This window comes from Mus caroli, unplaced genomic scaffold (genome assembly GCF_978045245.1).
Source record: "Mus caroli unplaced genomic scaffold, Mus_caroli_1 scaffold_8, whole genome shotgun sequence".
NCBI lineage: Eukaryota > Metazoa > Chordata > Mammalia > Rodentia > Muridae > Mus > Mus caroli.
In genome coordinates, this window is record NW_028227263.1 from 61,631,842 (window position 1) to 61,703,930 (window position 72,089).

Below are 72,089 nucleotides of genomic sequence, written 5' to 3' on the forward strand. Positions count from 1 at the left end.
AGAAGGACCTTTTCTCATTCTTACACATACAGATCACCAATTAGTCCAGCACCATTTATTGGAGATGTTTTCTTTTAACCACTCTGTGTTTTTGACCTCTTTGTCAATGTTCAAGTGTCCAAAGATGAGTAGGTTTATTTCTGGATCATCTATTCTATTCAATTGATTGAACTATCTGTCACTGTACCAATGCCATGTGATCTTTATTAGTTTTGCATTTTTAGTACAGCTAAAGGTTCATGATGGTGAGTCCAAAAATAGATCTTTTATAGTTTTGAATTTTTTGTCTATCATGGATATTTTGTTTATCCAGATGAAGTTGAGAATTGTTCTTTCCATGTTTTTGAAGAATTGTGTTGAAATTTTGACAGGGACTCCATTGAATCTGTAGATTCCTTTGGCAAGATGGCCACTTTCACTATGTAATCATACCAATCAATTAGCATGGTAGATCTTTCCATTTTCTAAAGTCTTCTTCAATTACTTTCTTCAAGGATTTGAAGATCTTATCATACTGATCCTTCACTTTCTGAGTAAGAATTTCAGCATCATATTTGTAGTTATTGTAAAAGGAATTGTTTCAATAACATCTTTCTTAGCCTGATTACCATTTGAATAAAGGAAGGCTGGTGATTTTTTTGAGTTGATATTATAATCTGGCACTTTGCTGAGGTTGTGTATCAGCTAAAGAAGTTTCTTTGATGGAATTTTGGCATTTGCTTGTGTGTACCATCATATCATCTGCAAATATTGATACTTTGATTTCTTTTTTTTTCAATTGGTAACCCATTAATATCTTTTTGTTGTCTAATAGCTTTAGCTAGAGCTTTGAATTCTATCATGAATAGATACAAGGTGAGTGCTCAATTTAGTCTTCTCCCTGACTTTAGTAAGATTGATATTAGCTTCACATTTAATTTGATGTTGGAAGTTGGTTTTGTATATATTGCTTTTATTATGCCTCCAATTGCTGATCACTCCAAATTTAACATGAAGAGATGTTGGATGCAGTCAAAGGCTCTTTCAGAATCTGATCAGATGATCATGTGATATTTTTCCTTTAGTTTGTTTTTATAGTGTATTAGGTTGATACATTTTCTTATATTGAGTAATCACTGCATCTCTGGAACAAAGCCTACATGATAAATGCTCTTGGATTTGGTTGTGAGTCTATTATTGAGTATTTTTGCTTAGATATTTATAAATGAAACCAGTCTGAAGTTCTCTTTCTTTGCTGGGTCTTTGTGTGGTTTAGGTATCAGAGTAACTGTGGCCCCATAGGATGAATTAGTGTATTTTCTGTTTCTTTTTCATGAAATAGTTTCAGGGGTACTGGTATTAGGTCTTCTTTGAAGGTGTGATAGAATTCTTCACTAAAATTATCTAGCCTTGAGCAGTATTTCCTTAGGCAATATTTAATTACTACTAAAAATAACTTAGGGGTGGTAATATCTCAATATATTGCCTGACCCTGATATAAGTATGGTTGTACATTATATCTGTCTAGAAAATCATCAATTGCATCTACATTTTCCAGTTATGTGGAGTATAGTCATTTGTAATGATATCTAATGATTTTTTTAATTCCCTTGGTTTCTGTTACTATGTCTTTCATTTCATTTCATATTATGTTTAACTGAAACTGTCTATATGCCCTTTATTTAATGTGTCTAAGGATTTATTTTCTCAAATAAACAGTGCATAATTTTGTTGAATCTTTGTATTGTCTTCTTTGGTTCGAATGGGCTGACTTTAGCCAAAAAATTAATTTCCTGACATCTACTCTTCTTGAGTATGCTTTCATATTTTGGTTCTAGAGCTTTCAGAAGAGCTGTGAAGAGACTAGCTTAGGATCTCTCAAATTTCTTTATAAAGGCACATACATATGTGAAGTTTTTTCTTAGCTCAGCTTTCATTGTGTCCCATAAGTTTGGGGATGCTGTGCCTTCATTTTCATTTCAGAAAGATTTTAATTTCTTCTTCTATTTCTTCCCTGATGAAGTGGTTCCATGAGGTGCTAATAAGAAGGTATAATCTTCAGTAGTTTATGAAGTACATTTAGAAGGTAGAGATGACTGAGAGAAAAATGAATCAGGAATTTTGTGTTTGAAGGACAGTTCACTGTTCAATGTGAAACTATGTGTGCAATGGACAAATGAATAAAGCAGCAGGAGCCCTGAGACCAGTATGGAATTATAATGGCTTTTCTAAGCCCTTTCATGCATCAAGTTCTCTATAATGTAGGAAAGACATTGGTTAATCTAAGTGATCATAAAAAGTAGGGGATTATGTCTATCTCGGATCCTGGAATTCTAATGAGAAAAGATTTGGGTCAACCTGGAGTTTCTAAGCAGAAAAATGAATTTAGAAAAAGTCTAATTGTGTGCTATAAAGCTTCTCAGGAACATTTCATATCCTGTGGAATAATAATTTGATATCTATAAGGGAACAACTCATGTAAATGTAATAAAGCCTGTTCAGGAGTGGAGTAATTACCTCCCTACCCAGTGTCAAAAGATTACATTTCCTTCCAACAAAAGGTTATAATATCAGTGGACATACTTTGTTCAGCCACCCTGTAGTAAAAAGAATTGCAATAGATACAGGAACAATGCTATCCCAGTGCCCCTCTGATCAAGGTAATAAGCAAGTACTACAGGATAGATCACGGCCATATTGATCATTGTTGCTCACTAGGTCTGAGCTGATTAAATGAGGGTTCCTGAATTAGTTTGGGTGGTGATGTGTAGAAAGGCTCTATGTATGGAATCAAAGATTATATTAAATTTAATTTCTCAGGGAGAAAGCCTGAAGAATAGTGAAAACTAGCAAAGTTAGAACTGCCTATCAATGCTTTGTAACAAAACTTGATCTTTGCAATAAAGCAATTGATAGTGGTTGTTCAAATTCATTTTCTTGTTAGATATATATTTCTGGGATCATGTGACCTTGGCTAAAAAATTGAGTAAAATAGATGTTCACAATGATAAATGAAGTTTGTTTTTGTTACCCTAGTATTTGTTATAAAGTGGTGGTTTGGGATGTTGCTTTGTTCTTCCCATATGCTGGAATATTGCTTCATTATATAGATGACAAAATGTTAACCACTTCATGATAAAAGTCTGGAAAAGTCATTGGAAGACAACAAAGTATAATCATACTTACAAATAAATTGTAAGTACATTGGTGCTTGTTTCAAAACTAAAACCAACGGCAGAAAATATGATACATGGTGGGAAAGGGATATTAATGAAGATTATAAGGTTATCAACTAAAAAATATCTGTGCTTTGAGTAGATTAGCTTCCTATGAATTCTTTGCCAGGGATTTACCAGAAACAACACAAATTTAAAAAGCTGGTCATGCTTTTTTGCTAGGACTAGATAGTAAAACCCAATGGATAAAAGTAATGCACTTGCAGACTTTGACTGAGACATGAAGAAATTAAACTGCATCTAGACTGAAAACTTCTATAATGCTGGGTTACATTTACATTGTCAAGGAAGGGACATGAAGGGCCCTCGAGAAAAGTCACCAACATTACTGCTTGACTTTTGACAGTGCATGCTAAACAAAAGTACCTCCATAACAGGCAAGTCTTTCCTCCTTGTGCAATAGTGGCTCAGTTATCAAGGATAGTACCAACTCTCTTCCAATCAGATTAACTGTGCACTCAAGGAGAGAGAGCTTAAGTCAGATGCTGTAACCTAGAACGAAAACCTGAAGCTGAGCCACTTCTGTGGCTTTTCTCAGTTGATATGATATGTCTGTAAAACGCTTCTCTAAATATGTGTGCATACACATATACTTAATTGTTATTTTCAGCCTCAAGTCAATGGTGAAGACCATAAAAATAAATTATTGCTACTATGACATCGTGGCCTATTTTTTGTTTTTTGGACATGTATAATCATTGCCTGAAAGGTATAGGGATGACTGCTGAAAAGGAAGCAGAACAACTGTAAAATGAGAGGAAGAGCTGGAGTAATTTGTGACAGTTTCTTTTGATATTAAAAAGTTCCAGTGTGCAGGAGGTTTCTTAGGCAGGAAGGTAAAGAAAAGGAAAGATGTTCAGGAAGTACCTGGAACTCAGGAGACTCACTAAGACCTACATGTTAAAGGAAGCAATAAAAGCTGAGAGTCCTTCTCAGAGAAAAGAATCCTTAACACACACACACTCTCTCTCTCTCTCTCTCTCTCTCTCTCTCTCTCTCTCTCTCTCTCTCTCTCTCTCTCTCTCTCTCTCTCTCTCCTTTTTAAGTTAGGTATTTTAATTTACATTTCAAATATTATCCCCTTTCCTGGTTTCCCCTCCAAAAATCCCCTATCCACTCCCCCTACTTACCAACATACACACTCCTGCTTCTCTGTCCTAGAAATCCCCTAAAATGGGGCATTGAGCCTACACAGGACCATAGCCTCTCCTGCCATTTATGTCTGGCAAGCCCATGCTCTGCTACATATGCAACTGGAGCCATTGATCCATCCATGTGTGCTCTTTGGTTGGTGCTTTTGTCCTTGGGAGTTCTGGGAATACTGGATGGTTCATATTGTTCATTCAATGGAGCTACCAAATCCTTCAACTCCTTTGATCCTTTCCCAACTCCTCCACTGGGGACCCAATGTTCAGTCCAGTGTTTGTATGTTAGAATAAAACTTTGTATTTATCAGGCACTAGCAGAGACTCTAAGGAGATAACTATATCAGGCTCCTATTTATAAGCAAGCACTTGTTGGTATCCACAATAGTGTCTGGGTTTTGTAACTGTATATGGGATGTTTCCCCAGGTAGGGCAGTCTCTGGATGGTTTTTCCATCAATGTCTGCTCCACACTTTTTCTATATATCTCATCTCATGATTATTTGGTTCCCCCTTCTAAGAAAGAACGAAGTATCCACACTGTAGTCTTCCTTTTTCTTGAGCTTCATGTGGTCTGTGAATTATATCTTGGGTAATCTGAGCTTCTTGGATAATATCCACTTATCATTGAGTGCATACGATGTGTGCTCTTTTCTGATTGAATTATCTCACTCAGTATGATATTTTCTAGTTCAATCCATTTGCCTAAAAATTTCATGAATGCATTGTTTTTAATAGGTGAGTTGTACACCATTGTGTAAATGTACCACATTATCTGTATCCATTCCTCTGTTGAAGGACATCTGGGTGATATCTAGCTTCTGGCTATTATAAATAAGGTGGCTATGAAAGTAGTGGAGCATGTGTCCTTATTACATGTAGGCACATCTTCTGGGTATATGACCAGGAATGACAAAGCTGGGTCCTTAGGTTTTACTATGTCCAATTTTCTGAGGAACCACCAAATTCATTTCCATAATGGTTGGAGCAGTATGCAAACCCACTGACAATGGAGGAGGTTCCTCTTTCTCCACATCCTCACCAGCATATGCTATCACCTGAATTTTTGATGTTAGGCTTTATGACTGATTTGAGGTAGAATCTTAGGATTGTTTTGATTTGCATTTCTCTGATGACTAAGGATGTAGTAAATTTCTTTAGGTGCTTCTTGGCCATTCTGTATTCCTCAGTTGTGAATACTTTCTTTGGCTCTGTACCCCATTTTTAATAAGGTTATTTGGTATTCTGGATTATTACTTATTGAGTTCTTTGTATATATTAGATATTAGCCCTCTATCAGATGTAGGGTTAGTAAAAATCTTTTCCCAATCAGTTGGTTGCTGTTTTGTGCAATACTCAAAGAATAAACAAGCTGAGAAAGAAATTAGGGAAAAAATACCCTTCACAATAGTCACAAATAATATAAAATATGTTGGTGTGAATCTAACAAAGCAAGTGAAAGATCTGTATGATAAGAACTTCAAATCTCTGAAGAAAGAAATTCAAGAAGATCTCTGAAGACCCGAAATATCTCCCATGCTCATAGATTGGCAGTATTAATCAAAATTTCAAGTCAGTTCTTCATAGAGTTAGAAAGAGATATTTTCAAATTAATCTGGAGTAACAAAAATCTCAGGATAGCAAAAATTATTCTGAACAATAAAAGAATTTCTGTAGAATCACTATCCCTGAACTCAACCTGTACTACAGAGCAATGGTGAGAAAAACCGCACCTTCTGGTTGGTGCCAGCACCTGGTCACCTTGTGTGCAGACATTCCCATGGTCCCTAGAGGACTCTCCACTCCCCAGGTGCTCCAGCACTCCCAGGATCTTAGGATCACTAGTGAGTAGAACACAAATCTGTTCTAATACCACTGGGAGTGACTGGGGCCAGCAAGAGCAGGGACACAGGAAGCCTGCCCAACCAGTGGCTCAGGTTCCTTCCAGTAGGCGCTGGTCTACACTGACTTAGAACTCAGTGGACAGCTCCATGGCCTCCAGAGGAGGTACTATGTCTAGGCACTCTAACATGCCCAGGATCTTAGGATCCCAGGAGCTTAGTCACACCAGGATCTCAGGGTCTCAGAGGAAGCTTGACTGCCAAGAACTCTGACACACCCAGAATCTCAGGATCTCAGGATCGTGAAATCACAAGACCACAGAGAAAACTGGACTCAGAGGAGTTCTGACTCAACTGGGATTACAGGAAGGACAGGCTCCAATGAGATATATCAAGGGTAGGGAGCACTTGAGATAATCACATACTGAGAGGCAAGTGTAAGTACAGAAGCAACAGAAACCAGGGTTAATTAGTATCATCAGAACACAAGTCTCCCACCATAGCAAGTCCTGGATACACCATCACACCAAAAATCAAGATATGGATCTAAAGTCATTTATCATGATGATGATGGAATACTATAAGAAGGACACAAATAACTCCCTTAAAGAAATACAGGATAACACAGGTAAAGAGGTTGAAGCCCTTAAAAAGGAAACACAAAAATATCCCTTAATTAATTAAGGAAATACCCATCCAAACAGGTGAAAGAATTGAACAAAACCATCAATGCTCTAAAAATAGAAGTAAAAACAATAAATAAAACAAAAATGGAGAAAATTCTGAAGAAATCCTAGGAAAGAATTCAGGAACCATAGATGTAAGCATCAACAACAGAATATAAGAGATAAAAGATACAATTTCAGGTTCAGAAGATACCATAGAAAATATGGACACAACAATCAAAGAAAATGTGAAATGCAAAATTGCATCCAGCAAATGCAGGACACAGTGAGAAGACCAAATCTAAGGTTAATAGGGATAAATGAGAAGGAAGATTTCCAACATAAATATCTTCAACAAAATTAGAGAAGAATTCCCCAATGTAAACAAAGATATGCCCACGAGCATACAAAAAGGATACAGAACTGCAAATAGTTTGGACCAGAAAAGGAATACCTCCCTTCACATAATAATCAAAACAACAAATACACAAAACAAAGAAAGCATATTAAAAGCCGTTAAGGGGAAAACATCAAATAACATACAAAGGTGGACCTATCAGAACTATACCTGACTTCTCCCCAGAGACTACAAAAGCCAGAAGTTACTGGGCAGATGTCATACAGACCCTAAGGTAAAACAAATGCCAGCCCAGGCTACTATACCCAGCAAAACTCTCAATTAATATAGATGGAGAAACCAAGGTATACCATGACAAAACCAAATTTAGAAAATATCTTTCCTTGAATACAGCCCTTCTAAGGATAAAAAAGGGAAAACACCAACACAAGTAGGGAAATTACTACCTAGAGAAAGCATGAAAGTAATCTTTCAACAAACCTTTAGGTTTAAGATGATAGCCACATGAACAGAATTCCAACTATAACAACAAAATTAACAGGAAGCAACAAATTTTCCTTAATATCTCTTTATACCAATGGACTCAATTCCCCAATAAAAAGAAATAGAGTAGCAGACTGGTTATGTAAACAGGACCCAACATTTTGCTGCATACAGGAAACCCTCCTTAGGGACAATCACAGACACACAGACACTACCTCAGAGCAAAAGGCTGGAAAACAATTTTCCAAGCAAATAGTCCCAAGAAAAAGGCTGGAGTAACCATATTTTTTTTTCAACATGATACATAAAACAACAGTCAATTCATACAACAAAACAAAGACAGACATGAATTGACATGTGAACATATATTGGTGTTCACAAACACAAACAACACAGAAAAGGTAGAAAACTTGATGTAACCAAATCTAAGAGTGTCTCACATCCAATGCAGCTTCCACGTTTATATTATTTATGTTGTTATTGAAAAATAGCCTTAGTCCTTGGCAATCTGATAGGATGCCTATGATTATTTCAATCTTTTTATATCTGTTAAGGTCTTCTCTATGACCTATTGTATGATCAGTTTTGGAGAAGGTACGATGAGGTGCTGATAAAAACATGCATCCGGCACAGTGAGCAACAATTTGTATTCATGCTAGGCTTTAAACTTCATCTTTCGAAATTGTTGTGGTTGGTGCAAAGGGATACAGGCTAGACTGAGTGAGTGTTGGCCCAGCGCTATTATCAGCTAGGGGGTGACAGTAGAAAATGGGAGTGAAAAAGAAAACAGACATTTGTCCACAGTCAAGAACTGCATCAGGAGAGAGGAGTAGGACTTAAAATAATAAAATAAAATAAAAATAGTAAAATTCAAAAAAAATAGGGAGAGAGAGAGATCAATAAAGAAGGAAAATGGATTTCAGAACTCTCCCAGGGACACAGGAAAATCCGGAGATATCCAGCCTTCTCTCCCTTCCCTATAGGAGACACTTTTAGATTTGGTTACATCAAATTTTCTACCTTCTCTATGTTGTTTGTGTTTGGTGCACCAATATATGTTCACATGTCAATTCATGTCTGTCTTTGTTTGGTTGTATGAGTGACTGATGTTTTATGTGTCATGTTGAAAAAATATATATGGTTAAAACTGTATCTCCTGACTATCCATCTCTTGATTTAGTCAGTCTACCCAGCGGAGGCTGATTTAATTTGCCCTGCACTGTAGCCAGGAATGACACAAAGCAAGGAGGCTCCTGCTGAAAAACTGTTTTGGTTTTTTTTTTGGTTTTTTGTTTTTGTTTTTGTTTTTGTTGTTGTTGTTGTTGTTGTTGTTTTTTAAAAAGGGAATCTGTAGCTTCTTAGTTCTAAGGCAAAAAAAAGATGATATTTGGTATTTCCCTAGAAAATTCTCTACAATTAGTTTCAGCAATTGAAAAAGTGCTTTTTATCTTAAAAATTATAGCTACAAAAAGTAAAATTATTTGATTGGTCTAAATTTAAAAGATTCGTGTAGCCACGTAATTTAATTTTTACTGGTCTTAAAGGTGTAAATATGCTCTGCATGGCTTGGTCATAGAATATTGGCTTATAATTATTGGGTATGATCAAAACGGTGTAACATTGGTTACAAAAAAGTTAGCTTTAAATTACTAACTCAGGATTGGAGTCATTTTAAATAACAACACATGGCAAAAACCAGCCCAGAAAACTAGGGCTCTAAGATAGTTCTGAATTGAGATAATATTTAATTAATTCTTATCCTAGAAAGTAAGCTTATAGAGATAAGATTTAAAACAATGTCTCTTTATTGATGCATTAAAATTTTCACTGTCATGCATTCATATGTATAAATTGGAAGCCAAACTTCATAACATGATATTGATGTTTCTAGTATTGATTTTAAATATAATAAATTGTTTAAAATTGGGTTTTTCTCACCAAAAGTTTATATATATATAAACTTTTTAATATATATATATATATATATATATATTAACGTTGCATTAAAATACTTAAATTATAGTTAAAATTGCCAATGTTCCATTGACTGCAGCTTGCAGTTTGATTGCAAATTTAAGATCTTTAATTCACCTATATGTTATAATTAGGATAATTATAAGAGTAATCATCTTATGAGAGAGCTAATACAGCTCTCTGTGGCCATACAGACATACAAAGCTCAGACCAGCCTCATCAGGGCTTGTGTGGCTTTCTTTTGTTTTGCAAACAGTGTCTAGGGAAGTTCTTGCCTGCCTTCAGGGGAATTTCTTTTTGGCTAAAAGAACATTGTTGCAGATGTATCCAGATGTTGTTTTAAATAAATTTTAAATTCAGAATTTATAAAAGGTCATTCAGGCTATAGAATTATAAAGGCATCACAATCCGGCTTGCCTACTTCATATAAAGTTACTATAGATTTAAAAGTTTGGTTTTTTCCTTTGCATCCTGATAATTGTGAAGGGTTTGCTTCTAGTGAACTGGTGATCACTGGAAAATTTTACCTCTAGGTACGGCTAATATAGCTTTACATTATGTAAGAAAAAAATTTATTGTCTCTGCTTCTATACAAGAAGCTAAGAGTTTGAATCTTTCACTGTGGAAAGTGTATTATTAGCCAATGCCTCTAAAAGGAAGTTTACCTCAAATCTTTGCTCTCATACAATGAGCTTTAAAGGTCTGGGGAGTAGTTGATGCTTCATAAGATTCAGAGTCAATATCTTTTTAATATTTAGGGGTTTAGTTATACTAGAAAATTGTGGTAGGGAAAATCTAAGAAAGAAAAATTGATTTGCTTCAAAATTTTATTTTCAAAAGCTTCCAGGAAATGTTAATTGGCTAAGACCTCACCTTAAGTTCTTAAAGTAATTTACATCTTTGTTGGATGTTATGAAGAGAGATACAAATTAATTGGTAAAGAATAAAAGGCTTTGCAGAAAATAAAGGAGGCTCTTATAAGTGTTATCAATTATAATCAATGGTAATTAAATATTAGCTGCTTATTTTATTTATGGTTATTAAATGTGCCCACAGCAATGCTTTGGCAAGAGAAAACATTAAAGTAAAATCATCTTTCTTCACCTCAACTAAAGTTTTAACATCTTATTATAAGGCTGCTGTGGTGCTAATAAAAAAATTATAAGATAAAATCGCATATTTTAGAAAAACTATAACAAAAAATTGTGTATTAAAAACCTGACAAAGTGTCTGTTCCTTGCTCCAAACAGCAATTAAATTGTTTATTGCAGAATATTGATATTTGGCCTATTGCATATCATCATTTTAAATAAAATTGATAATCACTATCCTAAAGATAAGTTAAAAATTGCTTTTATGCATGCTTTTGTATCTTCTATAAATCCATGCATGCATGCATCCCATTTCCTGTGTTTAAAAACAACCTTTCTATGGGAGAAAAGTATATGTGAATTGGATCACATGTTTATTCTTTTGAGTTTCCTCCTGCTTCAGCACAGATAATGAAATTGTGTGCTATAGACAGTTTTAAAATGTTGAATAATCAAGCTTTAATTTGCATATTAATAGTCAATATATATCTCAGAGCTTACAATTTCTTAAAATTGTTCATCCCACAGATACTATAAATTCTTAACTTAGCGATTGTTTATGCATGTACAACTCATAAGAAAAAATGCTGTTCTTTTAAGAAGACTGTTTTGGGACATTTAAAAATTTGTCCTAGATTGCGTGGACAAGACCTCTCAAGGCAATGCCATGCTAGATTTATATCTCAGGCAGATTATAGGCCTTACACAAAAAAATAATTGGCCATATAATCTCGTTCTTTACATCATCAAAATAATAATGGCTTAAGATATTTTGGTATTTTTAAAGAATGTACATATCAAATTGTAAAATATTTTGTTCTTAGTGTCCTCAGTTTCTATCTGTTTCCACATAATGGTATTAGTTCTTGAGGATTTATACTTAATCAATTGCTGCAAATGGATACTCTTAGTTCTGATTAATAAATACATAAATTATGCACATGTGACTATTAATACTTTTTCAAGCTTTCTAGTTATAACCGCTCTACAAGAGAAACAACTAAAAGTGTAGTTAGCCATTGCCTATGTTAAATTTTTTATATATATACTTGGTGTTCCAAATTACAACATATATTGGAACTGGCTATAACAGTCAGGTATTTGAGATGTTTTGTCAACAATTTAATGTTACCCATGTTTCTGAGACTTTTTATAATTCTCAAGGACAAGGAATTGTTGAATGTACTCATCGCACTCTGAAAAAATGGCTTTTAAAAACAAAACAGGGGCAATTATACCCCCCAAGGTCACCAAAAGCACATCTTACTTTTGTCTTATTAATTTTCATTTTTTTTCAAACTGTCATTAAAGGCCAGTCTGCAACATCTAGCCATTGGCATCCAGTTACTTCCAGTTCTTATGCCATGGTTAAATGACAGGACCCATTTACTAATACATGGAATGGTCCAGACCCTTGGACCAATTTGGGGAAGAAGTTTTGTCTGTATTTTTTCACAAAAAGAAGATGGAGCTCGAGGGCTGCCTGAAAGATTGGTTCGTCAAGTGGACACAGATCTTGAGTCTTCTAGTAAGTACAATTCCAATCTTGACGATGGATAAAAATCTTTTTTTTTTTTTTTTTTTTTTTTTTTAGCCAGAAGAGTTAATTTGGAGCACAACCTCCATTTTCAGAGAATTTACAGCCTTTCTGTTGATTCTCAAGTCACCTCTCCTACACTGGGAGGTCAGAGTCTAAGCTTGATCGTTACTAATTTGAAACTAAATAGAGTACCTGGACATCCCCAAAGAAGTTTATATCCTGTTGTTTTTTCAACTGTCACGCCCTTGTTTTTCAAGCAGGTCAGTCAACGCCTTACAGCCTGTTTTCAGAAAGCATATAGCTCACCTGTAGCAAAAGCAGGTGGCAGAAATTCACCCATATGAAGAAGCATTTTAAGTATATATTGTAACTTTGGTCTGATTTGGGAACAAGGTGTGCTATGTGGCCCGATCAGTCAATGACGGGCAACCAGATTTCAGAACTATATCAATCTGAGACAGAGGTATATGCCAAGATGCCATGGTTTATTAATAATACACCACAGAGCCATGTTTGTGCAAAATAAACACAAACAAGCTGCATATATTCTCCTTGACGAATAAGAATGGTTCAGGAAAATCTGAGTCCCCAAGCCAGACCCGGCAGCCAGCCACCATAACTCCGAGGCAGGACTAGGAAGCATAAATAAATTTATGCCTCAGTCCAGCTAATTTTTGTTATATATTTAGGACGGAATTGTAGTCTCCATCAGCCTTGAAGCAAGCTGATGCAGATTTTGACCTTGCTGCCACTAAGAAAGAGATTACCTATGGTAGAGCCTTCTGACCTTGATGGCTCTATTTACTCTTCTCCAAGACTCTGATTCCTTGAGACATTCTAGAGACACACCCTGTAGATTGCCTACAGGCTGGCTCCAGCCACCAAGAATGGGCTGGTGGGGGATGGGTCTACCCTCTTTATAAGCATGGACTCTCAGTAAACTTCAGGGGCCTTGAACAGAAACATGTCTTAACCTCCATTATTTCTCTAGTTGTTCTCTCCCATACAGCTCCTGCATCCCACTCAGGAACCCAGTTAGTGTGGCCGCAGCACCTACAGACTTTAACAACGAGCTAATACTAATACTCTTACAACTATTCCATAAAATAGAAACAGAAAGAACACTACCTAATTCACTCTATGAATCCACAATTATTCTGAAACCTAACCACATAGGAACCCAACAATGAAATAGAAGTTTAGAATCTTGCTTTTAAGGTACATTGTGGTATTCAGGGCTTTCTGTGGGGGAAGAAATGGGCTCTGATGATGCTTATATTCTTTCGCTTGCCTCTCATCATCTGGTTATATCTGATGTTAGCTTGTACTGCTGTCTTTAACTGGAACCTCTTGTGAGCCTATGAGCTTTTAATCTTAGGTGTGGCAGCACTCCTAGGAGACAATCTGTTTCTGCATTGAATTGTGGTGTGGACAGCTATAGCACAGAGTTAGCTCTGAGTTGCAGAAGAAATCAAAACCAAATTTCATATTGACAGACAAAACAATAATAATAACCTTGTTGGATGAAGCCTGTCCATGTGGGTATGGGATTTAAGATTTCTGTCCATTCTTTTCTGTTTGCCTTAAAACACTCAGCTCCCTTACACCAATTGGATGCTCTTATACTCCCACCTTGATGAGCCTCTTAACCTGTAAGCCAGCCCCAATTAAATGTTATCTTTTTTTTTTTTTAGTCATGGTATCTGCTCACCTAATTAAAAACCTAACTAGAAAACGTTTCCCCTAAGAAGAGGAGGTTTACCACCCTGGGTACCATCCCATCGTGATATTGCAAGCCACTGCAGAACTAGGCAGATGCTTTCCCATTGAGGCCAGAAAACTCAGACCACATAGGGGAGCAGGGAACAGAAGCAGATAACACAGGATAGATCCTGCTCTAGTTCTTGAGGGACCTCCATGAAGACCAAGCTGAACTACTGTTACATATGTGGACAGGAGTGTAGGACCCCAGATTTCTTAAGTTAATTAAATAATTCAAGAGAACTCTCAACACATATGTCTTAGTCAGGGTTTCTATTCCTGCACAAACATCATGACCAAGAAGCAAGTTGGGGAGGAAAGGGTTTGTTTATTCAGCTTACAATTCCATACTGCTGTTTATCTGCAAGGAAGTCAGGACTGGAACTCAAACAGGTCAAGAAGCAGGAGCTGATGCAGAGGCCATGGAGGAATGTTCTTTACTGGCTTGCTTCCCCTGGCTTGCTCAGCCTGCTTTCTTATAGAACCAAGATTACCAGCCCAGAGATGGTCCTACCCACAAGGGGACCTCTCCCTTGATCACTAACTGAGAAAATGCCTTACAGTTGGATCTCATGGAGGCATTTCCTCAACTGAAGCTCCTTTTTCTGTGATAACTCCAGCTGTGTCAAGTTGACACAAAACTAGCCAGTACAATATATCTCATAAGTTTCTATTTTTGTATATGATAATTAACAGAGAAAAATTATTGAACTAAAGAGGTGATAATTAAAAACCTCACAATATTCAAGTTTGAGAAGTCTGGTCTAGTTAATCCATATTCTTCAGGGCACGGGAATTCCTGCAGTAATCTGAACAGACTGAATATATGTTACAGAGGTGTTAGATGACTAGAAGAAAACATACTCTTAAACACACCAGGGAAGGTATAAAATCCCGAGGGACATTATAAGAATAACAGAGCCTTTCAAATCTAAGAAAGATCACATCCAAATGTGAAGATGAGAGCTGCCTACAAAATTCCATCATTGGTATTAATAATTGGAAATTGTAGTCCCTAGGAAAAGAAGACAGATTTTATATTGTTTAATACAGTCCACACCTGAATAACATGACTGTCATTCTTTAAACAATCACTTATCCTAAACAAATTGTCCAGCAAAAAGTAGATTTCATACACATAAAAAATTAAGGACACCAAATTCTGTGGATGTTAAATGTGAGAATAGAAATGAGTAGGAAAGAATACTATTATAATAAAAATTAGTGTAAAAATGAAGACTATTAAAGAATTATAAAGAAAAATTATTAAGTTTTTTTAAGATATAATACTCAGGCCAATGCCATATAATATAGCAACTAAGAAAAAACAAACAAAAAAGCAACCAAATGGGAAAACAAATATATTTTGAAATTGTATTCTAACAAATGATCCTAATAAAAAAATTGATCAATGGGTTATATGTCCAGCCACATACACTGAGTTTTTAAACTGTCTTTTATAGTGAGAATTTTCGCTCCTATCAGGGATAAATTTGCTTCCTATTGCTTATATATACCACTCACATAATCTTCCATAAAGGAAGCTAACACAGAAGAGGAATAAATAAAAATGTTTTTTAACTAACCTTAAATGGTAAATCAAACTGAAAATAATCTAGGGCTTATATGAATTGTAATTATGAATCATTATGCAAAAAGCCTTTACATTGGAATTCTTAATAGACTGGAATTCTTAATCAATGTAACAGTTATGATTAACAAAAATGGATGTTATTTAAGAATGATATGCTGTGGCTTCAACTTTTTGTTTAATCTTCCCTAGAGAAAAATTAAAATAAATTTTATTGGCCTTAAATTTCCTACAAAATCAGCTTTTACAAACTTAGATTATGAAAATTTTAAATACAAATTACTCATTCTTCCATAACACTGACCCAAAAGTAATTCAATTTATACTTATGAATTAAAGAAAGACAAAAACACCCTAAAAGAAACTTTATAAAATTAATATCTACAAATGATGGGAACACATACAAGCATTTCAAGATATTGTTAATTTGTTTATTTTTGTGTTCAGTTGAGTTCAGGTGGAGTCATTGGGATAATTTCTAGTAAAGTTCATTTGGAATGGCTGATGTAATCTGAGGTAACTGTTTCAAATGGTCATCAGAAAACTGGTTTGATAAACTTGGCTTGTTAGAAAATTTGCCCAAGAGGAATCATGCCTGGTGTTCATGTCTACTGTCATGGATGTAATCACAGGGATATGGAGGAAAAAATAATTATGAAGAAAGTTATTACCCCTTATTTTTTACCTGAACATATCAACTCAGATGTTGAGCCTAAGGCCATAGAGTATTCAAGAACCCACCAGAGGCATACAAGGAACTGAAAAGTAAATTGCTAAAAGAAGTACATTTGTCCTTTAGTAGTAAGTACAGTAATAAATAGCGGCACAATATTAACACATGAGATTCTGTCTATCTTACTGTATATGCTGCATTTTACTCAGGTAAATATTTTGCTGATGTGAAAAAGATGTTCTCTTTGATCTCTGTCTTCTGCTTTCTGGAAATCTCCTTTATTTTTTGTCATTTGAGTGACCCCAGATGCTTTTGGAGAATAAAAGACACCAAAAACCATCTTGGAGATAAAGAAAGTTATTGTTTCTTTTCTATTTACACAAAGCATGGTTATGTGAAGAATGATTACTTCAGTTGGAATCTAGACAAGAAGTAAGTGCATACTTCATTTACATATTTTACTTTGCCATGGGAGACAAAGCATTATAGAGATACTGGGATGTAGACCGTGATACCATGAGACTTCTGGATCTCCCATTCTAGGAAATAACAAATTTTATTTTATGTTTCAACGCTGGATATTTTCGAAATTCTGGTTCTTTTACATGTACCTTATTGTTCTACATTTTTGAGTCACAATTTCTAGGTAGATGCGGAATGAATGACCCATGTGAAATTATATAAAACTGAATAATAATTGTTAATTATATTAGAATTATTCTTTCTGTGTTCTTTCATTCTTCTGCTCAGTGAAATATCTTGGAAAGTTATTTAGATACCTTTTGGGTTTTTTTGTTTTACTTTTTTCTAATTTTTTTAATTAGGTATTTTCTTCATATACATTTCAAATGCTATCCCAAAAGTCCCCCAGACCCCCCCCACTTCCCTACCCACCCACTCCCACTTCTTGGCCCTGGCATTCCCCTGTACTGAGGCATATAAAGTTTGTGAGACCAAGGGGCCTCTCTTTCCAATGATGGCCAACTAGGCCATCTTCTAATACATATGCAGCTAGAGACAGGAGCTTCGGGATACTGTTTAGTTCATATTGTTGTTCCACCTATAGGGTTGCAGACCCATTCAGCTCTTTGGGTACTTTCTCTAGCTCCTTCATTAGGGGCCCTGTATTCCATCCAATAGCTGACTGTGAGTATCCACTTCTATATTTGCCAATGCACTGGCAGAGCCTCATAAGAGACAGCTATATCAGGGTCCTGTCAGCAAAATCTTTCTGGTATATGCAATAGTGTCTGGGTTTGGTGGTTGTATATGGGATGAATCATACACACACAGACACGCAGACATACACACACACACACACACACACATATATATATATATACATATATATATATGTATATATATTAGAGTAGAATTATTATATATAACTTCCTATAAAACCTTGCATATTGAATAGCAGATATGTTTCCGAAACAATATATGTTTTCAACCTATACTGTGCCTAAACAAACGAGATTCTTGTACAGTTTTTCAGTGTTAATTTGTCACTGATACTTGGATGTTTATATCATTACTATAAACATGACAGCACAGTTTAATAAGCCAGTTATTTTTAGAAGTAAAATATTGGAATTCTGATGCACCTACATGGTTAGTGTTCTACTTGCAAAGCAATATAATATTTGACCAATGTGAATAAATTAGGACTCTCAAAGACTTTGTCATGATGGTGGAGATACAACAAAACTAAATGCAAATTTATAATCTTAAATAGGATTCTTGTGTGGATATAGTATTGGTAATATGAAAAGATATTCAACTAATACCTACTAAAACGATTTTTAAAGTTGTGTTTTAGGTATTTGTGAGTAATATCATTAAGTTAGAGAAAAAGGAATTACAGGAAAAGTGTAATTTGATCATATTTTCTTAGATTACATCTAACTATATCCTATACCATCATTATCAATATGGAGAATAGGGCTTATTATACCCTTATGATTTGTGTCCGTAGGCTATATAAAACACCAGAAATAGATTATGTAAGAATTTAGAAAATTTAATGTAGACTTATTCTATATTCCATTTCCTATCAGTTAAAAGCAGTACAAACTATGGGATTTTTGTGTTGATTTCCTCTCTGAATGCTAGGATTTTTCTGGCTTGTGCTTGTACAGTTTTAGGAATTATATTCTCTACTGCTCTGTTTTCAGGGTGACATCCAAGACCATACATTTGATTTTCTCTGTTTATCTTGCCATAGAAGAAATAAATAAGAACGACCATATTTTACCCAACATTTCTCTATTAGTTAACATTGAATGTAACCAACGAATATATGATGAGAAAACTGGTTTGTGTTTGAAAAGTGAGGAAATTATTCCTAATTACTACTGCAGAGATCAAACAAGATATTTAATTGTACTTACATCACCTGAATGGGCAGTATCTATAAGCTTTGGACCATTCTTGTACATCGCGAGAATTCCTGAGGTAATTAAGATGAATTAAACTTAAGGAAATACTTTCTCACCTCAGAGAGATGTTCTGAGTATGAATACAGTTTAGAAGTCATAGAAAGGGCTTATGTTTATATGATTTATCAAGCATAAATACACAGATACATTTTATGGCAAACAAAACAACTTTATCATAAATGGGTATGGGAGACAACAGTATTGTGAAATGTTATACCAGAAGATTTAGTATACTTGTATTTGTTTAAAGAATCACAAGAAATTACATATAATAGTAATTATAAGATAAAGAGTAAACACTTTCTAACATGACTACACTTTGGTCCAGCACACTCCGATATTAATTGAATCCCTCTGCATTCCATCATGTTCATAGTGTTGCCTATATTCTGTATATTTTTCAGCTTTACTGTGGTCATTTTCATCTTCATTTGAGTGATAATGAGCAATTTCCTCATCTTTACCAGATGTCTCCGAAGGACACATCTCTCCCACTAGCCATGGTGTCCTTAGCGGTTCATTTCAGATGGAACTGGATAGGAGCGATTGTTACAAATGATGACCATGGAATTCAATTTCTTTCTGAATTAAGAGGAGAAATGCAAAAGAACACTGTCTGTTTATCATTTGTGATTATTATCCAAACTGAGAAGATCATGTCCCTTAAAGAGTTTCATATGCATTACAACCAAATCATAATGTCATCAGCAAAAGTTGTGATAGTTTATGGAGAAAAAGACTCTCCTATACATTTTGCCCTCATTGTGTGGAAATCTGAAGGCATTTGGAAAATCTGGGTTAGTGCATCACAATTTGATATGATCACAATTACAGGAGATTTCTTGCTATACTCCTCCACGGGGACTTTCATTTTTTCACACCAGCAACCTGAAATACCCGGTTTTAAGCAATTTATCCAAACAGTACACCCTTCAAACTACAGTAGTGAACTTTCCCTTGCCAAACTATGGTGGACGTATTTTAGATGTTCCTTGCCACCATCTAATTGTAAGAAGCTGAAGAATTGTCCAACTGAAACTGTATTTAAATGGTTATTCATGACACCACTTGGAATGGCCATGAGTAATACATGCTATAATTTATACAATGCTATGTATGCTGTGGCCCACTCACTCCATGAGATGCTTCTGCAACAAGCAGACACATGGTCAAAGAATGCTGGGAAGGAACTGGAATTTGACTCTTGGAAGGTAAGGAGTATTACACTAAATGGCATTTATATGATTTGCATTCTTAAATAGAACCACATGGGCTAAAGCCATGTCAAAAGTTATTTCACTCATAGATGTACATAGTTCTGTACTCTATTATTGCATAGGTGGCATCTCGTGTTAGTGTCATAAATTATAACACAGTCAACACTGGTATCTAAGTCATGATTTTTTTGTCCAGATATTGAAACCACATATGTGACTCAGGTATTAATTTTTCTCATGAAATTCTTAAATATCAGTAAAAATGATTTGTCTCTAATGTTATTCTAAAGTTGCTGATCAATTTACTGAAAAGATACCAAAGAATATCAGGTACTTTTCCATTAATTTCACTTATTAATAATTTCTATTCCGTTGCCTGTGATCAACTAACACTATTGGCAGAAAACAAAAAAAAGAGAACATTTCATTTCTCTCCAAACATAAAAATCAGAACTGTAGGATTTAGAGAAATAAATCCAGCAAGAAAATTGTATTTCTCTACAATGTGGAGCTAAATTTACATCTACATAAAATTTATTTTCATCTTTAGTACCGAATACTTCTGTTAAAGATAGATTTGTGGAAAGGATAATAAAAATTAGGATCTTTCTAAATGTAATACTTTCTATTCTAAAGTGTAAACCTAGTTGAAAATAAAATGGCGAATGTGTTTTAGATGTTCTCTTTTCTGAAGACCTTACAATTTGTAAATCCTGCTGGAGACCTAGTCAACATGAACCAGAATTTGAAACAGGATACAGAATTTGACATATTCTTTATAATGGATTTTAAAAAATATTCTGGACTTAAAATTAAAATAGGAAAATTTTCTGGTCATCTTCCAAGTGGTCAACAGTTACTTATGTCTAAGGAAATGATTAAGTGGGCTACAGATATAGACCAGGTAATTTAGTCATAATTATAATGCTTAAAATGTATTCTCTACTTTTGATTTGCCATGGAAAAAATACTTGGCATTTCCTTGTTTATTGGGGTTAGAGTGCCATAGATATAGTCTTTCATTTTCTTACACTCTTTTTGTATATATTTCTTAATATATAAATCATCATACATTCATACATTTTTTTCTGTAAAAAACAAAACAGTAAAATTTAATATGATATATGTATGTTAAATTAGGTCTTTCAGTGGATGTCTGTTGTGTGAATCACTGGTTGTTTGTCCATTAGGATATTGTCCTTATTTTTATAATGCATATTATTTTTTACAGATTCTACCATCAATATGTAGTATGCCTTGCAGACCAGGTCTCAGAAAATCCCCTCAGGAAGGAAAGGACATCTGCTGTTTTGTTTGTTACCCCTGCCCAGAAAATGAAATTTCCAACAAAACAAGTAAGGTTATCATTTATCAAAATAATCAGATTGATTTTTCCCATATTTAACATAGTTCTCAAAAGTCCTTTGTGGAAGGAAAAAGATATGTTAAGAAGAAAATGCTTCAGTAATACTGTTATTCAAAATAATAATATCTCTCTCTCTCTCGTCTCATTATTCTAAATCCCAGGAACACAATGTTTCCTGAATATTTCTTTGAATACTAAACCTTACTGCATTATGACATGCTTGTAATTTTAAACTTTATTAAAAATAGGAATACTATGCACTTAAAATACTTTACCTTTTATTCACTTTAAAGTCGAATCACAGCACCCATTCCTTGTCTTTTGCCAATCCCATTCTTGCAAATTCATGAACGTAATACACCCTCCCCTTTCCATCAGAGAAGGACAGCATCCCCTTGGATACTCCTCCACCATGTGTTATCTGTTCGAAGTAGGACTAGCGCTGACTCCCAATGTGGCTGTCCATGTAGGGAAAAGAAATCCAAAGGCAGGGCACGAATATGGAGATAGATGCTGCTCCACTTGTGATATGACCCAAATGAAAGCCAAGCTGTACATTTGCTATTTATGTGTAGGGAACCTAGTTCCAGCCTAGAAATGTTTCCCAGTTGGCAGTCTAGTCTCCATGAATTACTAGAGGCCCAGGTTATTTAACTCTGTAGGTGTTCTTGTAGTTTACTTGCAACTTCTATCTCACCTATGTCTATTTCAAACTTTCTAGAATATTTACTAAACTCATCCTGATATTTCCAGTGGCTTTCTCCATCTATTTTCATCTGCTGCTATATGAAGCCTCTTAGAAGACATTATGCCATATTCCTGTTTGCAAGCATAACAGTACTATTAATAGTGGCAGATTGTGGCTCCATCATAGAACTTGGGAAAATCATTAGTTAGCAATTCCCAGATTCTGCTCCATCTTCATCCCTGCAAATAAGCTTGGAAAATATGTGGTTCAAGGTTCCCTGTGTGGACTGATGTTCCTTTCCTTCCTCTAGAAGTTGTGCCTAACTACAGCAGGTAGCCAATTAAGTTTCGATATACCATTCTACTTAGAATCTCAGTTAGGGTCATCACTGTATATTCCCTGTATCCTCACCCTTCCCAGTTCACCAACTAGTCCCAGAGCAACCCCTCATCAATTTCTGTTCTCACTGCCATGCTTCTCTGATCCTTCTCCCCATAGTTTCTCACCATCCCTCTATCACCCCACTCCTTCTACAACACCTTTATCTCTCTCAATTGACTTCCTAAGACTATATAGTTGCATCTTCTGTATAATATTTGTATATCCTCATTTGGAAACTCCTTATTACCCAGTTTCTTTGGGTTAGGGGATTATAGCATGGGTTATGCTGATATTTATGGCTACTGTCTACCTGTAAATGAGGACATAAGATCAATGTCTTTTTGGATCTGGCCTATGTCACTCAGGATGGTATAAAAAAATTCTATTGGTTTGCTTGAATATTTCAAGATCTGTTTTTTTTTTTCCTAGCTGAAAAGTATTCTTTTGTGTTGGTGTGCCCTAATTTCTTTATCCTTTCTTAATTTGAGGGAAGTCTAGCTTGTTTCTAGTCTCTGGGTATTATGAGTAAATCTGAGATGAACATAGTTGAACAAGGCTCTCTGTGGTAGAGTGGGTCATCTTTTGGCTATATTACCAGGAGAAGTATAGCTGAGTTATAAAGTAAAAATATTCCTAGTTTTATGATAAAACATCAAATTGATTTCCAAAGTACAAGTTTTGCAGTGCCCTCAGCAATGGAGTAATGTTTTCTCTTTCTATATGTCCTTGTTATGTGCCACTACTTGAGGTTTTTTGTTTTTGCTTTTGTTTTTGTTTTAATTTTACCCATTTGGCAGATGTAAAATGGTATCTCAGGATTCTTTGATTTGCAGTTCACTACTGACAGTTTAATGGTAGCATGAGTCTAGGTTTGTCATAGCCTGAAGAATACATCCTCATGGCAAAGAGACTATAATACGGGTGAATGCTAGATTCTACTCCACACCAGCTACACCTCCTTCTGTTCAATTACTTGAGTAGAAACTGTACTCCACAATGGAGGTGCACTCTTAAATTTCAAATGATGACCTTCTCTGTTCTAGGATCAGTCTGTCTTATTTAGGGACTTTCATGGGAACTACTCAGCCAATAAACAGCCAAAGTTATCCATTCATACTACTTGCTTAGTTACCAAAGATGGCAAGTTCAGTCTCTGTATTCTTCGTGAAAAGAAGTCCTCAGTAGGATCATCCTTAAAAATCTAGGTGATTTCCACGGAACTGCATTTCCATGTTACCCATCAAATACCTTCCAAATCCAGCTCTTTCTCTCTATTATCTGTCTCTCCATAACATGCAACAGATCACTTCCATTCCTGTCTTTTTGGTCCCCAATAACAAAAATGATATATTTCTTCTTCCCAGAGATGCACCTTTCTCTGTTCAGACTTCTTCGTTACGTAGCTCTCTGGGCGTGTGCATTGTAGCTTCTTATCATTTATTTAACAGTGATCATACACTTTAAAACCAATACATACAATATTTTCTTTTTGTGTCTGGGTTATTTTATTCAGGCTAATTTCTTTATTGTCCCATCCATTTTACAGCAAATTTCATGATGCCATTTTATTTTAAACAGGGGAGTCATCTGCATTGTGTAGATGTAGTACATTTTCTTTATCCTTTCTTGAATGGAAGTACATCTGTTTGTTTGCATTTTTGTCTCTTTTAAATAAAAATAAAAAGATCTTAATTAAGCAATTGATTTTATTGTAAGATAGAATATATATTGGGTGCATATGTAAGAGTGTTAAACCTGGGTTTGCTGGTAAATATAATCTCAATTTTCTTAGAAAATTCCATAATGATTTCCATAGTTTCTATTTAAGTTCACTTTCACATCAGCAATAGAGGTATATTCCCCTTGGCCCAAATGTTATCCTCTTTCATGGTTTCTCCCCGGAAAAACCCTACTCCATCTCCCACCCCTGCTTCTTTGGGATGTTCCCCTTCCCACCCACCCACTCCTGACTTCCTGCCCTGACATGTCCCTACACTGGGGCAATGAACCTTCACAGGACCAAGGGCCTCTCCTCCTATTGATGCCCGACAAGGCCATTCTCTGGTACATATGTGGATGGAACCATGGGTTCCTCCATGTGTACTTGAGGTCTGTGTAGTCTCATTGGATGATAATCTTGTTCTGCCTATGGTGTTGCAAACCCCTGAAACTTCTTTAGTCCTTTGTCTAACGCCTCCATTGGGGAACCCATGCTCAGTCCAATGGCTGCCTGTGAGTATCTGCATCTCTATTTGTCAGACTCTTGCTTAAATATGTTCTAACTTCTCACTAGACGTATATCAGGCTTCTGTCATCACACACTTCTCAGCATCCAAGATAGTCTCTGGGTATTTTCTCTGTATATGGAAGAGAACGGAAGGTCAGTTGTCTCTGGATCACCATTCCCAGTCCCTGCTCCACACCTTGTTTCTATATTTGTTCCCATGAATATTTTGTTCCTCTTTCTAAGAGGGACTGAGGCATCCACACTTGGTTGGCTATAACCTTGCTATAAATTGTCTTTAGAAACTTTAGGGGTGTTTCTTGCATTAGGAATTATGCCAGTATTTATCTTGACTATAGTGTTGCAGTAAATTGTCTTTAGAATCTTTAGGTATATTTCTTACATTAGGATTTATACAAGTATTTATCATGAAGAGGTGGATAATCTTTTTTGCTTGAATTTGTTTTACAATTATTTTATTGAATAATTTTGCATGTATAATTTTTAGATAAATTAATCTATAATTCCCTTTTTCCATTGAATCTTTATGTACCTTGTGTATTATGGTAACAACAGAGAGATTCAGAATATGACCTGGGAAATGTTTCTTCTGTATCTATTTTGTTGAATAATTTGAGATGTACTGGTGTTGGATCTTTGAAATTTTGTTTGAATTTTTACCTAAAACCAATTTGAACACAGGCTTTGTTGTGGTTAGTAATATTTAAATGAGTGATATTATTTCAATGGGAGACATTGGTATATATAAATTGCTTGTCTGGCCATGACTTTACTTTGGTAAGTATTTCATATCAGGAAAATATTCATTTTATTAGATTTTGTGTAGTACTAGTTTTTAAAGTATGCCCTAATAATTCCCTTCAGTGTCTGCTATTTCCTCCTTTCTTTCTCTCTCTCTCTCTCTCTCTTTCCTTTTTTCTTTCTTTCTTTCTTTCTTTCTTTCTTTCTTTCTTTCTTTCTTTCTTTCTTTCTATCTATCTATCCATTTACTATTTTGGATGTTCTTCTATGACTTTCTTATTGGTTCAATAGTGGTTAGTCTATCTTGTTGAATTTATTAAAATACCTTTATTTTCTTATTTCATTCTATAATTGTCTTTTTTGTATTATTAAATTCATCCCTCATTTTCATGATTTATTGCCATCTAATTTTGTTAGGCATATTTAACCATTTTGTTGTTGTTGAGCCTGTAGATGTGCTGTTAACTTGCCATTATGAGATCTCTACAGTTTCTAAGTAAATACTTAGTGCTGTTAACTTTTCTTTTAGTAGCTCTTTCATTGTGTCCCGTATATTTAAGATTTGTATATACAAGTCTTCATTGAATTCTAGAAAGTCTTCAATTTTTATTTTTATTTTTATTTTTGTCTTGATCCATTATTTCATAAAACTAAGAGTTGTTCATTATCCATGAGATGGTAAGCCTTCTGTGGTTACTTTTGTATATGTTGATCATCATTAATACATGGTGATTTGCTAAGATGTAACGAGTTATATAAATTTTCCAGGATCTTTTGAGATTTTCCTTGTTTCTTAGTAGGTAGATTTTGGAGAAAACTGTGTGAGTTGCTGAAAAAGAAGTTTATTATTTAATGCTTACCATAATGATCTGTGTATATTTGTTACATTAATTTGATTTGTAAGATTACTTAACTCCAGTATTTTTCATTTTTACCTTTTGTCTGGATGAACTATTCAATGATTTGAGCATGTAGTTAAAGCAATATGCATCTGTATTGGCCAGGCCCTAGCAGAAGTTCTCTGGTATAACTATACCAAACTCTTGACAGCAAGCAATTATTTGAATCAGCAATAGTGTCTATGTTTGGTGTTTGCAGAAGGGATGGATCCATAGGTGCAGGCAGTCTCTAGATGGCCTTTCTCTGAGTCTCTGCTTCATTCTTTGTCCCTGCACATTCTTTAGACAAGAGAAATTCAGGATTAATATTTTTGTGGTGGGTGTGTGGCCCCATTTTTCAACTGGGGGCCATGCATATACACTGGATATTGTCTCTACAGATTCTTCCTCCAATTTATTGAATATTTCAGATAATGTCCTCTTTGTTGTGCCCTGGGAACCTCTTGGATCCCTGGAACCTGGAACTTTCTAGTGGCTGCACACAGTTACCCCTCCCCAACTTTTACTCTCCTTTCAAATTGCTGAACGTCTGTAATTCTCCTCTCTTAGCACTTATATGAACTGCCCCCCTTTTTTCCTATCCCTCCTCTCTCCTGCCCATATCCCTCTCTCCCTCTACTTTTAAAGATTATCTTCTTCCCCTTTCTGAGTAGGACTGTAGCATTCACATTTTGGTAAAGAAGAAGTTCTAGGGTTTCATATGGTATAAGAGGTGTATAGTAGGAATTGACTATAGTGTTCACATTTTGGTGAGATCTCCTTGGGTTTCATATGTGTATAGTAGGAATTTCCCAGCTTCTTTTGGGATAATATCCACTTATCAGAGATTGCAAACAATGTGTGTTTATTTTCTGATTGTGTTACCTCACAAAGAAAGATATTTTCACATTCCATCCATTGGCCTGTAAATTTCATGAAGTCATTATTTTTAATAGCTAAGTACTAATCCATTGTGTAAATATACCACATTTTCTGACCCATTCCTCTATAGAGAGTACCTCTAGGTTGTTTCCAGCTCCAGGTTATCATAACTAAGGCTGCTATGAACTTAGTGGCGCATTTGTCCTTGCTATATGTTGGAGTACCATTTTTGTATATGCCCAGGAGCTGTGTAATTGAGGCTCGGGTAAATTATTTTCAATATTCTGGGGAACCACCACTTATTTCCAGAGTTGTTGTACCACTTTACAGTCCTATCAGCAATGAAGGTTTCTCCAAAATCTTGCCAGCATCTGCTGTCACTTGAGATTTTGATCTTAGCCATTCGGACTTTTGTGAGGTGGAATTACAGGGTTGTTTGATTTGCATTTTCCTGATGACTAAGGATGTTGAATATTTATTTTATTCTCATTTTATAGGATATTTCATTTATTTACATTTCAAATGTTATCCCCTTTCCCTGTTTCCACTAAAACAAACAAACAAACAAACAAACAAAACTACCCATTTTCTCTCCCCTGCTTCTATGCAGGTGCTCCCCCACCAAACCACTCTTTTATTCCCTTCCTAAAAGGGCATTGAGAATTCTCAGAACCAATGGCCTCTCCTCCCATTGATATCCAAAAAGGTCATCCTCTATTACATATGTGGCAAGAGCTCTGGGTCCTTCCATGTGTACTCTTTGGTTGGTGGTTTAGCTCCTGAGAGCTCTGGGCTACCTAGTTGGTGGATATTTTGTTCTTTGTATGGGTTGCAAACCCCTTCAGCCCCATCATTCCTTTCTTTACTTTCCCCACTGGGGACCACCTCCTCAGTCCAATGGTTTGTTGCAAGCATCCACCTCTGTATTTGCCAGGTGCTGGCAGAGCCTCTTAGGAGACTGTCAGGCACCTGACTCTAAGCTCTTCTTTAAGTGTTTCTCAGCCATTCGAGAATCCTCAGTTGAGAATTCTCTGTTTAGCTATGTACCCAATTTTAGTAGGATTATTTGTTTCTCTGGAGTTCAACACCTTGAGTTCTTAACATTTTGGATGTTTGCCCTCTTCTAGATGTACAGTTAAAGATCTTTTCCTAATCGCTGGGTTGACATTTTCTTCTACTGACAAAGTCCTTCGCCTTACAGAATCTTTTCCATTTTATGAGGTCCCATTTGCCAATTCTTGATTTTAGACCATAAGCTTGGGTGTTCTGTTCAGGAAATTTTCCCCTTGCCAATGTATATGAGGTTCTTTCCCACTTCCCTTTCTATTAGATTCAGTGTATCTGGTTATGTGGATGATCTTGAACCACTTGGATTTGAGCTTTGCACAAGGATATAAGAATTGGTCAATTGCATTCTTCAACAGACTGACCACCAGTTGAACCAGCACCATTTCTTGAAAATGCTATCTTTTTTCTACTGAATTGTTTTAGCTTCTTTGGTATGTGGGTTTATTTCTGGGTCTTCATTTGTATTCCTCTAATGTAACTTTCTCTCTCTGTACCAGTAACGTGCAGTTTTTATCACTGTGGCTCTGTAGTAGAGCTTAAGGTCAAGGATGATTATTCCCACAGAAGTTATCTTATTGTTGCAAATAATTTTTCCTATCCATGGGTTTTGTGTTTCAAATGAATTTGAGAATTGCTCTTTATATTCCTGTAAAAAAAAATGAGTTGGAATTTTGATGGAGATTGCAATGAATCTGTAGATTGCTTTTGGTAAAATGGCCATTTTTACTATGTTAATCCTGCCTAACCATGAGCATGGGCAATCTTTCCATCTTGAGGTCTTCTTCAATTTATTTATTCAGAGACTTGAAGTTCCTGATGTACAGATTTTTAACTTGCTTGGTTACAGTCACACCAAGGTATTTTATATTATTTGCCATTATTGTGAATGCTGTGACTTCCCTAATTTCCTTCTCAGCCCATTTATTCTTTGTGTAGAGGAAGGCTACTTATTTGTTTGAGTTAGTTTTGTGTCAAGCCACTTCTCCTGAAGTTGTTTATCAAGTGTAGGAATTCTCTCATAGATATTTTTTTTTGGGGGGGGGGAATCACTTATGTGTACTATCATATCATCTACAAATACTGATATCTTCACACCCTCCTTTCCAAGTTGTATTATTTTAACCTCATTTTGTTGCCTAATTGCTATGGCTAGAACTTCAAGTACTATATTTAATATATGGGGGAGAGTGAACAGCCTTGTCTTGTCCCTGATTTTAGTGGGATTGCTTCAAGTTTCTCACTATTTAGCTTGATATTGGCTGTTGGCTTGCTGTATATTGTATTTATTATATTTACAAGTACCCCTTGATTTCCTGATTTCTCTAATACTTTTGGCATGGAGGGCTCTTATATTTTATCAAAGGCATTTTAAGAATCTAATGAGATGATCATGGTGATTTTTTTCTTTTTTTTTGAGTTTGTTAATATAGAGTATTATATTGATGGATAGCCATATATTGAAACATCTCTGCATCACTGGAATGAAGCCTTCGTTATGATAGTGAATGATAATTTTGATGTGTTCTTGGATTCAGTTTTGCATAAATTTTATTGAGTATGTTTACATCAATATTTATGAGGGATATTTGTTTTAAGTTTTTTTTCTTTTTTGGCTCTTTATGTGGTATAGGTATCAGTTTAACCATAGATTCATAGAATGTGCTGAGTAGTGTTCCTCTCGTTTCTTTTTTATGAAAGAGTTTGAAATGTAATGATAGGATTTTTTTTTTCTTGGTAGACTTCTACTAACTGATTCAATTTCCTTAGGGGTTATGGGACTATTTAATGGTTTGCTGATCCTGATTTAACTTTGGCACCTGGTATCTGTCTAGAACATTATCCATTTCATCTAGATTTTCCAGTTTTATTGAGTATAGGCTTTTGTAGTAGGTTTTAGTAATTTTTTAATTTCTTCATTTTCTGTTATTATGTCTCTACTTTCATTTGATTTTGTTAATTTGAATATGATCTCTGTGCCATCTGATTAGTCTGGCTGAGGGTTTATCTATCTTGTTGATTTTTTCAAAGAACCAGCTACTGGTTTTGCTGATTCTTTGAGTAGACCTCTTTTCTTCAGCCCTGAGTTTGATTATTACCTATTGTCTACTCCTCTTAGGTATATTATCTTCTTATTGTTTTTGAGCTTTCTGATGTGCCGTTAAACTGCTAGCATATGCTCTCTACAAATTCTTTTTATAAGCACTCAGAGCTATGAATTTTCCATTTATCACTGCTTTCATTGTTACTCATGTGCTTGGATATTTTTTGCTTTCATTTTCATTAAATTCCAAATACCCTTTAATTTCTTTCTTTACTTCTTTCTTGACCAAGTTATCATTGAGTAGATAGTTGTTCAGCTTCCAGGTATATGAGGGCTTCCTATTGTTTTGTTGTTGTTGAAGAGCAGCATTGGTCTGTGGTGATCTGATAGGATGCATGGGATTACTTCAATTTTCTTGTATTGGTTGAGGCTTGATTTGAGTCTGACTTTATGGTCTATTTTTGAGAAGGTACCATGAGGTTCTGAGAAGAAGGTATATTCTTTTGATTTAGGGTTTAATTTTATGTAGATATCTGTTAAGTCTATTAGGTTTATACCTTCTCTTAGATCTCTGTTTAGTTTCTGATTCCATGATCTGTCCATTGGTGAGAGTGGAGTATCAAGTCTCCTACTATTATTGCATAAGTTAGATTCAATGTGTGCTCTGAGCTTCCTTAATGTTTCATATACAAATGTGGGTGTCGTTGCATTTGTAGCACAGATGTTCAAGTTCTTCAAAATTGAGAGCTCCTCTGCTGGATTTTTTACTTTAATCAGTATTTAGTCTTCTTCCCCTTATTTTCTGATATCTTTTGATTGTAAATCTATTTTATTGGATACTAGAATTGCTATTCCAGCTGGTTTCTTGGGGTCACTTGCCTGGAAATATTTTTTTCTTTGTTTTATTGGATATTTTCTTTATTTGCATTTCAAATGTTATCCCCCTTCCTATTTTCCCCCCTGAAAATCCCCTATTCCTTCCCCCTCCCCCTTTGAAGTAGTATTTGTCTTTGTCACTGATGTTGCTTTCCTGTATGTAGCAAAATGCTAGTCCTGTTTAAATGTCCAGCCTGTTAGTGTGTTTTTTTTCTTGGGGAATTGAGTGCATTAATGTTAAAAGATATTAAAGGCCATCACTTGTTGCCTCTTGTTATTTTCCTTTTTAGAGGTGCACTATGCTTGTGTAGTTCTCTTCTGTTAGTGTTTCTGTGAGATTAATGTCTTCCTTTTTCTTGGGTGTAGTTTCACTACTTGTGTTGGTATTTTTCTTCTATTATCATCTGTTGAACTGGATTGTGGAAGTATTTTGTTTTAATTTGGTTTTGTTTTGGAATAACTTGATCTCTTATTCTTTGGAATTTGAAGGATTTCATGGATATATTAGCATGGGCTGGCACTTTTGTTTTCTTAGTGTCTGTGTGACATCTTCCCAAGATCTTTTGCCTGTTAGAGTCTGTGTTATAAATGATTAAAAATAACTATATCTTACATTTCTTCCTTTACTGTACTAGACATGGATCAGTGTGTGAAGTGTCCAGAGGACCAATATGCCAATGAAGATCAAACTCTCTGCCTCCAAAAAGTAGTGGCTGTTTTAGATTATAGAGACCCTATGGGGAAAGCACTGGCTGGCTTTGCCCTGTGCTTCTCTGTTCTTACATCTGTTGTAATCTGGGTCTTCCTGAAACACCAAGAAACTCCCATAGTCAAAGCTAATAACCAAACTCTCAGCTATGTCCTACTCATCTCCCTTATATTTTGTTTTATGAGTTCCTTGCTTTACATTGGTCATCCCACTATGGTCATCTGTATCCTGCAGCAAACCACATTTGCCATTGTTTTCACTGTGGCTGCCTCTACTATCTTGGCCAAGACAATTACCGTAGTACTGGCATTCAAGGCTACTGTTCCAGGAAGAAGAATGAGGTGGCTTCTTGTATCAGGGGCACCCAAATACATCATCCTCATATGCACCATGGTTCAGCTGATTCTTTGTGGAATCTGGCTTGGAATTTCTCCTCCATTTGTTGATGCTGATATACACACGGTACATGGCCACATCATCATTGTTTGCAACAAAGGTTCAGTGATTGCCTTCTACTGTGTCCTTGGATACATGGGCTCTGTTGCTCTAGCAAGTTTCACTGTAGCTTTCTTGGCCAGGAATCTGCCTGATACATTCAATGAAGCCAAGCTCTTGACATTCAGCATGCTGGTGTTCTGCAGTGTCTGGATCACTTTCATCCCTGTCTACCATAGCACCAAAGGCAAGACTACGGTTGCTGTGGAAGTTTTCTGTATCTTGGCCTCCAGTGCAGGGCTGCTTCTTTGCATTTTTGCCCCAAAGTGCTATATTATTTTATTAAGACCACAGACAAATTCTTTTTACAAGTTCAGGCAACCACATGCTAAAGCTGAAAATATAAGTTAAATGTAACTACTCATATGCTATACCAAAAATATCTACCTTTTCACAACACTCCTTTCTACCACTCAAATATTATGTTTAAATATGAAGTGTCTATCATGTAAACAATGTAAAGCATAAGCTGTATAATAAAATTCTAACACATGACCTGGATCTCAGTTTATTGGATCAAAGTGTGCAGTCAGACAATTTTATACCTCTAATGACCATTTGTTTTTATTATAAAATTGTCAGGTATCTGAAAATTGGCACTCGGCTTTGTAAATTATTTCATGTAGTATCCATCTACATGTATTAATGTGTTATTGTTACTTTCTAGAAAAATTATACCATGTGGAACGTACATGCATACAGAAATTAAGGAGGTAAACCTTTATATTTCCTAGTTCTGCATAGAAATTTATAAAGAGCAATTAACTAATAATATTTGTAACATGATACTCCAGAATGTGGGATGATAAACATTATGATGGTCTCAATGCTTTATGTTTCAATTTCAATAGTGTTTATAATGAAAATACTCTATAGTTCATATTGTAATTCTGCTGAAAGCCTCACGAATGAGGATATAAAAGAGTATATATATATATATATATATATATATATATATATATATATATATATATATAGTTATTTTCCTAAGTGATCATTCCGTGAAAAGCATATCTTTGTATTTATGTTTATATTTCAGGACATAGTGTCCTCTCAAACTTATAGGAGATGATTTATGTAATACAGGGCAATTAGGTGAGAAATGCATAATGGTTTAAAGTACAGAGAATAACAGACCGGGTTCTCCACCAAAGTAAAACAGCTTCACCATCAAGGCTTGGAAAATATCTTTGCATAAGAGGCAGAAAAATTAAGGGCCTATCACTTAGAAGTGATGTGAAATTCTATGTTTATATTAGGATACTGTTCTTGAAATTCTAATTACTAACGAAACTTTTAAAATATCAAAAAGTGAAAACACTAGAATAAAATCAGGAGATCTTCTTTAGGTGTCCTCCAACATACTTTAAACTATAAGAAGTAGAGAGGGCATTGGAATGAAAACTCATTCTTTTTTGAGGACATGGTTTATGCTAGAATATAAACTGTCTAGTAAATGGCCCTAAATGTTTGAACAGTTTAGCATCCCTAACTATACATAGTGAATTGTCAAAACCCAAAGCCAAAATTTTGGAGGTTTTGTTACAATGTTGTAGAACCTACATAGGGAAATAAGAAATGAATATTATTATGTTACAATGAAATTATTGGGAAATTTCATAATTACTTATATTTTATTGGTTTATGTAATGGTTAAAACAATTTGAAATGTTCACTAGGCTATTATACATATGTCATCTATAATTTGAAACTGAATTCCCAATATTAAATTTCATGAATTTTGCACAAAAAATCATCTGTTATAGGAATTCTTATGATGAAATACACTAAATGGAATATTATGTGAAAGGAAAAGAGAGATCCTGCTATTTGAGTGTGCATAAAGGCTAACAATAGAGTTTAACATGGGGAAAAATAACACTGAATAAAGAATAAAAATTTAAACTAATTAATATTTTAATCATATTTATAAATTAAATTTAATATTAAGAACAACACTATAACTGGAAAAACAGCATCATTTACTTCTCTCTAGTCATTAATTACTCTATAGGATTATTGTGTCATTCTTGTAGATGAAATTCAGGCTGGCCATGGATTTAAACTGTTGAAATTCTTTTCTTAATTCATAATTCTAAAGAGCCTGTGCATTTAAAGTAAATCATTGCTTTCCATAAAGACATTATAACAAAAAAAAACTATTAGTGAAATTCCAAACTTGGTAACAGCACTTTGAAGATGATAACACTTTAGAAAAACATGGTAGGCAAAGTATATCTATATTGCACATTATAAGAGAGACCTATCTGTTTAGCTCTGCTACTTTATAAAATAGAATGGATAACGTTAAGAATGTGATAGAGGCTTAAAATTTCAAATGTTTACATATTGTCTTGAATTTTGTTGTATTGAAGAACACTACTTGGGTAAATGCAACATACATAAACTCTTTTTTTTTTCCAGAGCTGAGGACCAAATCCCAGGGCCTTGTTCTTGCTAGGCAAGCACTCAGCAACTGAGCTAAATCCCCAACCCCAACATACATAATTCGTAAGCCCAGATACAGAACACATATAGATACACACATACACATACACAAACATATGCACACACACACACACACACACACACACACACAAGTACAATTTGGTGATCCAAAAAAATTTATTAGGATTTTATGACAGAATATGTGTGACAGTTTACTTATGAGAACTAATATAACTCACTAAAGCACCCCATAGCATAGGTAAAAGCAAACAAAGATTGGAATGTGGAGTATACTGTACAACCTTCAGGACACTCAAAAGGTTCATAACTTCTTTCAAGATGCCTTGTATTTTTCACATTCTTTTAGGCAGCTGGTATGATTGCAAGAATCTTTTCTGCAACTAATGTTCACTGAGATGATTCTTTTACTCTAAGTATTCTTTTCTCTATGAAAAACTGTCATCTTACTTTTAAATTAATATTCTTTTATTTATTTTCATTTCAGTCATTTCCTCCCCCATTAGGTCACCCCTCCCACATTTCCTTGTCTTACTCTTCCCCCCCCTTGCCTCCTAGAGGATGCTCCCTATGCCCAGGAGTCCTCCCCCTTCCCTAGGACCTCAAGTCTTTTGAGTATTAGGCACATCTTCAGCCACTGAGGCCACACCAGGCAGTGCTCAGTTCTGTAAGTGTCAGAGGCCTGGTACTAGTCTGTGTATACTGCCTGATTGATGGTTCAGTCTTTGAGAGTTTCCTGAGGTATAGGTTAGTTGAGACTGCTGCTCTTCTTATGGGTTTGCCAACCCCTTCAGCTTCTTCAGGCCTTTGCCTAATTCTGCTGGTCTTCAATCCAATGGTTGGGTATAAGGATGTACATCTCTTTCACTCACCTGCTGGTAGAACCTCTCAGAGGGCAGCCATGCTAGACTCTTGCCTTCAGTCATTTCTCCATTTTTGTCTCTTCAGTTCTTTAGACAGGCATAGTTCTGGGTCAGAAGTGTTGATTGTGGGTTAGTGACCCTGTCCCTGAACTTAAGACCCTATCTATTTATTGGAGGTGGGTTGTCCCAGATCTCTCTCCCAGTTGTTAGGCATTTTGGCTGAGGTTTCCCCATTGAGTCATGAGAGTCTCTCACATTCTGGGTCTCTGATACTTTTTAGTGGGTCACCCCTCCCCCCATTCAAGGAGGCTGCACATTTTTGCTCCTTCTCTTGGCCCTCTGGCTCTGGGTTTCTCTCTTGCCACAAATTCCCATACCTGATCCTGTTTCTCTTTTCTCTTCCACTCCCTTCTCCCATTCTGCTATCTCCCTCTCTCTGCAAATTATGATTATTTTATTTACCCTTCTATGTAGCATTGAAGCATCCTTACCTGGGTATTCATTATTATTAAACTTCATGAAGTTTGTGAGTTGCATAAGGGTATTCTGTGATTTTTGGCTAATTAACACTTATGGGTAAGTGCAGACCATGGCTGGCATTTGGGGTCTAGGTTACTGTACTGGCTGGTTTTGTGTGTCAACTTGATACAAGCTGAAGTTATCACAGAGAAAGGAGCTTCAGGTGGGGAAGTGCCTCCATGAGATCCAGCTGTGAGACATTTTCTCAATTAGTGATCAAGAGGGAAGGGCCCCTTGTGGGTGGGACCATCTCTGGGCTGGCAGTCTTGGGTTCTATAAGAGAGCAGGCTGAGCAAGCCATGGGAAGCAAGCCAGTAAAGAACATCCCTCCATGGCTTCTGCATCACGTCCTGATTTCTGACCTGCTTGATTTCAAGTCCTGCATCCTTTGGTGATCAACAGCAGTATAAGCTGAATAAACCCTTTCCTCCCCAACTGCTTCTTGGTCATGATGTTTGTGCACTAATAGAAACACTGACTAAGACAGTTACCTCACACAGGATGATACTTTCTAGTCCAATCAGTTTGCCTGGAAGATTCTTGATGTCCTGGTTTATAATAGCTGAATAGTATTCCATTGTGTAAATGAAGCACAATTTCTATATCATCTTCACTTGAAGGACATCTGGGTTTCTTTTTCCAGGTTCTAGATATTACAAATAAGGCAACTATGAATAAAGTAGAGCACATGTCTTGGAGTATGGTGGAGCATCTTTGGGTATGTGTCTAGGAGTGGTATATCGGGGTCCTCATACATAACTATTGGCAACTTTCTAAAGAAATGGCAAATTTAGTTCCAGTGTGGTTGTACTAGTATACAATTTCAGCAGCAATCAAAAAGTGTTAATCTTTTTCCACATCCTTGCCAGCATGTGCTATAACTTGAAGTTTTTATCTTAGCCATTCTGATTGGTGTGAGGTGGAATTGCTGGGTCTTTTTTATTAGCATTTCACTGATGACTAAGGATGTTGAACACTTCCTTAGGTCTTTTTCTGTCATTCAAGATTTTTCTGTTGTGAATTCTCTGCTTAGCACAGAACTCCATTTTTAAAATGGATTATTGTTTTTTTTTTAAAGTTAACTTCTTAAATTCTTAATATCTGTTGGATATTATCCCTCTATCAGATGTAACATTATTGGAGACTTTTTTAAAACTATCTACAGTTTGTTAATTTGTTCTATTGATAGTGTCTTTAGCCTTAGAGAATCTTTTCAGTCTCATGAGATCCCAATTATCAATCGTTGATCTTAGGGCTTAAGCCATTGCCATTCTGATTAGAAAATTTAAATTTTCCCCATTGCCAAAGAGTTTGAGGCTCTCTCCACTTTCTTTTTATTAGATTAATTATATCTGCTTTTATGTTGAAATCCTAGACCCACTTGGACTTGAACTTTTTACAAGCTGATTAAGAAGGACCTATTCTCATTCTTACACATTCAGAACACCAATTAGTCCAGGACCATTTATTGGAGATGCTTTCTTTTTCTACTCTGTGTTTTTTGCCTCTTTGTCAACGTTTAAATGTCCACAGGTGAGTAGGTTTATTTCTGGGTCATCTATTCTATTCAGTTGATTGAACTGTCTGTCACTGTACCAATGCCATGTGATCTTTATTACTTTTGCTTTTTTAATACAGTAAAGGTCCACAATGGTGAGTCCAAAACTTGATCTTTTATAGTTTTGAATTTTTTGGCTATCATGGATATTTTGTTTATCCAGATGAAGTTGAGAATTGCTCTTTCCATGTTTTTGAAGATTGTATTGGAATTTCTACAGGGATTCCATTGAATCTGTAGATTACTTTTGGCAAGATGGCCACTTTCACTATGTAATCATACCAATCAATTAGCATGGTAGATCTTTCCATTTTCTAAAGTCTTCAATTGCTTTCTTCAAGGATTTGAAGATCTTGTCATACTGATCCTTCACTTTTTGAGTAAGTATTTCAGCACGATATTTGTAGTTATTGTAAAGGGAGTTGTTTCAATAATATCTTTCTTAGCCTGATTACCATTTGAATAAAGGAAGGCTGGTGTTATTTTGAGTTGATATTATAGTCTACCACTTTGCTGAGGTATTTTATCAGCTAAAGAAATTTCTTTGGTGGAATTTTGGGGTTTATCTGTGATACTATCATATCATCTGCAAATAGTGATACTTTGATTTCTTTTTTTTTTTCAATTGGTAACCCATTAATATCTTTTTGTTGTCTCATAGCTTTAGCTAGAGCTTTGAATTCTATCATGAATAGATAAAAAGTGAGTGTGCAATTTTGTCTTCTCCCTGACTTTAGTGAGATTGATATTAGTTTCCCATTTAATTTGATGTTGGATGTTGGTTTTGTATATATTGCTTTTATTATGCCTTTAATTGCTGATCACTCCAAATTTATCATGAAGAGGTGTTGGATGCAGTCGAAGGCTCTTTCAGAATCTGATCAGATGATAATGTGATATTTTTCCTTTAGTTTGTTTATATATTTTGTATAATGTTGATACATTTTCTTATATTGAGTAATCACTGCATCCCTGGTACTATACCTATATGATAATTGTGAGTGATTAGTTCAATGTGCTCTTGGATTTGGTTTGTGAGACTATTATTGGGTATTTTTGCTTAGATATTTATAAGTGAAACCAGTCTGAAGTTCTTTCTTTGCTGGGTCTTTGTGTGGTTTAAGTATCAAAGTAACTGTGGCTTCACAAGATGAGTTAGTGTACTTTCTGTTTCTTTTTCATGAAATAGTTTGAGGGGTACTGGTATTAGGTCTTCTTTGAAGGTGTGATAGAATTCGGCACTAAAATCATCTTGCCCTGAGCTGTATTTGCTTAGACAATTTTTAATTACTACTAATAATAACTTAGGCATTATGGGAATATTTCAATATATTGCCTGGCCCTGATATAAGTATGATTATACATGATATCTGTCTAGAAAATCATTAATTGCATCTACATTTTCCAGTTATGTGGAGTATAGTCATTTGTAGTGAGATCTGATGATTTTTTTAATTCCCTTAGCTTCTGTTACTATGTCTCCCTTTTCATTTCATATTATGTTTAACTGAAACTGTCTCTATGCCCTTTATTTAGTGTGTCTAAGGTTTTATTTTCTCATAGACACAACTCTTAGTTTTGTTGAATCTTTGTATTGCTTTCTTTTGTTCTAATTGGCTGACTTTAGGCAATAAATTGATTTCTGGCATGTTCTCTTCTTGAGTATGTTTGCATATTTTGATTCTAGAGCTTTCAGAAAAGCTGTGAAGAGACTAGCTTAGGATCTCTCCAATTTCCCTATGAAGGTATAGACTGCTTAGAAATTGCCTCTTAGCTCTGCTTTCATTATGTCTCATAAGTTTTGGGATGGTGTGCCTTCATTTTAATTCTAGAAAGACTTTAATTTCTTCTTCTATTTCTTTGTCGCATCTGCTCTTGACCAGCAAGAATGACACGACACAGTCGGATTCTTCTCAACAGCCTTTATTGCAGGAACGCCTCAATGCTTCTACAGGGACCCCAGGAACCCAGGGATGTCTGCTTATATGCTCTCAGCCTCCATCCACTCACAGCAGGCCACATTACCTCACCAGGCATGCGTCTTCAGCCAATCAGGGCGGCAGGGGCATGTCTCCACCAAATATGGACTTGTTTATACTGACAGCATCATGGTACACCTGTGCAGCTCTCACGATGGTCATGGCTTATTTTCAGGTGTATGAGGAAGTCTGGTGCAAGTCATAAGACTTAGCTGCAGTCCTGGGCACCATCTTGGGACTGCTGCCACACCTGCTCCTCACATTTCTTCCCTGATGAAGTGGTTCCATGAGGTGCTAATAAGAAGGTATAATCTTCAGTAGTGGATGAAGTACATTTAGAAGGTACAGATGCCTGAGGGAACAGCAAATCAGGAATTTTGTGTTTGAAGTACAGTTCACTGCTCAATGTGAAACTATGTTAACATTGAAGAAATGTATAAACCAGCAGGGACCCTGAGACCAGTATGGAATTATAGTGGCATTTCTAAGCCCTTCCATGCATCAAGATATCTATAATGTAGGAAAGACATGTTGATCTATGTGATCATAAAAAAATGGGGGAATATGTCTATCTAGGTTATTGGAAGTCTAATGATAGAAAATTTGTGTCAACCTGGAGTTCCTAAATAGAAAAATTATTTTAGAAAAAGTCTAATTTTGTGCTATGTAGCTTCCCAGGAACATTTCATATCCTGTGGAATAATAATTTAATATCTATAATGGAACAACTCATGTAAGTGTAATAAAGCCTATTCAGGAGTTGGGTAATTACCACCCTACCCAGTGTCAAAAGATTAAATTTCCTTCCAACCAAAGGTTATAATACCAGTGGACATAGTTTGTCCAACCACCCTGTAGTGAAAAGAGTGGGAATAGATTCAGGAACAATGCTATCCCAGTGCCACTCTTATTCAGGTAATAAGCAAGTACTACAGGATAGATCATGGCCATATTGATCATTGTTGCTCACTAGGTCTGAACTGATTAAGTGAGGGTTCCTGAATTAGTTTAGGTGCTGATGTGTAGGAAGGCTCTATGAAAGAAGATCATATTAAATTTAATTGCTCAGGGAGAAAGATTGAAGAATACAGAAAACTAGTAAGGTTAGAACTGCTTTGTAATAAATCTTGATCATTTCAGGAAAGCAATTGATAGTGGTTGTTCAAATTCATTATCTTGTTAGCTATATATTTCTGGGATCATGTGACCTTGGCTGAAAATTGAATACAATAGAATTTCACAATGAAAATGAAGGTTGTTTTTGTTACCCTAGAATTTGTTGTACAGAAGTGGTTTGGAATGTTGCTTTGTCCTTCCCATATGCTGGAAAATGAGTTCATTATATAGATGACAAAAATTTAACCACTTAGTGATATAAGATTGGCAAAGCCGGCGCGGGACCTGAGACTGCATTAGTTAGGGAAGCAGAAACCGGCCTGAGTAGGACCACAGGCCTCATCCGGCCGGATCAGCGCCGGGGTAGCGGGAGCGCAGGGTTGCCTGACACCCGCCAGCTACCCACGACCCCCGCCGCAGGATTTTGGGACTGCTGGTGAGTGGAACACAGCTTCTGCTCCAATCCAATTGCGCGGGACCTGAGACTGCATTAGTTAGGGAAGCAGAAATCGGCCTGAGTAGGGCCACAGGCCTCATCCGGCCAGATCAGCGCCAGGGTAGCGGGAGCGCAGGGTTGCCTGACACCCGCCAGCTACCCACGACCCCCGCCGCAGGATTTTGGGACTGCTGGTGAGTGGAACACAGCTTCTGCTCCAGTCCAATCACGCTGGACCTGAGACTGCTCTGGTTGGGGAGAGAGAAATCCAGCCTACATAGGGCCACAACCCTCTTCCGGTCAGAAAAGCACCGGGGCAGCTGGGGCACAGGGTCGGCTGACACTCGCCAGCTACCCACAACACCCACCACAGGAACTTAAGACTTCTGGAGAGTGGAACACAGCTTCTGCTCCAATCCAATTGCACGCGGGACCAGAGACTGCATTAGTTAGGGAAGCAGAAAACCGGCCTGAGTAGGACCACAGGCCTCTTCCGGCTGGACCAGCACTGGGGTACCGTCAGCTACCCACGACCCCCGCCGCAGGATTTAGAGACTGCTGGTGAGTGGAACACAGCTTCTGCTCCAATCTTTAAACAGTGACAACGATAACAACTAACCCCAGAGATTACCAGATGGCGAAAGGTAAACATAATAATCTTACTAACAGAAACCAAGACCACTCACCATCATCAGAACCCAGCACCCCCACTTCGCCCAGTCCAGGGCACCCCAACACACTGGAAAAGCTAGACACGGATTTAAAAGCATATCTCCTGATGAAGAGAGAGGACTTCAAGAAGGACTTTAATAACACACTTAAAGAAATACAGGAGAACACTGCTAAACAGGCAGAAGACAATAAAGAGGAAGCACAAAAATCCCTTAAAGAATTGCAGGAGAACACTGCTAAAGAGTTACAAATCCTTAAAGAAAAACAGGATAACATAATCAAACAGGTAGAAGTCCTTACAGAAAAACAGGAAAACACATCCAAACAGATGATGGAAATGAACAAAACCATACTAGACCTAAAAAGGGAAGTAGACACAATAAAGAAAACCAAAAATGAGGCAACACTGGAGATAGAAACCCTAGGAAAGAAATCTGGAACCATAGATATGAGCATCAGCAACAGAATACAAGAGATGGAAGAGAGAATCTCAGGTGCAGAAGATTCCATAGAGAACATCGGTACAACAATCAAGGAAAATGTAAAATGCAAAAAGATCCTAACTCAAAACGTCCAAGAAATACAGGACACAATGAGAAGACCAAACCTACGGATAATAGGAGTGGATGAGAATGAAGATTTTCAACTCAAAGGACCAGCAAACATCTTCAACAAAATTATAGAAGAAAACTTCCCAAATCTAAAGAAAGAGATGCCCATGAACATACAAGAAGCCTACAAAACTCCAAATAGACTGGACCAGAAAAGAAATACCTCCCGACACATTATAATCAGAACAACAAATGCTTTAAATAAAGATAGAATACTAAAAGCAGTAAGAGAAAAAGGCCAAGTAACATATAAAGGCAAGCCTATCAGAATTACACCAGATTTTTCACCAGAGACTATGAAAGCCAGAAGATCCTGGACGGATGTTATACAGACACTAAAAGAACACAAATTCCAGCCCAGGCTACTATACCCAGCCAAACTCTCAATTAACATAGATGGAGAAACCAAAGTATTCCAGGACAAAACCAAATTCACACATTATCTCTCCACGAATCCAGCCCTTCAAAGGATAATAACAGAAAAAAAACAATACAAGGACAGGAACCACGCCCTAGAAACAACAAGAAGGTAATCCCTCAACAAACCTAAAAGAAGACAGCCACAAGAACAAAATGCCAACTTTAACAACAAAAATAACAGGAAACAACAATTACTTTTCCTTAATATCTCTTAATATCAATGGACTCAACTCCCCGATAAAAAGACATAGACTAACAAACTGGCTACACAAACAAGACCCAACATTTTGCTGCTTACAGGAAACTCATCTCAGAGAAAAGGATAGACACTACCTCAGAATGAAAGGCTGGAAAACAATTTTCCAAGCAAATGGCATGAAGAAACAAGCTGGAGTAGCCATTCTAATATCTGATAAGATTGACTTCCAACCCAAAGTCATTAAAAAAGACAGGGAGGGACACTTCATACTCATCAAAGGTAAAATCCTCCAAGAGGAACTATCAATCCTGAATATCTATGCTCCAAATACAAAGGCAGCCACATTCATTAAAGAAACTTTAGTAAATCTCAAAGCACACATTGCACCTCATACAATAATAGTGGGAGATTTCAACACACCACTTTCACCATTGGACAGATCATGGAAACAGAAACTAAACAGGGACACAGAGAAACTAAGAGAAATTATGAATCAAATGGATCTGGCAGATATCTACAGAACATTCTATCCTAAAACAAAAGGATATACCTTCTTCTCAGCACCTCATGGTACCTTCTCCAAAATTGACCACATAATTGGTCACAAAACAGGCCTCAACAGATACAAAAATATTGAAATTGTCCCATGCATCCTATCAGATCACCATGGACTAAGGCTGATCTTCAATAACAAAATAAATAATAGAAAGCCAACCTTCACGTGGAAACTGAACAACACTCTTCTCAATGATACCTTGGTCAAGGAAGGAATAAAGAAAGAAATTAAGGACTTTTTAGAGTTCAATGAAAATGAAGCCACAACATACCCAAACTTATGGGACGCAATGAAAGCATTTCTAAGAGGAAAACTCATAGCTCTGAGTGCCTCCAAAAGGAAACTAGAGAGAGCACACATTAGCAGCTTGACAACACACCTAAAAGCACTAGAACAAAAGGAAGCAAATTCACCCAAGAGGAGTAGACGGCAGGAAATAATCAAACTCAGGGGTGAAATCAACCAAGTGGAAACAAGAAAAACTATTCAAAGAATCAACCAATCAAGGAGCTGGTTCTTTGAGAAAATCAACAAGATAGATAAACCCTTAGCCAGACTCACTAGAGGGCACAGGGAAAGCATCCTAATTAACAAAATCAGAAATGAAAAAGGAGACATAACAACAGATCCTGAAGCCATCCAAAACACCATCAGATCCTTCTACCAAAGGCTATACTCAACAAAACTGGAGAACCTGGATGAAATGGACAAGTTTCTAGACAGATACCAGGTACCAAAGTTGAACCAAGATCAGGTTAATGATCTAAACAGCCCTATATCCCCCAAAGAAATAGAAGCAGTCATTAATAGTCTCCCAACTAAAAAAAGCCCAGGACCAGATGGGTTTAGTGCAGAGTTCTATCAGACCTTCAAAGAAGATCTAATCCCAGTTCTTCACAAACTATTCCACAAAATAGAAACAGAAGGTACTCTACCCAACTCATTCTATGAAGCCACAATTACTCTGATACCTAAACCACAAAAAGACCCAACAAAGATAGAAAACTTCAGACCAATATCCCTTATGAATATTGATGCAAAAATCCTCAATAAAGTTCTTGCTAACCGAATCCAAGAACACATCAAAACAATCATCCATCCTGACCAAGTAGGTTTCATCCCAGGGATGCAGGGATGGTTCAATATACAGAAATCCATCAACAAAATCCAGTATATAAACAAACTCAAAGACAAAAACCACATGGTCATCTCGTTAGATGCGGAAAAAGCATTTGACAAGATCCAACACCCATTCATGATAAAAGTCTTGGAAAGATCAGGAATTCAAGGCCCATACCTAAACATGATAAAAGCAATCTACAGCAAACCAGTAGCCAACATCAAAGTAAATGGTGAGAAGCTGGAAGCAATCCCTCTAAAATCAGGGACTAGACAAGGCTGTACACTTTCTCCATACCTATTCAACATTGTACTTGAAGTCCTAGCCAGAGCAATTCGACAACAAAAGGAGATCAAAGGGATACAAATTGGAAAAGATGAAGTCAAAATATCACTTTTTGCAGATGATATGATAGTATATATAAGTGACCCTAAAAATTCCACCAGAGAACTCCTAAGCCTGATAAACAGCTTCGGTGAAGTAGCTGGATATAAAATTAACTCAAACAAATCAATGGCCTTTCTCTACACAAAGAATAAACAGGCTGAGAAAGAAATTAGGGAAACAACACCCTTCTCAATAGTCACAAATAATATAAAATATCTTGGCGTGACTCTAACTAAGGAAGTGAAAGATCTGTATAATAAAAACTTCAAGTCTCTGAAGAAAGAAATTATAGAAGATCTCAGAAGATGGAAAGATCTCCCATGCTCATGGATTGGCAGGATCAACATTGTAAAAATGGCTATCTTGCCAAAAGCAATCTACAGATTCAATGCAACCCCATCAAAATTCCAAATCAATTCTTCAACGAATTAGAAAGTGCAATCTGCAAATTCATCTGGAATAACAAAAAACCTAGGATAGCAAAAACTCTTCTCAAGGATAAAAGACCCTCTGGTGGAATCACCATGCTGGACCTAAAGCTCTACTACAGAGCAATTGTGATAAAAACTGGTATAGTGACAGACAAATAGACCAATGGAATAGAATTGAAGACCCAGAAATGAACCCACAAACCTATGGTCACTTGATCTTCAACAAGGGAGCTAAAAACATCCAGTGGAAGAAAGACAGCATTTTCAACAAATGGTGCTGGCACAAGTGGTTGTTAACATGTAGAAGAATGCGAATCTATCCATTCCTATCTCCTTGTACTAAGGTCAAGTCTAAGTGGATCAAGGAACTTCACATAAAACCAGAGACACTGAAACTTATAGAGGAGAAAGTGGGGAAAAGCCTTGAAGATATGGGCACAGGGGAAAAATTCCTGAATAGAACAGTAATGGCTTGTGCTGTAAGATCGAGAATTGACAAGTGGGACCTCATGAAACTACAAAGCTTCTGCAAGGCTAAAGACACCATCAATAAGACAAAAAAAAACCACCAACAGATTGGGAAAGGATCTTCACCTATCCTAAATCAGATAAGGGAATAATATCCAATATATATAAAGAACTCAAGAAGGTGGACTCCAGAAAGTCAAATAACCCCATTAAAAAATGGGGCTCAGAACTGAACAAAGAATTCTCACCTGAGGAATACCGAATGGCAGAGAAACACCTGAAAAAATGTTCAACATCCTTAATCATCAGGGAAATGCAAATCAAAACAACCCTGAGATTCCACCTCACACCAGTCAGAATGGCTAAGATCAAAAATTCAGGTGACAGCAGATGCTGGCGAGGATGTGGAGAAAGAGGAACACTCCTCCATTGTTGGTGGGATTGCAAGCTTGTACAACCACTCTGGAAATCAGTCTGGCGGTTCCTCAGAAAATTGGACATAGTACTACCGGAGGATCCAGCAATACCTCTCCTGGGCATATATCCAGAAGATGTCCCAACCGGTAAAAAGGACACATGCTCCACTATGTTCATAGCAGCCCTATTTATAATAGCCAGAAGCTGGAAAGAACCCAGATGTCCCTCAACAGAGGAATGGATACAGAAATTATGGTACATTTACACAATGGAGTACTACTCAGCTATTAAAAAGAATGAATTTATGAAATTCCTAGCCAAATGGATGGACCTGGAGGGCATCATCTTGAGTGAAGTAACACAATCACAAAAGAACTCACACAATATGTATTCATTGATAAGTGGATATTAGCCCAAAACTTAGGATACCCAAGATATAAGATACAATTTGCTAAACGCATGAAACTCAAGAAGAATGAAGACCAAAGTGTGGACACTGTGCACCTTCTTAGAATTGGGAACAAAACACCCAGGGAAGGAGTTACAGAGACAAAGTTCGTAGCTGTGATGAAAGGATGGACCATTTAGAGACTGCTGTATCCAGGGATCCGTCCCATAATCAGCTTCTAAACGCTGACACCATTGCATACACTAGCAAGATTTTGCTGAAAGGACCCAAATATAGCTGTCTCTTGTGAGACGATGCCGGGGCCTAGCAAACACAGGAGTGGATGTTCACAGTCAGCTATTGGATGTATCACAGGGCTCCCAATGGAGAAGCTAGAGAAAGTACCCAAGGAGCTAAAGGGATCTGCAACCCTATTGTTGGAACAACATGATGTACTAACCAGAACCCCGGAGCTCTTGTCTCTAGCTACATATGTATCGAAAGATGGCCTAGTCGGCCATCAATGGAAAGAGAGGCCCATTGGACTTGCAAACTTTATATGCCCCAATATAGGGGAATGCCAGGGCCAAAAGAATGGGAATGGGTGGGTAGGGAAGGGGGGGCGCTATGGGGGACTTTTGGGATAGCATTGGAAATGTAATTGAGGAAAATATGTAATAAAAATATTAAAAATCAAAAAAAGAGAGTAATGAAAAAAAAAGATTGGCAAAGCCATTGGAAGACAACCAAGTATAATTATACTTACAAATAACTTGTAAGATTAATGATGCTCCATGGTTAAAAGTAGAGCTAGTGGATATGGTAGAATTGAGAAGAGGGATTCCTCTTGAACATGGAGCTGCTAAGCCATGTCTGGACGGTGTGGGAAATTTCATGTTGCTAGGCTGACTGGAGGGGTGAGAGGTTCACAGGGTGTGGTCTGCAGGTGTGTTGAGACTGACATCCTGAGAGTTCCTGCTGTAGGTGCATCTCTCAGTTGCTCCATAGGAATACATTTGTTGAGTGGGAGCATCCATTCTTCTACATATATTAGTGTTTAGATCTTATGATAAGCTTAAGAATGTTATACTTAGTGTGGTCTGTTGCTTTGTGTTTTCTTGTGAGCTGAGACTGAGTGAATGCAGAATTTAATTGGAACTTTGCCAGTACGTCTATCTAGGGGCCTGCTGCCATTTTTGTCTTCTATGAAGTTTATGTTGCCAAAGAAGACAGGATTACAATTTTATCTGAGAGATTGAGATGGCATAGTGTATTCTTGGTTATCAAAATCCTAGTGTACCATGGTGGTTTTAGTTGGTGACTATTCACAATATAGGGAGAGCATGGTGCATACTGTATAATCTCAATTACCCAAGTGTGTGTACATTTGCAGGACTTAGAACGACACATCAAGCTAAACTGCTTGAAACTGGGTGACTTTGCTCTTGCCTTCTTGTGTTTTTCCTGTAATTCACACATTTAAAAAATTATCTTTAAAAAAAATAATAATAATAATGGTGCTCGTTTCAAAACAAAAAACAAAAAACAAACAAACAAACAAACAAAACAACCACAAAAGGTATGATACCTGGTGGGAAAGGGATATTAATGAAGATTGTAAGGTTATAAGCTAAAAATGTTTGTGCTTTAAGTAGATTAGCTTCCTGTGAATTCTTTAACAGGGAATTACCAGAAACAACACAAATTATAAAAGCTGCGCATGCTTTCTGGCCAGGACTAGATAGTAAAACCCAATGGATAAAAGTAATGCACTTGCAGACTTTGACTGAGACATGAAGATATTAAACTGGATCTAGACTGAAAACTTCTATTATGCTGGGATACATTTTCATTGTCAAGGAAGTGACATGAAGGCCCCTGGAGAAAAGTCACCAACATTACTGCTTGACTTTTGACAGGGCATGTTAAAGTACCTCCATAACAGGCATACCTTTCCTTCTTGTGAAATAGTGGCTCAGTTTTCAAGGATAATACCAACTATCTTCCAATCAGATTAACTGTGCACTCAACCAGAGAGGGTTTATGTCAGATGTTATAACCTAGAGCAAAAACCTGAGGCTGAGTAAGCTACTTCTTTGGCTTTTCTCAGTTGATGTGATATGCCTGTGAAACTCTTCTTTAAATATGTATGCATACACTTATACTTAATTGTTATTTTCAGCCTCAAGTTATAGTCAATGGTGAAGATCATCAAAATAAATGATTGTTTCTATGACATTGGGACATATTTTTTAGCCATTTTTTTGGACATGTATAATCATTTCCTGAAAGGTAGAAGGATGACTGCTGAAAAGGAGACAGAAAGACTACAAAAAGAGAGGAAGAGCTGGAGTAATTGGTGACAGATTATTTTGATATTAAAACATTCCAGTGTACAGGAGGTTTCTTAGGCAGGAAGGTAAACAAAAGAAAATATGTTCATGAACTTCCTGGAATTTAGCAGACTCACTAGGCCCTACTTATAAAAGGAAGTATTAAAAACTGAGAGTGCTTCTCAGAGAAAAGCTCTCTCTCTCTCTCTCTCTCTCTCTCTCTCTCTCTCTCTCTCTCTCTCTCTCTCTCTCTCTCTCTTCTTTTTAAATTAGATATTTTATTTTACATTTCAAATTCTATCCCCTTTTCTGGTTTCTCCTCCAAAAATCCCCTATCCACTCCCCCTATCCCCTACTCACAAACATACCCACTCCTGCTTCTCTGTCCTGGAAATTCCCTAAAATGGGGCATTGAGCCTACACAGGACCAATAGCCTCTCCTGCCATTTATGTCTGACAAGGCCATGCTCTGCTACATATGCAACTGGAGCCATTGGTCCATCCATGTGTGCTCTTTGGTTGGTGCTTTTGTCCTTGGGAGTTCTGGGGGTACTGGATGCTTCATATTGTTCATTCTAAGGCGCTGCCAAATACTTCAGCTCCTTTGATCCTTTCTCTAGCTCCTCCATTGGGGACCCAACTCTCTGTCCAATGTTGGGATGTGAGATTCAACCTCTGCATTTGTCAGGCACTAGCAGAGGCTCTAAGGAGATAGCTATATCAGGCTCCTCCTGCCTATCAGCAAGCACTTCTTGGTATCCACAATAGTGTCTGGATTTTATAACTGTATATGGGATGTTTCCCCAGGTAGGGCAGACTCTGGATGGTTTTTCTGTCAATGTCTGCTCCACACTTTTTCTCTATATTTCATCTCATGAATATTTGGTTCCCCCTTCTAAGAAAGACTGACATATCCACACTGTGGTCTTCCTTTTTCTTGAGCTTCATGTTGTCTGTGAATTATATCTTTGGTAATCTGAGCTTCTTGGCTAATATCCACTTATCGTTGAGTGCATACGATGTGTGCTCTTTTCTGATTGAATTATCTCACTCAGTATGATATTTTCTAGTTGAATCCATTTGCCTAAAAATGTCATGAATTCATTGTTTTTAATAGGTGAGTTGTACACCATTGTGTAAATGTACCACATTATCTGTATCCATTCCTCTGTTCAAGGACATCTGGGTGATTTCTAGCTTCTGGCTATTATAAATAAGGTGGCTATGAAAGTAGTGGAGCATGTGTCCTTATTACATGTAGGCATATTTCCTGGGTGTATGACCAGGAATGACAAATTTGGGTCCTTAGGTATTACTATGTCCAATTTTCTGAGGAACCACCAAATTCATTTCCATAATGGTTGGAGCAGTATGCAAACCCACTGACAATGGAGGAGGTTCCTCTTTCTCCACATCCTCACCAGCATATGCTATCACCTGAATTTTTGATGTTAGGCTTTATGACTGATTTGAGGTAGAATCTTAGGATTGTTTTGATTTGCATTTCTCTGATGACTAAAGATGTAGTAAATTTCTTTAGGTGCTTCTTGGCCATTCTGTATTCCTCAGTTGTGAATACTTTCTTTGGCTCTGTACCCCATTTTTAATAAGGTTATTTGGTATTCTGGATTATTACTTATTGAGTTCTTTGTATATATTAGATATTAGCCCTCTATCAGATGTAGGGTTAGTAAAAATCTTTTCCCAATCAGTTGGTTGCTGTTTTGTGCAATACTCAAAGAATAAACAGGCTGAGAAAGAAATTAGGGAAAAAATACCCTTCACAATAGTCACAAATAATATAAAATATGTTGGTGTGAATCTAACAAAGCAAGTGAAAGATCTGTGTGATAAGAACTTCAAATCTCTGAAGAAAGAAATTGAAGATCTCTAAAGACAGAAATATCTCCCATGCTCATAGATTGGCAGTATTAATATAGTAAAAGTGGCAATCTTTCCAAAAGCAAGCTACAGTTTCAATGCAATCCCCATCAACATTCCAAGTCAGTTCTTCATGGAGTTAGAAAGAGATATTTGCAAATTAATCTGGAGTAACAAAAATCTCAGGATAGTGAAAATTATTCTGAACAATAAAAGAACTTCTGTGGAATCACCATCCCTGATCTCAACCTATACTACAGAGCAATGGTGAGAAAAACTGCACCTTCTGGTTGGTGCCAGCACCTGGTCACCTTGTGTGAAAACTCTGCAGACATTCCCATGCTCCCTAGTTGACTCTCCACTCACCAGGTGCTCCAGCACTCCCAGGATCTTAAGATCATTAGTGAGTAGAACACAAATCTGTTCAAATACAACTGGGAGTGACTGGGGCCAGCAAGAGCAGGGACACAGGAGGCCTGCCCAACCAGTGGCTTGTGTTCCTTCCAGTAGGCACTGGTCTACACTGATTTAGAACTCAGTGGTCAGCCCCATTGCCCCCAGAGGAGGTACCACTTCTAGGCAAACTAACATGTCCAGGATCTTAGGATTCCAGGATCCCAGGAGCTTGGTCACACCAGGATCTCAGGATCTCAGAGGCAGCTTGACTGCCAAGAACTCTGACGCACCCAGAATCTTAGGATCTCAGGATCCCCAAATCACAGGATCACAGAGATAGCTGGACTCTGAGGAGTTCTGACTCAACTGAGATTACAGGAAGGACATGTTCCAATGAGATATATTGAGGTCAGGGAGCACTTGAGATAATCACTTGCTGAGAAGCAAGTGTAAATACAGAAGCAAAAGAAACCAGGGTTAATTAGCATCATCAGAACACAAGTCTCCCACCATAGCAAGTTCAGGATACACAATCACACCAAAAATCAAGATATAGATCTAAATTCACTTATCATGATGATGATGGAAGACTATAAGAAGGACACAAATAACTCCCTTAAAGAAATACAGGAGAACACAGGTAATCAGGTAGAAGCCCTTAAAGAGGAAACACACACACAAAAAAAAATCCCTTAATGAATTAAATGAGTACACATCCAAACAGATGAAAGAATTGAACAAAATCATCAAGGATTTAAAAATGGAAGTATAAATAATAAATAAAACAAAAAAGGGAGACAACTCTGAAGATAGAAATCCTAGGAAATAATTCAGGAACCATAGATGCAAGCATCACCAACAGAATATAAGACATAGAACAGACAATCTTAAGTGCAGAAGATACCATAGAAAACATGGGGACAACAATCAAAGAAAATGAAAAATGAAAAATGATCCTAACCCAAAACATCCAGTAAATCCAGGACACAGTGAGAAGACCAAACCTAAGGATAATAGGTATAGATGAGAAGGAAGATTTCCAACATAAATATCTTCAACAAAATTATAGGAAAAGACTTCCCCAACGTAAACAAAGAAATGCCCATGAACATGCAAGAAGGATACAGAACTGCAAATAGTTTGGTCCAGAAAAGACATACCTCCTGTCACATAATAAAACAACAAATGCACAAAACAAAAAAAGAATATTAAAAGCCGTTAAGGTGAAAACATCAAGTAATATACAAAGGCTGACCTATCAGAATTATACCTGACTTCTCCCCAGAGATTATGAAAGGCAGAAGATATTGAGAAGATGTCATACAGACCCTAAGAGAACACAAATGCCAGCCCAGGCTACAATACCCAGCAAAAATCTCAATTACTATAGATGAAGAAACCAAGGTATTCCATGACAAAACCAAATTTAGAAAATATCTTTCCATGAATACAGCCCTTCAAAGGATAATAAAGGGATAACACCAACACAAGGATGGAAACTACTCTCTAGAAAATGAAAGAAAGTAATCTTTCAACAAACCTAAAAGAAGATAGCCACATGACCAGAATTCCAACTATAACAACAAAAATAACAGGAAGCAAAACGATTTTTCCTTAATATGTCTTAATATCAATGGACTCAATTCCCCAATAAAAAGACATAGAGAAAAGACTGGTTAGGTAAAGAGGAACCAACGTTTTGCTGCATACAGGAAACCAACCTCAGGGACAATCACAGACATTATCTCAGAGTAAAAGGCTGGAAAACAATTTTCCAAGCAAATGGTCCCAAGAAACAGGCTGGAGTTACCATTCAATAATATCAAAAAAAATCGATTTTCAACCTAAAGTTATCAAAGAAGATAAGGAAGAACACTTCATATTCATCAAAGGTAAATTTACCAAGATGAACTCTCAATTCAGAACATCTATACTCCAAATGCAAGGGCATCCACATTCATTAAAGAAACTTTGATAAAGCTCAAAGCACACACAGCCCTGCACACAATAATAGTGGGAGATTTCAACACCTCACTCTCATCAATGGACAGATCATGGAAACAGTAACTGAATAGAGACAAAGTGAAACCTAACAGAAATTATGAAACAAATGGCTTTAACAGATATCTTTAGAACATTGTATCCTAAAACAAAAGGATATATGTTCTCCTCAGCACCTCATCCTACCTTCTCCAAAATTGACCATAAAATAGGTCACAGAGAAGGCCTCAACAGACACAGAAAGATTGAAATAATCCTTTTTATCCTATCAGATCAACAAGGACTATGGCTATTCTTCAATAACAACATAAATAAACAAAGCTCACATACACATGGAAACTGAACAACACTCTAGTCAATGATAACTTGGTCAGGAAAGAAATAAAGAAAGAAATTAAAGACTTTTTAGAGTTTAATGAAAATTTGGTGTTCAGAAACAGTGACCCTAAGAGTAACTGTTAACTGTGAAAGGTTTACAATTCATTGAAACAGTCTTATATCTTTAACATTATATGAATTGTTCTTTTATTACTTTTAGTATCAAGATTACTGAGAAGTCAAATGAAATTATGCTGGATAAATAGGTTCAAAAATATTTTCCGATTATTTTTTATGTTCTTTTTTTATTGGGTATTTATTTCATTTACATTTCCAATGTTATCCCAAAAGTACCCCACACACTCCCCCACCCACCCACTCCCACTTCTTGGCCCTGTCATTCCCCTGTCCTGAGGCATATAAAGTCTGCACGACCAAAGGGCCTCTCTTTCCACTGATGGCCAACTAGGCATCTAGAGACACGAGTCTAAGCAGCTTCTAAGTAGCTAGAGACACGAGTTCGGGGGGTGGGGGGTACTGGATAGTTCATATTGTTGTTCTACCTATAGGATTGCAGATCCCTTTACCTCCTTGGGTACTTTCGATAGCTCCTCCATTGGGGGCCCTCTGAGCCATCCAATACCTGACTGTGAGCATCCACTTCTGTGTTTGCTAGGCCCCGGCATAGTCTCACAAGAGACAGCTATATCTGGGTTCTTTCAGCAAAATCTTGCTAGTGTATGCAATGGTGTCAGAGTTTGGAAGCTGATTATGGGATGGATCCCCGGATATGGCAGTCTCTAGGTGGTCCATCCTTGAATCACAGCTCCAAACTTTGTCTCTGTAACTCCTTCCATTGGTGTTTTGTTCCCAATTCTAAGAAGGGGCGAAGTGTTCACACTTTGGTCTTCGTTTTCCTTGAGTTTCATGCGTTTATCTTATATCTTGGGTATCCTAAGTTTCTGGGCTAATATCCAATTGTCAGTGAGTACATATTGTGTGAGTTCCTTTGTGATTGGGTTACCTCACTCAGAATGATGCCCTCCAGGTCCATCCATTTGCCTAGGAATTTCATAAATTCATACTTTTTAATAGTTGAGTAGTACTCCATTGTGTAAATGTACCACATTTTCTGTATCCATTCCTCTGTTGAGGGGCATCTGGGTTCTTTACAGCTTCTGGCTATTATAAATAAGGCTGCTATGAACATAGTGGAGCATGTCTCCTTCTTACTGGTTGGAACGTCTTCTGGATATGTGCCCAGGAGAGGTATTGTGGGATCCTCCAGTAGTACTATGTCCAAATTCCAGAGGAACCACCAGACTGATTTCCAGAGTGGTTGTACAACCTTACAATCCCACCAACAATGGAGGAGTGTTCCTCTTTCTCCACATCCTCGCCAGCATCTGCTATCACCTGAATTTTTGATTTTAGCCATTCTGACTGGTGTGAGGTGGAATCTCAGGGTTATTTTGATTTGCATTTCCCTGATGATTATAGATGTTGAACATTTTTTTCAGGTGCTTCTCAGCCATTTGGTATTCCTCAGGTGACAATTCTTTATCTCTAAGCCCTGATTTTCTGGAGTCCACCTTCTTGATTTCTTTATATATATATATTGGATATTAGTCCCCTATCTGATTTAGGATAGGTAAAGATCCTTTCCCAATCTGTTGGTGTTCTTTTTGTCTTATTGACAGTGTCTTTTGCCTTGCATAAACTTTGCAACTTTATGAGGTCCCATTTGTCAATTCTCGATCTTACAGTACAAGCCATTGCTGTTCTATTCAGGAATTTTTCCCCTGTACCCATATCTTCGAGGTTTTTCCCTACTTTCTCCTCTATATGTTTCAGTGTCTCTGGTTTTATGTGGACTTCCTTAATCCACTTAGATTTGACCTTAGTACAAGGAGATAGGAATGGATCAATTCACATTCTTCCACATAAAAACTGCCAGTTGTGCCAGCACCATTTGTTGAAAATGCTGTCTTTTTTCCACTGGATGGTTTTAGCTCCCTTGTCAAAGATCAAGTGACCATAGGTGTGTGGGTTCATCTCTGGGTCTTCAATTCTATTCCATTGATCTACTAGTCTATACCAGTACCATGCAGTTTTTATCACAATTGCTTATTGTACAGCTTTAGGTCAAGCATGGTGATTCCACCAGAGGTTCTTTTCTCATTGAGCAGACTTATTGCTATCCTAGATTTTTTGTTATTCCAGATGAATTTGCAGATTTCCCTTTCTAATTTGTTGAAGAATTGAGTTGGAATTTTGATGGGGATTGCATTGAATCTGTAGATTGCTTTTGGCAAGATAGCCATTTTTACTATATTGATCCTGCCAATCCATTGGCATGGGAGATCTTCCATCTTTTGAGATCTTTAATTTCTTTCTTCAGAGACTTGAAATTCTTTTTTTTTTTTTTTTGAATGCACAAATGTCTTTATTCAATCCATGTTACAAGATTTGGGTTCATTTTTATTAAATTATCATTAATGCCTCTGAAGAATACACCAATATTTTGTACAAAGCCTCAATTCATAAACTTTAAAAGTGAAAATGATTTGTTGTGTGACTATTAGATCTCAGAAACCAAAGGAAAAAAAGCTAGATACCGCAATGGGAGAAAGAAGAAAAAGATGTCTACTTTCTGATTACATGAAAATGTGATTACCTTAATATTCATTGGAAAACCTAATAATGTCTAAAAATACCTGCACAGAAGTTACAGAGCAGCTGTCTGCAGATCATAAATCTGACATACCTCTTTGAAACTTGTTTTGTGATGAGAAATTTCTCATATTCATTTATTTCAAATTCAAATATCTTCTTCCTTTTACCTCAGGAGCTTCTATAATCTTTAAACTGACATAAGGGTGGCATGTTACTTTGTCTTACTTAAAATCTATTACCTTCAACATTGTTGCTAACAGTGATTTCCATAATGCTTCCTTTTAGTACTTTAAGTACAAATCGCCTCATTTTTCTTCATAGCACCCTAGTACAGTTAGGGACTGCTGGTCATTAAGTCATTTTCTATATGATAAACAATTGTGATATGGAACGTTTTCTGGTCACTTAGTCTGCTAATTACACAAATTATATTAAATAGATTAATATTAACTTACACTCCAGAGCCTTAAGGATTACTTGGCTTAATGTGCCACAAATCTCTCCATGGTGGAGACAAAGAATTGCTTCAATCATTATCTCTGTTTGATCTTTCTGTCATTACTTAACGTCTTATAAAATTAAAAAAATATATTTTATGTCCTCATCTGTATACATGCATAGATGCAAGTAAAAATGTACTCTAACCAGGTGATAAGTCTGCAGCTGGCCTTTTGATTATTTGCATATTGCAGTAAGAAATTCCACTTAAATAACTTCATATAACATTGTGCAAATAGTAAATGATTGCTTCCCAACTCATACTATCACAACTTTTGGCATTACAGCTTACAATTTTTTTCCTGTTTTTTTTTTTTTTTTTTTTTTACTTATTAGGTATTTTCCTCATTTACATTTCCAATGCTATACCAAAAGTCCCCCATACCCTCCCACCCACTCCCCTACCTACCCACTCTCACTTTTTGGCCCTGGCGTTCCCCTGTACTGGGGCATATAAAGTTTGCATGTCCAATGGGCCTCTCTTTCCAGTGATGGCCAACTAGGCCATCTTTTTGTACATATGCAGCTAGAGTCAAGAGCTCCGTGGTAATGTTTAGTTCATAATGTTGCACCTACAGGGTTGCAGATCTCTTTAGCTCATTGGATACTTTCTCTAGCTCCTCTATTGGGGGCCCTGTGATCCATCCAATAGCTGACTGTGAGCATCCAAATATGTGTTTGCCAGGCCCCGGCCTAGTCTCAAAATAGACAGCTATATCAGGGTCCATTCAGCCAAAGCTTGCTAGTGTATGCAATGGTGTCATCTTTGGAGGCTAATTATGGGATGGATACCTGGATGTGGCAGTCTCTAGATGGTCCATGCTTTTGTTTCAGCTCCAAACTTTGTCTCTATAACTCCTTCCATGGGTGATTGTTTCCAATTCTAAGAAGGGGCAAAGTGTCCACACTTTGGTCTTCCTTTTTCTTCAGTTTAATGTGTTTTACAAATTATCTCTTATATCTCCGGCATACTAAGTTTCTGGGCTAATATCCACTTTTCCGTGAGTAAATATCATTTGAGTTCTTTTGTGATTGTGTTACCTCACTCAGGATGATGCCCTCCAGGTCCAACCATTAACCTAGGAATTTCATACATTCATTCTTTTTAATAGCTGAGTAGTATTCCATTGTGTAAATGTACCACACTTTTAGTATCCATTCCTCTGTTGAGGGGCATATGGGTTCTGTCCAACTTCTGGCTATTATAAATAAGGCTGCTATGAACATAGTGGATCACTTGTCCTTCTTACCGGTTGGTACATCTTCTGGATATATGCGCAGAAGAGGTATTGCGGAATCCTCCAGTGTTACTATGTCCAATTTTCTGAGGAACCGCCAGACTGATTTCCAGAGTGGTTGTACAACCTTACAATACCACCAACAATGGAGGAGTGTTCCTCTTTCTCTACATCCTCGCCAGCATCTGCTTTCACCTGAATTTTTGATCTTAGCCATTCTGACTGGTGTGAGATGAAATCTCAGGGTTATTTTGATTTGCATTTCTCTGATGATTAAGGATGTTGAACATTTTTTCAGGTGCTGCTCATCCATTCAGTATTCCTCTGTGAGAATTCTTTGTTTAGCTCTGAGCCCCATTTTTAATGGGGTTATTTGATTTTCTGGAGTCCACCCTCTTGAGTTATTTATATATATTGGATATTAGTCCCCTCTCTGATTTAAGATAGGTAAAGATCCTCTCCCAATCTGTTGGTGGCTTTTTTGTCTTATTGATGGTGTCTTTTGCCTTGCAGAAGCTTTGCAGTTTCATGAGATTCCATTTGTCAATCCTCGATCTTACATCACAAGCCATTGCTGTTCTATTCGGGAATTTTTCCCCTGTACCCATTTCTTCGAGGCTCTTCCCAACTTTCTCCTCTATAAGTTTCAGTGTCTCTGGTTTTATGTAAAGTTCCTTGGTCCACTTAGATTTGACCTTAGTACAAGGAGATAGAAATGGATCAATTCGCATTCTTCCACATGATAACAACCAGTTGTGCCAGCACCATTTGTTGAAAATGCTGTCTTTCTTCCACTGGATGGTTTTAGCTCCCTTGTGGAAGATCAAGTGAGCATAGGTGTGTGGGTTCATTTCTGGGTCTTCAATTCTATTCCATTGGTCTTCTTGTCTGTCACTATACCAGTACCATTCAGTTTTTATCACAATTGCTCTGTAGTAAAGCTTTAGTTCAGGCATGGTGATTCTACCATAGGTACTTTTATCCTTGAGAAGAGTTTTTGCTAAGAGTTGGATTTGTCGAATGCTTTTTCCGCATCTAACGAGATGATCATGTGATTTTTGTCTTCGAGTTTGTTTATATAATGGATTATGTTAATGGATTTCTGTATATTAAATCATCCCTGCATCCATGGAATAAAACCTACTTGGTCAGGATGGATGATAGTTTTAATGTGTTCTTGGATTTGGTTAGCGAGAACTCTATTGTGTATTTTTGCATCAATATTCATAAGGGAAATTGGTCTGAAATTCTCTATCTTTGTTGGATCTTTCTGTGGTTTAGGTATCAGAGTAATTGTGGCTTCATAGAATGAGTTGGGTAGAGTTCCCTCTACTTCTATTTTGTGGAATAGTTTGTGCAGAACTTGATTTAGATCTTCTTTGAAGGTCTGGAAGAACTCTGCACTAAACCCATCTAGTCCTGGGCTTTTTTTGGCTGCGAGACTATTAATGACTGCTTCTATTGCTTTAGGGGATACGGGACTGTTTAGATCGTTAACTTGATCCTGATTTAACTTTGGTACCTGGTATCTGTCTAGAAATTTGTCCATTTCTTCCAGGCTCTCCAGTTTTGTTGAGTATAGCCTTTTGTAGAAGGATCTGATGGTGTTTTGGATTTCTTCAGGATCTGTTGTTATGTCTCCATTTTCATTTCTGATTTTGTTAATTAGGATGCTATCCCTGTGCCCTCTAGTGAGTCTAGCTAAGGGTTTACCTATCTTGTTGATTTTCTCAAAGAACCAACTCCTCGTTTGGTTAATTCTTTGAATAGTTTTTCTTGTTTCCACTTGGTTGATTTCACCCCTGAGTTTGATTATTTCCTGCCGTCTACTCCTCTTGGGTGAATTTTCTTCCTTTTTTTCTAGGGCTTTTAGATGTGTTATCAGGCTGCTAGTGTGTGCTATCTCCATTTACTTTTTGGAGGCACTCAGAGCTATGAATTTCCCTCTTAGAAATGCTTTCATTCTGTTCTATAGGTTTGGGTATGTTGTGGCTTCATTTTCATTAATCTCTAAAAAGTCTTTAATTTCTTTCTTTATTCCTTCCTTAACCAAGGTATCGTTGAGAAGTATGTTGTTCAGTTTCCACCTGAATGTTGGCTTTCCATTATTTATGTTGTTATTGAAGATCAGCCTTAGTCCATGGTGTTCTGATAGGATGCATGGGACAATTTCAATATTTTTGTATCTGTTGAGGCCTGTTTTGTGACCAAATATATGGTCAGTTTTGGAGAAGGTCCCGTGAGGTGCTGAGAAGAAGGTATATCTGTTTGTTTTAGGATAAAATGTTCTGTAGATATCTGTTAAGTCCATTTGTTTCATAACTTCTGTTAGTTTCACTGTGTCCCTGTTTAGTTTCTGTTTCCACGATCTGTCCATTGATGAAAGTGGTCTGTTGAAGTCTCCCACTATTATTGTATGAGGTGCAATGTGTGCTTTGAGCTTTACTAAAGTGTCTTTAATGAATGTGTCTGCCCTTGCATTTGGAGCTTAGATATTCAGAATTGAGAGTTCCTCTTGGAGGATTTTACCTTTGATGAGTACGAAGTGTTCCTCCTTGTCTTTTTTGATAACTTTGGGTTGGAAGTAGATTTTATTAGATATTAGAATGGCTACTCCAGTTTGTTTCTTCAGACCATTTACTTGGAAAATTGTTTTCCAGCCTTTCACTCTGAGGTAGTGTCTGTCTTTTTCCCTGAGATGGGTTTCCTGTAAGCAGCAGAATGTTGGGTCCTGTTTGTGTACCCAGTCTCTTAGTCTATGTATTTTTATTGGGGAGTTGAGTCCATTGATATTAAGAGATATTAGGCAAAAGTAATTGTTGCTTCCTATTATTTTTGTTGTTAAAGTTGGCATTCTGTTCTTATGGCTGTCTTCTTTTAGATTTGTTGAGGGATTACCTTCTTGCTTTTTCTAGGACTTGGTTTCCGTCCTTGTATTGGTTTTTCTCTGTTATTATCCTTTGAAGGGTGGGATTCGTGGAATTATAATGTGTGAACTTGGTTCTGTCATGGAATACTTTCATTTCTCTATCTAAGGTAATTGAAAGTTTGGCTGGGTATAGTAGCTTGGGCTGGCATTTGTGTTCTCTTAGTGTCTGTATAACATCTTTCCAGGCTCTTCTGGCTTTCATAGTCTCTGGTGAAAAATCTGGTGTAATTCTGATAGGCTTGCCTTTATATTTTACTTGACCTTTTTCCCTTACTGCTTTTAATATTCTATCTTTATTTAGTGTATTTGTTGTTCTGATTATTATGTGTTGGGAGGAATTTCTTTTCTGATCCAGTCTATTTGGAGTTCTGTAGGCTTCTTGTATGTTCATGGGCATCCCTTTCTTTAGATTTGGGAAGTTTTCTTCTATAATTTTGTTGAAGATATTTGCTGGTCCTTTGAGTTGAAAATCTTCATTCTCATCTAACCCTATTATTGGTAGGTTTGGTCTTCTCATTCATTGAGTCCTGTATTTCTTGGATGTTTTGAGTTAGGATCTTTTTGAATTTTCCATTTTCTTTGATTGTTGTGCCGATGTTCTCTATGGAATCTTCTGCACCTGAGATTCTCTCTTCCATCTCTTGTATTCTCTTGCTGATGCTCGTATCTATGGTTCCAGATTTTTTTTCCTAGGTTTTCTATCTCCAGCATTGCCTCACTTTGGGTTTTCTTTATTGTGTCTACTTCCCTTTTTTGGTCTTGGATGGTTTTATTCAATTCCATCCCCTGATTGGTTGTGTTTTCCTGCAACTCTTTAAGGGATTTTTGTGCCTTCTCTTTAAGGTCTTCTACCTGTTTAGCAGTATTCTCCTGTATTTCTTTAAGTGGGTTATTAAAGTCCTTCTTGATGTCCTCAACTATCATTATAAGATATGCTTTTAAATCCCAGTCTAGATTTTCGGGTATGTTGTGGTGCCCTGGACTGGGCGAAGTTGGAGTACTGGGTTCTGATGATGGTGAGTGGTCTTGGTTTCTGTTAGTAAGATTCTTACATTTACCTTTCGCCATCTGGTAATCTCTGGAGTTAGTTGTCATAGTTATCTCTGGTTAGAGCTTGTTCCTCAGGTGATCCTGTTAGCCTCTATCAGCAGACCTGGGAGACTAGCTCTCCCCTCTGAGTTTCAGTGATCAGAGCACTCTCTTCAGGCAAGCTCTCCTCTTACAAGGAAGGTGCACAGATATCTGGTGTTCAGACCTCCCTCCTGGCCGAAGACGAAGGCCCAAAACAGGACCTGTCTCAGAAGCTGTGTTGCTTTGGCATGTCACAGAAGCTGTTAGCTTCTGTAGTGCACACTCTCCCCTGTGCAGACTACTTTTGTTGGAGTCCTGGATCCAAGATGGCTTCCGCTGATGCTGATGCAAAGCCCTCCAGGGCCGACTGGACACCTATCCTCTGGGTGGGAAGGTGCCCGGATGTCTGAAGCCCAAAAAGGGGGCTGCCTCAGAAGCTCTGTGGCTCTGCCTGTCCCAGAAGCTGTTAGCTTCTGTAGTGCACACTGTCACCTGTACAGGCTACTTCCAATGGAATTCCAGAACCAAGATCTATTTTCTGATTATTTAATGACTATAAGAATATGAGTACCACTTCAAGAAACAAACTCTTTTATAATATGACTTTCAATATGCATAGTTTTACTTTAATCCAGTCTTATACTATTACATTTATGCAGTGATCCTCAAAATTTATAATTGTATCTCCTATGTAACGACTACCTACATAAATTTACTTAAGCCTTAATCAAGATGGGTAAATTACGTGTTTGAGTTTGTAAAAGTAAGCATTTTCAAACTTTGGAACTTAGATTGACATATGATTGTTACTAAGAATAGGAAGTCTATGTACAAGAACAGGTAAACTTTCAATTCTCATAATATAAAAAACAACATAAAGAAAGCCAGATGTTTAGGACACGCCCTTTTCATATGTGCATCTATTATGTACAGAGAGGCACCACAGCTTTCATGTGTCAATAATGAGAGTACAAGAAATGGACACTATAATTGTATCTTCTATGTAACAACAGCACAAGTGTCTGACAAAGCAATTAGTAATGCCTCAGTCAGGCTGAGCACCTAGACACAAGTGGCTACACCCTTCAAGCTTCCAAAGATTTCATCAGTTTAAAACATAATGTCAAATTCACTTAAAAAAATAACTAAGCAGTGTCTTCTTATTAAATCTGGAAATAGTTCAGCATCAAGTATACACCTTTTGTGAGAGAAATAAAATTATCAGTCCCATTTTTACATTACTACTTACAAAATGAAGAACTCAGACAAAACATTCCAAAACTATGAGTTAAAAAAAGAACAAGGAGCCGGGCGTGGTGGCGCACGCCTTTAATCCCAGCACTGGGGAGGCAGAGGCAGGCGGATTTCTGAGTTTGAGGCCAGCCTGGTCTACAGAGTGAGCTCCAGGACAGCCAGGGCTACACAGAGAAACCCTGTCTCAAAAAAAAAAAAAAAAAAAAAAAAAAAAAGAACAAGGGATACTTCCTCATCACGTTTTCCACCAAACATAGAAGAATGCTCCTATGTAGTTCTGGATGATGACAGGGAAAAAGTAAGAGTGTCACTACCAGACCACAGAGAGGAAAAGGCTCTGATTAGTTACCATCTTTAAATCAGGATATGTCTCACAAATTAAGAAGGATATAATGCTTAAAAGAATGGACAGTTTGGCTACCTGTTCTTAGAAGTCAGATAAAAGCATGCAAGTAAGCTCACAGACATAGAGGATCCATTTTCAAATGGACATATAAAGGAATGATATTTGAGCTTTTTCCTAGTTATTCAAGAGAACCCTGAAGCAAACTCCCTACTCTTGGCACATTGCTAAATACTAATGTTGCATGTTTTTCCTATGGTTTTAGCTTAGTTCAAAGAATTTTCACACATCCACAAAACCTTCAACTCACAAATATTCCTGCCTATAAAATTTATATGGATAAAGAAGAGGAAATTGAGGTAAAAGCCATCCAATGGCTGTACCAGCTTGAGATCCAGGCTACGAGAGAAAGCCCACCTCTAACACTATTGGAGATATTTGACTACACTTGGAGAGAGGTGCCTATCCAAACTGTCATCTGAGAGACCTCACCCAATAACTTATTTTTTTTAAAGTAGAGATATACCATCTAACATTAGGCACTGCTATGGGAATCCTATGGGAAAGGGGGAGGAAGGACTGAAGGACCCAAAGAAGTAAAGGACACAACAAGAAAACATGCAGAATCAAGTAACCTTGGCCCATGAGAGATAGCAGAGACTTAACCACCAAATTGAGAATATCCATGGGATGGACCTAGGCCTTCTGCAAAAATGTAACAGTTGTACAGATCAGTATCCATATGGGACAACTAACAGCAGGAACAGGGGCTATGTCTGACTCTGTTGAATGCTTTGGATGTCTTTCACCTAACTGGGCTGTCTTGTCTAGGCTAATAGTATATGGATTTAGTGTTACTACAAGTTCTCGAAGATATGGGCCCAGGGGAAACATTTCTAAACAGGACAGCAATGGCCTGTGCTGTAAGATCAAGAGTCGACAAATGGGACCTCATAAAATTGCAAAGCTTCTGTAGGGCAAAAGAGACTGTCAATAAGACAAAAAGGCCACCAACAGATTAGGAAAGATTTTTTTAGCAATCCTAAATCTGATAGGGGACTAATATCCAATATATACAAAGAACTCAAGAAGCTCAACTCCAGAATTTCAAATAATGCCATTAAAAAATGAGTTACAGAGCTAAACAAAAAATTCTCAACTGAAGAATACCAAAGGAATGAGAAGCATTTGAAAAACTGTTCAACATCCTTAATCATCAGGGAAATTCAAATCAAAACAACCCTGAGATTCCACCTCACACCAGTCAGAGTGGCTAGGATCAAAAATTCAGGTGACAGCAGATGCTGGCGAGGATGTGGAGAAATAGGAACACTCATCCATTGTTGGTGGGATTGCAAACTGGTACAACCACTCTGGAAATCAGACTGGTGCTCCCTCAGAAAACTGGGCATATTACTGCCGGTAGATCCAGCAATACCTCTCCTGGGCATATACCCAGAAGATGTTCCAACTGGTAATAAGGATACATGCTCCACTATGTTCATAGCAGCCTTATTTATAATAGCCAGAAGCTGGAAAGAACCCAGATGCCCCTCAACAGAGGAATGGATACAGAAAATGTGGTACATTTACACAATTGAGTACTACTCAGCTATTAAAAAGAATGAATTTATGAAATTCCTAGGCAAATGGGTGGATCTAGAGGATATCATCCTTAGTGTGGTAACCCAATCACAGAAGAAGTCACTTGATATGCACTCACTGATAAGTGGATATTAGCCCAGAAACCTAGAATATCCAAGATACAACTTCCAAAACACAAGAAAATCAAGAAGGAAGCCCAAAGCATGGATACTTCATTCCTCCCTATAATAGGGAATAAAATATCCATGAAAGGACTAGCAGAGCCAAAGTTTGGAGCTAAGACAAAAGGATGGACCATCCAGAGACTGCTCCACCCAGGGGTCCATCCCATAATCAGCCACAAAACACAGAAACAATTGCATACACCAGCAAGATTTTGCTGAAGGGACCCTGATATAGCTGTCTCTTGTGAGGCTTTGCCTTGCCAGAAGTGGATGCTCACAGTCATCTATAGGATGGAACACAGTGCTCCCAATGGAGGAGCTAGAGAAAGAACCAAAGGAGCTGAAGGGGTCTGAAACCCTATAGGTGGAACAACAATATGAACTAATCAGTACCCCCAGAGCTCATGTCTCTAGCTGCATATGTAGCAGAAGATGGCCTAGTTGGCCATCATTGGGAAGAGAGTCACCTTGGTCTAGCAAACTTTATATGCCCCAGTACAGGAGAATGACAGGTCCAAGAAGTGAGAGTGAATGGGTAGAGTAGCAGGGTGGGGGGGGAGGGCATAGGGGACTTTTGGAATAGCATTTGAAATGTAAATGAAGAAAATATCTAATAAAAAAGTGGGAAAAAATAAATGAAATTAGTATCATAAAAAAACAAAAACAAAAAAGAAAACAAGGGCCTACCATAGATGCTGGAAGCAACACTTGGATAATGGAACCAAAACCTAAGTCATATTTTACAACTCTAATATGCAGTTTAGTTTCTACTTTGATACTGAGATACTGGTGGGTATTTCTAGGATCTGGATAATCATTCATTGTTTATGTAAGATATTCAGCTTTGGGGAACTTAGCATAATAGCAGGCATTCAGATATGCAGGAGTCACACAGGTTCATGCTCTTTTGTTCTCTGTACACTTATTTAGTGAGGATGCTACTCCCTAGCCTGGACAATCCTGGACACAATACCTGTAGGTCTATTTTGAGCTATGACTATGATAAGCTGTTTCTGAAACTTCCACTTTGAAACTCAATTTGGAATGGCTGGTGCAATTCACTTTAACTCTTTCAAATGGTGATCAGAAAAACAGTTTGGTGAACTAAACAGGTTAGCAAATTTTCTTAAGAATTTTCATGCCTGCAGCCTTCATATCAAGTAACATGGATGAAATCATCATATGTAGGGAGGTGAAAATTACCATTAAACAAAATTGTCAGCCCATGATTGTCACCTGAACACAGACATTCAAATAGCGAGCCCTGGGACAGAAAGTGCTTAAGAATTCTCCAGAGGACAACATGCAGAAAAGTACCAAAGTTCATACATGTTTTTCTCAGTACTAACTACAATTATAAAAAAGAGACACACAGGTGCACTAGAGCACATTGATACTTGGGCTTTGGCCTAAGGAGTCATACTGCACTTGGCTCAGTCTCAAGGCATAGCGGATGTGATAAAGATGTTATCTTTCATGTCTTTCTTCCTAATCCTGGAGTATTTATTGCTTTTGAGTGTAACACATCCCAAATGCTTTTGGAGATTAAAACAAAATGAAAACAAGGTTGGAGATGTAGAAGATAACTGCTTTTTTTACATATACACAAGACAGGGTCCACAACTGAATGATCCTTTCAATGGAAACCCAGATATTTCGTAAGTGCCTCTTTCATTCATTTATGTTTATCATAGTAAATAATGTGCACTAGGGATAAAGATAGGTTGACCATAATTCTCTGTGTCTACTTTCCCCATTTCCCACCTATACCACTAAGATCAATCAAAACTTTGTTCTGTGTTTGACTGTTGATAATTTCCCTATTTCTGGATTAGGCATTTTGTTCATCCATTTAGAATAACATTTGCTAGGCTACATTACATATACTTTGTACCTTGTTATTATAGGAAGGCTATGTGATGTCTCCCAGACACACAGAACAAAGCACTGCCCTGAGTTTGGTTCTTAGAGGCTACAATAAAATGATCTTTCAGTAGTCCTCTAGTGTTCCTTCCATCAGTATGCAGAGCCCAGTTCCCAGACAGAGATGATCTTCATATTTATACTCTTTTTCCTGGGTATGTTTCTTATACAGATAGTTATCATTTGTTTTAATGACCAATATATCATCATTTACAAACTGTTTTGCTATGCCTTTTAGCTGCAATCAGAATAAGAAAAAATATGACAATTTCATTTTCAAGTCTGTTCCATTTGTCATTTGTAGAGTCACAGATTTGTTGTATTAATAATGCCATGCCTTTATTTAAGTTCTAGGTTATAAGTATATGTAGAATCTTTTTAGGTTATTTTGAGTAGAGAAGTTATTTACCTGTTAGAATAGGAGATGTCACTTCAAGTATTAACCTGATATTTTCCTTGTCATATGCTAGAATGAAAGTTCTTTTCTTTAGCCCTTGCTAATATGTAAGAGAGAGATATTAAGGTTACAAATTTGGTCCAATTTCCTACTATTGAAGATGGTTTGTTGACTTCCTTATTTCCCATCATTATTTTGCCTACTATTTAAAATTTCAGACACTCATCCTGTATTTACACCTCTATTTTCACTTTCCCTAGTAATATAAAATATATTTGACATACTCCTTAATTTGTGTGGTAGGCTATTATTTTTCTTTGGTAATGAGATGTGTAGAATGTGGAATTTGACTTAGTAAAATCATAGCAAATATCTCCCATTTCATGTTGAGGAAATTGACACAAATAAAACAAATGTGTGGTAATACTCTGTGATGTAGAACATTTTTATATTTATGAGGCTCAACACAGTACAGTTGTATACTTTGGGACAATGATTGTATTCAGTTATTTATAGAATTTTGGAGAATGTTTATCAAATTTTTAAGAAGACATGGATGTAAGAGGGAGATTTAGTGAAACTAAATTAATACAGTATGTGATGGCCACCGACCAGGATATCAAATATATCTTTACAGACGATGGATGGTGAAAAACATTTTGAGAGTGGTTGAATTATAAACTCATATTCACAGTAAAATGGAACATGGGAAATGTGGTGCCCTAGACAAGACACTCTTGCAAAAGACATAAGGGAAAGATTAGAAAAGTTTAAAAGAGAAAATCAAAATGAGGCTGAAGCCGGGTGTGTTGGTGCATGCTTTTAATCCCAGCACTTGTGAGGCAGAGGCAGGCAGATTTCTGAGTTCCAGGCCAGCCTGGTCCTCAAAATATTGGAGGGGAACTTTGTTTTATTGGAGGTCAAGATAGGAACATTTGTACTTCCTCTTAACAGTCACACTCCAATCTCATCATAGTATGGTCCACTGTACACCAGTAACAAGATCTTCACTAAAATACTGAAAATTTTATGTCTACAAAACAAATAGTTGAAATTAAAGGTCTTTTTTATATCCAGATTTACATATTTACATTACTTAAGATGAGAAAGGTAAAAAGAATGCTTTATATGATAAGACATAAATTTTACTGTCTCGATTCCTGACTTTCCCTATTTACAAATAAGAAAACTAAGTTCAATGTTTCTGAATGTAAGAATGGCTCATGTAGGCATAAATGCCTCAGTTATACAAATACTGTTATATGGCCTGATCATTCAGCCTTACTTTCTTTGCACTGCTAGTATGCAAACAGGTAAGTAGGTATATAATAGTCTTGGTAATGGATTTGTCTTCATATGTTATGGAAATGCTTGAGAATGTATTCTGTTATAAACAAAAAATAAGCTTAATTATATACTGATTTGGTATATAATAACATAGATTGTAAATAACAGATATTCAGTAACTCTCTGGAATCATATTTTTAATCAAAAATAAAATCAATGATATTAACTAATGTTTAATGGATATTTATCACATACAAACCATTATCTTGGGGTATTACATATATTATATCTGATGGACCTAGAAAGGAAGGTACTACTATGGTAATTTTTCCAATATTTTTATATTTTTTGTTATTTAATATAATTTTTATTTAAATATATGGTGATCATATTCTTTCCATCCCACAGTCATTCTAGACTCTCTTTTCTGCCCTACACACCTAAAGTTCTCTCAAAACCACCCATAAAAAAACAAAAAATAAAAATCCAATAAAATAAAATAAAATACCACTCAAAACCAAACAAACAAACAAGCAATATAACAGCAAACATTAAAGAATTTAACAAGGTCTTTCTCAATTAAATTGTACACCTATCAAATTAATGCACACTCCAAGTGGAAGCAAGTGTTGAAGAAAAGGCAGAGAACATTTGTTCAATTTGAGTGTTTTCATCCATCTCAATCCAAAACTGTCATAATTGCCAGAAGGATCATGGAAGTGTATAAGAGTTTGAAGAGACATTTCTGAGGATCCTATCTTAATGAGAAAAGGAGGAACTGGAATGTTTTTTGATCTTCTCTCCTATTTATCTCAAATCCTTAAAGGGATAGAAATCTGAACTAGGAACCAGAAGACAACAATCTAAATTCAGGTTCATTGACTGTGACACTTTGCAAGCTGCTTACCCTTTGTAGCTTATCCCTTGAAAACAAGGAAGCTAGGCTTCACTCTTAAAATGTTGCTTTGACACTAATGTTCTACAGATTCAAGGCACATACAAACTTATAACCAATGCCATCCTGTCTCACTGTCTAGTAGACATCTAGTTAAAGCTCTCTTCATCTATTTGAGAAACATGTTACTCATGGATCACAGAAATAAATTACTTGGTTTCATGTACTTGATTATCTCCCAATCTAGACAAGACCAAAAAACTTGTGTTGATATACTGTGAAGAATGCTATAAGTCACTATACTACCAAGCTGCTGATGTTAGTTGTTGCTGTTGTGTTGTGATTGTTGTTGGCGAAAAACTGAACAATGCTGGGTAAGGATATTTTTAAGACTTATCTTTGGAATCCCCTTTGTATGAACCTGAGACCAAGTTTAACTAAATTCTCTTTATACATAAAAAATTAAACAAAGTTTTATTCCATATATATTTATTTCTACCATTACCTAAATAATTCAGGTTTTAGTACTGATAATTTTGTCAAGGTGCTATATCCTTTAATAAAAATGACCTTAAGTACTTAGAAAAATGAGGTGCATTCATAAAATAATAAAAGATACAATGTAAAAAATATAAACATTTTATAGTGTAGGAAAACTCTGGAAACATCTCCGTAACATCAAAAAAAAGAAAAAAAATTTATGTTCTGCTATTATTCAGTATGGCACACAAACTCTTAGGAAGTATCAGAAACATTTAGGAAGTAGAATTCAAATTATTTCTATCAGAGATAGTATGAATCAGTCATTAAAATTCTCTAAAAGTATAATAAAACTCTTAGATGACACCAACTAAGTTACAGGCATATATAATCAACATACCAAGATGGGCAGCATTCTATATACCATTATAAATTGGAAAAAATAAATAAATCAAGAAATAATTTCCATTTACTTTATCTTCCCAAAGTAAGTGAATGACATGCCAAGTAGCTAATCCAATGTAAGGGATGAAAAATCTACACAAAGAAATCCTTAAGATATTAAAGAAAGAGATGGAAGTAGATACTAGAAGACACACGGGTTCACAATACTCATTGATTGGAAGAAGGAAAAATGCAGGCTTTGCCAAGAATATTAGTTATTCTCCACAATCTGATCATAAGATCTTTTTTCTGAAGACAATTATTTCAACAAATGTGTAAAAATTGGGTTTGTGCCCAACTTAATGTTTTACCCTCACTAACTAGCATGCACGGTACTACATGGTATTCTGAATGCTACCAAAGAGGAAAGATAGTCATCAATATCTCCAAACTACAGTACCAGCAACCTGCAACGATGACTACCCAGTACAATAGTGGCATAAATGCTATTAGAGTACCCAACCACTTTTTCTTTTTCTTCTTGTATTTAAGGCCCACTGCAAGATATGGAACTTGTACCTGACACTGTACAGAGAATGAGAAACTTGAAATCCTTAAATGAGATGTCTTCAAATTTAATGAATTGTAGTCAAATAGAATGCATGGTGTTATTTCAAATTTTTATGTGTGTTGAAACTTCATCAATATTCTAACATTTGGTTAATTTTAATAAAAGTTCCATGGCCTACTGAAAAGAAAATATATTCTTCAGTGTTGGGTAGAGTATTCTGCAGGTGTCAATCAGATCTATTTAATTCATAACATTATTTAATTCCAGCTTTTCTGTTTAGGTTTTTCGTTTTTTTGTTTTGTTTTAGTTTTGGTTTGGTTTGCTTGTTTTGTAGATGACCTGACTTTGAGCAATGAGAAAATGAAGTCATTCACTATTGCACTATTAGGACCAGTACGTGATTTTAGTAGTTGTGTCGTTTTCTTTAGAAACTTGGGCACCCTTATTTTGTGCATAAATGTTTAGAATTTTAATATCC

General features: G+C 36.6%; 2 protein-coding genes across 5 annotated transcripts in view; both read left to right on the top strand.

Moving 5' to 3' along the window:
- The first annotated feature begins 16,368 nt into the window (after nucleotides 1–16,368).
- On the top strand, nucleotides 16,369–34,206 carry LOC110287857 (vomeronasal type-2 receptor 116-like). Of its 2 annotated transcripts, XM_021154367.2 has the most exons (7): nucleotides 16,369–16,464; nucleotides 16,546–16,768; nucleotides 18,511–18,790; nucleotides 19,179–19,985; nucleotides 20,668–20,895; nucleotides 21,223–21,346; nucleotides 31,793–34,206. In XM_021154367.2, exons 2-7 carry the CDS (start codon nucleotides 16,572–16,574, stop codon nucleotides 32,710–32,712), a joined length of 2,556 nt encoding a protein of 851 aa, XP_021010026.1. In that variant the 5' UTR covers nucleotides 16,369–16,464; nucleotides 16,546–16,571; the 3' UTR covers nucleotides 32,713–34,206. The 2 variants fall into 2 exon arrangements, with proteins under 2 accessions (XP_021010026.1, XP_085697704.1); XM_085841578.1 differs by lacking the exon at nucleotides 16,369–16,464 and having other exon boundaries at nucleotides 16,478–16,768; nucleotides 19,242–19,985.
- A 32,857-nt stretch (nucleotides 34,207–67,063) lies between these two features.
- LOC110298432 (vomeronasal type-2 receptor 116-like) overlaps nucleotides 67,064–72,089 on the top strand; it is a 23,072-nt gene continuing 18,046 nt past the window's right edge. The window contains exon 1 of one of the 3 annotated variants that reach the window (XM_021167677.2): nucleotides 67,064–67,332. In XM_021167677.2, the coding sequence (XP_021023336.1) occupies nucleotides 67,139–67,332 (194 nt within the window). In that variant the 5' untranslated portion in view covers nucleotides 67,064–67,138. The remainder of the gene's footprint in view (nucleotides 67,333–72,089) is intronic. The other 2 variants (XM_085841579.1, XM_085841581.1) reach the window with 2 other exon arrangements.

Bases quoted from the DNA above. Each gene is read 5' to 3' on its own strand.
- LOC110287857 (XM_021154367.2), top strand. From the start codon at position 16,572: ATGTTCTCTTTGATCTCTGTCTTCTGCTTTCTGGAAATCTCCTTTATT. The intron at 16,769-18,510 runs GTAAGTGCATAC...CTCTGTTTTCAG, and splicing joins AGTTGGAATCTAGACAAGAA to GGTGACATCCAAGACCATAC. The intron at 21,347-31,792 runs GTAAGGTTATCA...TTACTGTACTAG, and splicing joins TGAAATTTCCAACAAAACAA to ACATGGATCAGTGTGTGAAG.